This window comes from Melanotaenia boesemani, chromosome 16 (genome assembly GCF_017639745.1).
Source record: "Melanotaenia boesemani isolate fMelBoe1 chromosome 16, fMelBoe1.pri, whole genome shotgun sequence".
NCBI classification, from domain to species: domain Eukaryota; kingdom Metazoa; phylum Chordata; class Actinopteri; order Atheriniformes; family Melanotaeniidae; genus Melanotaenia; species Melanotaenia boesemani.
The window spans coordinates 16,546,722-16,617,416 of record NC_055697.1 but is presented as its reverse complement, the minus strand read 5'-3'; the positions used below and the strand labels follow the sequence as shown (position 1 = coordinate 16,617,416).

Genomic DNA, 70,695 nt, shown 5'->3' with positions numbered 1-70,695 from the left:
AGCTAAGTAGCTGTAAACCATTTAGCTTAATATTTCATTGTTTAAGGAGTATTTTTTTACAGCAGGAAACATTAAGTAGTCACAGGTGTTACGAATGAAACTAACAAATGTTCTACTTTGGTAGCATGCCTTGGTTAATGTTAGTGCAACACTTGTGTTTATGCTCTTACTCATGCCAAAACAGACACCTCATAAGGTCTACAAACCGATCATATTTGCCACTTTTTCAGTTTGTATTTGAAGTTGTTTTCCAGCAAATGACTCCAACAAATGTGAGAATGAGGTTTTGTTGAAGCACGTGTAATAAAGGTGCTTCTGTGGACTCAAATTGTCCCACTAACCACACACTTTCATTAATGATTCTGTTTCAGATTTTCAGTATTCATTGTAAGATTAAAGCTCTTTAAAAATACTAAATAAAAATACCTAAAATACCAATAATTTAATACCAAAAACCTGTTATTTCAGGAACAGGTGCATACATCTGAACATTACACTGTTTTCATTATGCATGTAAGTTCAATGTATAAATGTACTCATAAGTCAATTTCACCTCAGTTGGAGCTCTCGGAAAAAATGTTTTGGTCATGAGCACCTCAGTGTAGAAAGACCAAAGCTGACTCATTACTTAACAGGGAAGATTTTTCAGTGGTTTCAGCTTGGAAACCCTTTTTGCTTCTCCCACCTACAAATTGAACAGTCCTAACCTCATAAACCAAAGGCACACTAAACTGCATCTTTATGCAGTGGGGAACAAAAGGCCTGAAGGTGCACTAAGAATAAAGCCCCAAGAATGGATCTGCTCACCACAGACAGAAGAGATGCACATATGAGATGCAAATAAACAAAAATATAGCCACAGGGAAAAGGAAGGAGTTTAACCAAGTTTCTCCTTCCAGAGGATAAAGGGATGCATCCAAAGCCTATAATTATGCATAAACTCTAAAAATCCAAAAATCTCCTTGTATCCATTGCATCACACTTTTCCCAAGCAGTTGGATCAGATTTCATTCAGAAAATATGAGGCACTTTTTGAACTATTTCACCTCCCAGCTCTGTTTCTTTGTGTGTCTTCCGCTTGCAAAGAAATGGTAAACAGCCTGAGTCTGAGCCCTGCATAGCATTGGCTGGCTGGTACAGCAGCAAATCATCAGGAGGTGGGCAAACTGTGTGTGTGCAGTGGCATTTGTGTGATTGCATGTGTGTGTGTGTGTGTGTGTGCGCGCAGGCATAATTTGCTCTGCAGAGTGTTTGTTTTTTCTGAAAAATCTCTATCAGAGATTGAGCCTGAAGCCACAGGGTAGGGCGGGAACAGTCATTTACTGTATGTGTGTGGGTTTGTTGGGCATACGTGGGTAGTTTTGTGTCTTCCTGCTTTGCAGGATGTTGGGAAGGTTTTTCAAACTCATTTTTCCCTCCCCACCCAAAAGATGAGAGGCTGTTTGGGTCTGCTTGGGTTACTTCCAAAGCTGAGCTCCAGAGTCTAAAGTCCAGACCCTAACAGCTCATAACTACAGATTACACACAAATACTGTATTCCTCCTGCTAAGCAGCACACATACAACACTTCCAGATGATGATCCAGAGCAGATAGAGCTGATTGAATCCCCAGATTTTGAAATGAACCGTGACGAGATGGACAGATGCACTGAGGAAAGGAAACATCCATCACAGAGAGACTGCACTATTGTGACTCTGATGAATTATCTGAGTTTCTCAATGTGATTACTGCATTCATACTTCGTACAGACCTCTTATGTACACATATAGCCACTAAGCACAAACAAACAACACCCCCAAACAGGACTACCCTAAAAGTACCACACTGGTTGTTATTCCTGGAATGGAACTGTAGCATTCCTTAAACCCCTGCTTTGAGATTCCAGAGTAAGTGTATGTGTGACAGTGTTTGTGTGTGGATGTGAGGACATGAGGGTAGCCTTTTCTCCCAGTTGTGTCAATTCCAATCTGGAGGCAGTAGAGCCAGCCGTCAAAGAGGCAAACTGTCGGCAGCCGCTCAGAGGGGATGAAGAGGAGGAGGAGGAGGAGAAGGCCTCCATCGGCAGCTCCGCAAGTGAAATCCCTGTGTGTGTATACTCATGACGGATCTAGACCACACTGTGATGTCTTATTCATGCTGTATCAATTCATAATGACCAGACCTGTCCCCAGTGTGAAGACGCTCATGCACACATTCACACTCACATGAACGTGCACGTTTGTGATCGAGACGGTCATCGCAACAGAACTTGTGTGTGTGCATGCTTGCGTGTGTGAATATTTAGAGCATCAGATATGGTAGGAGTGTGTATGTAGAGCAGTGTGTACCAGACACTGGACAAAGACGCACATAGACCATTGATGTCCCAGCGCTTTAGTGTGAATATTTAACAAGCCTCAATACATCTGTTCAATTATTCATGAGGAAGGATACAGAATCGTTAAGAAATATAAACATTGCCCCCCCCCTCCTGCTTGTGCTGCATCTTTGCTCCTCTGTTTTGCACCTCCGACCATCTCTCCTCTCTCCTCTCCAACTTTGTTTTCCTCCTCCGTCTGTTCTTTGGCCTCTTTCTTTCTTACTGTCTTTTGTGCTGCGGTTGTGAATATTTCAGATGGCAGAGTGGTTTTTAAATTACCCCCTTTTGGCTTCCGCTCTCCTCACATGGTTTGGTCTGCATTTCTCTCTCACACACGGTCCGACTCGTAAAGAAAACAGTGACAAGCCATAAAAGCCACTTTTACCAGCTGACAAGGACAGGGGCAGGAAGAAAGACAGGGGCAAGGAGTTAAGGCCTGCCAGGTATTTTTTGGGTTGGCTGCAAGGTCGTCTCCCTCCAAAAGTCTAACCTCAAGACCTATATTTATTTTTTTCAAGCTTTTTAAAAATAAAAACTGAGAAGTTTCGTTCACATTTTAATGCAAATATACTTATTTGAAACCAAGATAAACAATGATAATGTGAGCTGGCAATCCATTTAAAGACATCTAATAACTCTAGTTGTAGGCAATAGAAGCGTAAAAGAAAACCTGTCTTACATGTCTCCACTATAGCTGACTGAGCCACAAAGGAAAAGGCCACTGATCTGATTGAGGCTGGTTATGCTAGGTGAATGACAGTGATTCCATGATTTTGCTATGGTAAAAAGCTACAGGGACCAAACAGGTTGACCTTAAGAATGTCAGTCTTGTGTAACTACGGCTGTTTAGGATAAACAAATTCACCTTGTCTGCATGAACAACAAAATTCTGCCAGCACGAGGGAGAAAAGTGAGCACCTGTGACTGAATTCTGACTGTTTTTTAGCTTTCTTTGTTGTTACTCTAAAGAAATAACATCTTCATGCTGTAACATAACATATTGACATTATTCTGCTAAAAGTGATATCGCTTCGATGTCAGACTGCCTTATTATCGTCTGTTGTGGTGACACAACATTGAACAATTTTTTTCTACAAGAAATATAAAAAAAATGTTTTGGTTACATTTTTCAGAAGTAAAGGAACCATACATCCCAGAGATAGAAATGCAAAAAACTGTGAGCAAATGAAACTAGTATATTCTGTTAAGATAGAAAAAAATCTAGTGGCAAGTAAATGATAATTTTATTTTAACTGAGCCATTTTATAAAGCCATTTTTCTTGCTTTCATCCTGCTGCTAGTTAAAGTCACTGAGGTCTGACTTGTCAGTGTTTACTTAGAGTCAGACAAACCACAGTCAAGAAATCAGGATGTCTGCCACTGATGGCACAGAAGCCTCCTGATAAAGATGGGTTGCCATGGGGACTGCTGCCAAGCAGGGGCCCAAACAGTCTTCTAAGGGAGAGGGAGAAAGAGAGAGAGAGAGAGAGAGAGAGGACCCAGCACACTGAGGCAGGTCATTCATCAGCAGAGACAAAGAGAGGGAAACGACAAGACCAGCTTCAAGCATCAACAGCCTGCTAGATGCACACACACTCACATGCACAGACAAACACAACCCAGTGTTATACAAACACTAACCATAAAACAGCCAAGAGTAGAAAGAATGAAAAAAGAAATCACATTGGTCTTTTATGCAGTCATACACAAAAAGTTAATGCCAAAAGAGTTAATTTGCTTTTCTTTGTGGCACCAAAAGTCCTGGAACACCACAACGAGTTTACAAGCCAACCAATCTGACAGAAATGAGAAGGAGAAAAAGCTGCTAATTGAATGATAACAAAGTCAAAAACAAGTTGGAATACGATGACAGAGAAATGATTTATAGGTTTAATGATAGTGCACATTATTTATTCTAGGCCTCCTTCCCCCCAAACAACTCTTTCTTCTCACACTGAGCTACTGTTCCCTAAGCATCAAGCGATCAACAAACACAAAACACAGCATCCCTCAACACAAACAGAAGAGACAGTTCTGCATTAACACACAGCGAAGCGGCTCTTTTATCTGCAGTCAAAGCCATATAAAGAGTGTAATCCCTCGTGCGTGCAAACCATCCACACATTAGCACACAGATATGTAATTATAGCTTTATTCTCTGTGTGTTTGTATCTAATTATTGTTATTTACATTTCCCTTATTTTTTTTACTCTCTCTTGTGTGTGTGAATGTCTCAGTCAGCTTCAGTGTGTGTGTTTGGGCTTTGTGTACACTGGGACACCCGTTGCTAGGTATTAATTTGAAACTAAAAAATGAAGGATCTTAAAAAGTGATGAGACACACCCCTACCTCCAATCCTTTGCCAGGATTTCCTCAGTTCCCTTGTAGAGTAGGTACTACCACACCCTTTCCACCTCCCTGCTCCTCCTTTACACCTCCTGAGGTGATGCACAAGGGAAATCCTTTCCCAGCTACCCCACCCCCACCCCAAGCTGGCCATTAATGAAAGCAACACCCCTTTAAACAAACCTGTGTTGTTGCCGGTATTTGTTTGTGGCAGCAAGAAGTAACACGGCAATCAGAAACCACAAAATACCCCTCTACCTCCTCCTCCATCCACCCATCCTGAGCTGCAACCAGATGCCATTCCCTGGGGCCAGCTATCAGGCTAACTGCTCTCCACTCCTCCCAATCTGCTCACCTATGCTTCTTTTCCCCTTCATCCTGCAGTCCTTCCTTCCTCCTGCTCTCCCACTGCGAAAAGACACTAATTACAACCACGAAGGAGTAGATTACAGATCTGAAGTGCAGTGGAAGTGGGATGAGGAGATGTCAAGGGTGGTAGGTTTGGGGCAACAGGTTGTTAACAGTGATGAATGCAACTCTATTTTCACTGTTATTGTTCGCAGCGCCTCTCACCTCCGCAGCACCTTTCCCATGCCATCCATCACAGGCGGCTTTAACTAACCCTAACTATCTCTAATCATCTTTAATCAATTCCAATTATCTTCCCTCTGCCTCATACATCAGTGTCTCTGTATCTCTCAGGCATGCAACTAGGCACAAGAGCAGATATGTATACGGGGAGGTACGTCACACAAAACTAAACCCTAAATATATATTTGCACAGTCTGCTGTGTGCACACGAGAAGACACACTATATATCTGCACTTAAAAAGTTTTGAGCTTTAGCAGAACTACTTGGAAAAAATAATTATTTCTGTATATGAAAATGTGGGACTGTTTTGATCTTGGTAAGTTTTTGTAGAGCCCTCTTTCCAAAATTAGTGCCATAACAAGAGCAGTTGCATTAATTCTCCATCTTCTCTTTGTAGTGAAAACTCATTACCCCATTAGCTTAATGACTGCATGGGAAGTGTTTAAAAACTTCCCACAAAACAGCACTCCAATGCTCATTTACGGACAGCCAGTATTAATCCAGTAGCTTTTCCTCTAAAGTGTAACGAGAACAATGATCTCATCTGCTATCCCTCGCTCCTCTGTCCCTTTGCCCTCTTTTCTGTTTGTCCTCTCAGCGGGATGTCTACGACAAATAGCCACTTTGTTATACAAGTTTTCCCCAAAGCCCTCACTTCAGACTGAGCGCAACAAAATAAAGAAGGTAGAAAAAGAGACGCCAATAGTGTAAAAGTAAAGAAAAAAAGAAGGGGAGCAATTAATTCTGCCTCTAAGAGAAGAGAAACCATCTGGGTTAGTGCTCCACCTGAGGGCAGCGGGCTTTCACATTAACCTTACTTGTTGGGATCATAAAGGTAGACCTTAATAAGCCCCCGTGAGCTTTTTGAGCAAGTGTAAAGACACGCACACACAAAAAAGAAACTCTGATTCTCCATCTGTGTGTCCTCCCTCTCTCAGTCACCCTCAGACACATGCGCAAATGCACACATGATATAGCATCAAAACTCTTCCTCTGGGAGATGAGGACCTTTTAAGTCCATTAAAAGCTGCTGGCGAGAGCACGGCGAGGCTGTAACCCAACAGCTTCAGACTTCAACCAGAAGCCGAAGTGCAGCCCAGACACAGCAGATTTAAGACACACCTTAAGAAAGAAAAAAAACCTTTGTCTTTGACTGCTGCTTCTAATCCCACATTGCCATGACATTGTATTAATCTTTAACAAGCTCTGGAAGTCTTTACAAAGTATAGTCTGTCAATCAACCACATGCACCATAAAAGCTGAGTTATTATCAATTTCATGGCCCTTGATTGCACATTTGTTGAAAATGTTAAACCCATGGCACTTCTACACCTGAAAAGCTTCAAGCTCCATTACAGATCTCTTTAATCCAGCCAAGGATGAACAAATGAGTGTAAACACAGACACATTGAGCAATGTTAAACAATGTGTCATTTTCCAGATTGTAGCAGGGAAGCCAGCTCTTGGTTTAGATTAATGACCATGAAGTTAGCTTGGATGAACAGCAGAGCTGCGTTAGCACAATCCTCTGGCTGTTGGCAGGACCTGCTGCTCCACATGGACTAATCACACTTGTTCAAGGCCGTCCGCTGGTCTGGAAGGCCTCGGCCTGCTCTGCATCTAATTCCAGCTAGACAGACAACTCAGTCCTGCCCAGTGTTAGCGTGCCGGTAGACAGTCATCCTTTCCCTATAGGAAAAGACTTTGCCCTCCATCTGTGGAGGCCAGTTTTGGCATAAAAATAGTTGACATTGGGAAATAGTTACAAGGAAGTGACAGATAGATTCAAGATGGTGTTAAACATCAAACAAAGGATAAACAGATGAAGGGCTAAAGCTGGGGTCATTGGTTTGTGGTACCATTATGAGGATAGATGGGAGGGAAATGATTTTTCCATGTCCCACTGTTTCATTATTCCCAGATGCTCCAGGTAATCTAAACTGAAATGGGAGCTGGAATGATCAGCTGGTAACAAGGACACTGATTACCCAAAGAAAGAAAAGAAAAGAAATAGAACTGTTAAGCCTTGCAGCAGATGGGAATAAAAGTTTAGCATTTCTGTGGGACTGTCTAACTGCATGGGCTGCATAAGTGAAATGATGTGTGGGTGTGTGACAGTGTGGGACTGGTCTTATAAAGAAACAAAAACTCTGATGACACATTTCATTCATATGATGGAGGGGGAGTCCACTGGCAGAGGGAGCTTAGAGGATTTAAACTAAAATGAGCCGATTCAGCGACACAGACATCCTTTCACCTGGACTTGAGTTCGAAGTCTTTTAAAAAACCTGTCCCATGCTTGAGTCACATCAACTCCTTGTCACTAGTGTTTTCACTTAAAAGCAGAGCAACAATGAGGTGACTTGGCAGGAGGGTCCAACAATGTGCAAATAACAGCTCATATCCTTATAATAAGATCTGACACACTAATAACTCTCAATCAGTCTTGCTGTTCCTTCCAGCGACTGAAATTGAATCCAAATCTTTCTTTAATTGTGTTTAAACTTAATCGAACCAAAGCCAACATTTATCAGACTCACATCTATGAGTAACATTGGTTTGTTGCATAATGATAAAGAAGGACAAAGGGAAATGTCATGTATGCTGTCAGAAATAAAGGAACTATATGCAGTCATTTAAAAAAAGGAAAAAAGAAAATAGGTTGTACTTACAGTCGAGACAGGGCAGGATTCTTCTGAAACAGCAACTCGGGAAGCTGCTGCAGTTGATTACGGTTCAGCCGCCTGCGGCAGGGAAGACGTACGATCAACCAGTGAGTTTGCATGCGTGTCCTTGAGTGAGTAGGCTGTGAACAATTTTTTTCTAGCTGCCATAGAATCAGCTTAGCCACAGGCTATTGTGTTTCAATGTGCTCTGAATGTCACATAAATATCCAACTGAAAGTTCAGGGGAATTAAACTGCTAGGCACACAGTGCCGTAAATTGTCTCTGTACAGTTAAATTACAATGCTGCGCCTTCATGTTCTGCTGACTTCTCCAGAACAACAGAAAAACTGCATTTCTATTTAAATAAGAGAATTACATTTACCAGTTCTGTGAACATAAACAGATTTTGATCTGGCAGAAGCTATCAGTACAACATTCTTAAAAACAGAGTTAAGAGAAGTGGATGAGCAAGTCAATGTCAAACAACTAACATCCAAGACTCACAGGCTTTTTGCAAATATAATTAAGTCAATGAGGAACAGACTGTTGTTAATGTTTTGGAAACCGCAACTCTCTTCTCTGAAAGGCCCTTTGGAGGCACACAGGAGTAAATGCAACAGCACAGAAAGGCTTCAAATGTGACAGGCAGGCCAGTGTCATGCCTTCAGACTCATTCATACAGATGTTGGGACTTGTGCCCCCTCACAGTATACACTAAGAAGAGTGCCTGGCCAGCTGAGAAGGAGATTTAGAGCCTAATAGACATTAATGTTCTGCTGCTGCTGTATTCATATTGAACTGTACCTGCTGGTGGGTTAGTGGCTTTTACACATACGAAAAATGAGCCACTTCATTTCCACATTGGTTTGGCACATGGAAATATCTACTGAATGTTTGGACTAGTTGCATTTAGAGGAGAGAAGGAGAGGTGTGCATGGCCTCAAGATTGGTAACATAGATGGTAAATGTGGGTTTCAGATCAGAGAAAAGACTTTTTATATGTTAACCACCGTGTCTGCCAGAAAGAGTGTGTGTGTCCATAAAGTCATCTGCTGTGCAGGTTTCCATGTGTGTTGTGCAATTGATTTACTAATGAGCTGGTTGAGGTGTGGTTGATTGTGTTTGTCTGTGTGTTTTCCCAGCCGCTTTACAAGCTGTCGAGGAGTCCTGGTGCTGTCCAGATGAGCCAAGGTCTGCGGTGGGGGAGGCCTTTTAAGCCCACATATCCCACAGAGGGCATTCCTGTCAGGCAAAGCTAATAAAAAAAATACTCCCAGCCCCAAACTGTACCCTCTCAGCACCATCAAACCACAATAGATTGACGGGGAAGTGCCTGACTTTTTATACAACTGGTGCCTAATGGTAATCTCATTACCCTCAACATACAACTGGTGCCTAATGGTAATCTCATTACCCTCAACCAATACAAGTACTGAAAGCAGATCAACAGATGTGTGGGGTTTTTATTTCAAGTTCTAGTTGAAAAAAAAGAAGAAATAATGTGTTCAGCCTGTAGAAAACCCTAGGTGGTACTCACAGTCGCTCCAGTTCCTTCATGTCATCAAAAGCTCCACGCTCGATCACCGTAATCTGATTCTCCATCAGCTGCCTGCAGAAAATGACACAGGGAGAAACAGATGACTTTGATGATCGCTCAAGCTTTAATGAAGTATAGGAGGCTTTAGGTGTTTGGTTGATGAGACTTCTCACAGTATGTAGTTGAGTTCAGTATATTTAGCATTTCCCACTCTCCTTAACACACACATACACACATCCACACAAGGCAGTGGCATGGACTGGGGGCACAGTGTGGAATCTTGGCAAAGGACGCAGGGATAGCAGCCAGGAAAGTTTCCAAGGTGGTTCAGAGAGTGTGAATCTGAGCTCTGGTGTGGTCCGAAGGGTGTAACAACTTGGTGGAGATGAGACAAAAAGTAAGCAGGGGGTCAGAAAGTTGTGTCTTGAGCTCCACCATCTTTACAACTGATTCAGTCAAAGAAAAACCAAAACATGTTCTTGATGGACAATGCTCAGCAGTACCAGAGTTTCAGGCTTACATCAATGCTATTAGCCATTCATAAACAAACATAAAATGCATCCACATAAAGAGGAACAGATCTTTTCCTCAACTACACTGCCAAAGTTAACACTCTAAGAGAGTCTCGGGTAGTTTTGGAAGTGTTACAATAACACAAAGTCAGGAAAGAGAGAAAAGTGTCCAGCGGCATTAGAAGCAACAAGAGTTTTCCTTCATTAGGTATACAACTGTTCTGTGTTGAAGGTAACCTCTCATGTCTCCTGTGAGCCTTTGGAGTGCTGCAACTCAGCAGTCTGGGCTTCCTCCCCATCGAATATAAATGCTAATCACTGTTCACACTCCATAAACATGGAGAGAAAAGTGCTATTCACTTCAGATCTTTTTCTCATGAATTTAGATGGAAATAAAAAATTAAAAAAAAAAAAAATGCGATGAGTACTTTTGAATTGAGAAAACTTTTTTTTGCAGACAGCCTGAGGCCTTGTAGCTTTCAATTTCTCTGATGTCTTTCTATCTATTTTTTTTTCTTTTTATTGTCCTGCCTTTTCTCACTCGTGCTCAAACAGACAACACAGAGTTTCTGCTCTTTTAGAGCAGCCAAGCTTCCAGTGTCAAATAAATGGAGGTAAATCAGCTGTGTTGATTTTAGGCTGACAGAACAGACAACAGCTGACTGTAAAGATAAACCTCTGTTCCTGTTTTTTACCCTCCAAGGGTTGCCCAGGGGTCAGCAGGATCCGAGGTCAACCCTCTGTTAGTTTTAATGCTGTTGCCCCACAGAAGCAGCACACACAGCAGCAAACCTACAGCATGTTAATCCTGCATTATATACATGGTTGGCTTATTTTTGGTAGTGAGTGGTGTGTATGTGTGTGTGTGTGAGATGAAAGTGAAGGCTGTGCGGGAGAATCGGAGCCTTAACAGCAAGGGAAGTTCTGTTTTTAGTACTCCTGCAAGAAGTTGTTTCCTTTTTACGTGCTTGTGACAAGCTGGCTACATGCAGGCATTTAACCTCCAGATGGGGTGTAGAAGGTGGAGCAGAAAAGGAGGCAGTTGATGAAAGGGGACGCGGAGTGTTGGGACCATGGCTGCAAAACGAAGGAAAGGACAGGGGGATGGGCAAGTAACGATGAGGCTTGAAAATAATCAGGCTTTGCTGGGTAGTAGGAATTATGCTCAGCTCATGTTACATTTAAAACATGTTCAGGTCTACACAGCTTCCCCTTAGGCCATGTTTTTAACACCTATATCTCTACTTAGAAGTGTGTGCGCATGCATGTATGCATACAGACACTTTTATGGCTACTTTACTACCTGAAATCACAAGTGCTGTTTAATTTCACCACAGAGGGAGTCAATGACTTCACCTGAATGTGTTAAATATGCTGAGAGTCTATAGAAGCAGTGCTTGTGTGCACCTAGCATGTGGAGGTGTGGGAACAGAGGGAAAGTAAGTGTGTGTGTCCAAGGGACAATCAGTGCAACCACAACAGGCAGAATACAGTGAGAAATAAGTCCATTACATTAATAGCTGCAGGCACTCGGTAGCTTAATGTACTTCTGAGTGGGACTCTTGATGAATGTGTTGCCATTTCACTGGGTTTGTGCAGCAAATCAGTAGATGCCAAGCTGCAATGTTACATACAGCTCAGGTATGCATGAATAGATAAACTCAGACATTGAAATGTTCCACACATACAAACAATGTCATCATTACATATGAATACAAAGGCAAGTACTTACAGAACTCTGAGGTACTTCAGTCCAGCAAAGTCACTCTTGGTGATGCGTGTGAGGTTGTTTCCATTCAGCTCCCTGCAAAAAGAGACACGCAAACATAAATCAATAATTAATCTTTGCTCTCCCTCTAAAACTGTTGGTGACTAAAGAAGCAGAAAGTGGCATGGAGGCATCTTTAAGTTCTGATACCTGAGTCACAATCTCATGCATACAACCACACACTTTAGACACATATGGTACACACACTGTTAGTATAGCTCTTCAGCAAAACACAGTACAGGTATAATATATGCAGAAAATGTCTTTAAATGCCAGTGTTTTTTATGAAATGCAAATTGCTGTGGTGTTAAATGTAAAACGCTCTGCTGGGCAGAATCAGGAGGATTACGTTAAAGGGAAGTTCATGCTCTGTTCTAACTCCACTGGGAGTTACAAAGTCCTATTAAAATGGAAGCCACATTTGAGCTGCTCTTTTGCCTTTCTGTTTTAGCCCTCTCCCACCAACAACCCCCCCCCCCCTCTCTCTGTCTGCTATGTCCTTCTACAATTGCTGGGGATTAGCAGGAGTCAGCAGAGGGGATTTGGGTAGGGCCACAAGGCCAGAAAGCTAAGTGCTGTGGATATAATGGGAGCAGCCTCCCTGATGAGGGCTGGCCATTGCTGACAAAATAACTAACAAACAGGGGGGTTTTGAATTGAGTTTTGTTTTCTAGTAGCAGACAAAAGCCCTTTAAATGTGTTGCTCATTTAAATCTAAAGGGTGCATGATGGACCTGACTGTAGTACACATGTGAGAAGGGCTAGTAATGTCATTTTATGGCTGCAGAAGAACCTCAGTGACAGTTTGTATTCTTACATGCAAAGGGAAAACAAAGCATACAAACTATTTAAACCACCTAAAGCACATTGAAATGTATAAAAAATATGCAGTTTCTCTCACTTTACCACACTTTCTAAGTATAATGTGTCCACCCTGTCCTGAACCCCCAAACCCTTGTTCCCAAAGCAAAACCAAAAAAATTGGCTTTCAAATCTACATGGAAAGCACAGGTCTCTCTCCCTCCGTCGCTCTCTCGTCTAATGACCACTCGAGGGACTGTAGCACTATGCAGCATGTAAGAAAGTGGTCATTACAGACAGATGGTGCATGTGTGTGCATGCATACATGTGTGTGTGTGTATACACAGGTGCATCGACAGGCGAAGCGTCACAGCTACGGGAAAATAAATAATGGACTGGGCTTCATTAGCCTGGACTCTGATATACACACACACATGTGGTGCTCATTACAGGTGCTTACGCAGATACACACATACACCCACACACACTTCTGGATTTCCAATGTCTCATCTTCCGGGTGGTCATTGCTGATGATACTCGGAGGACATTAGAAAGGGGAAAGATTTTGGGAGGGACACATGTGGACATATAACTCACACAAACAAGAGAAACATCCTTGTCCTGCACCAATTAGTAGTTGGAGAAGTAGTATTTTTGCAAATACTACAGAGATGAGTTACTAAAGCAATAATTTTTTTTCTTTTTTTTGCATTGGGTGACTCAACAAAAAAGTGTTGGCTTTAAGTATGCACCTGTTGAGAAAGACATTTGGACAATAATGATCAAATGCCTTTTCCAGCCTATGATTTTTAGTTAAGTTCATGGATTATTACAGTTTACACATACAACATTTTCTAATGATATTTTGCAAAATACAGTTTGGAAGGTTTTGCAAAGTCTTCCTAAGTGTGAAACTTCTCAGTCTGTGCAGGTGTGCTGTTGTTCTGGGACAAATCTGGACATTAAAGTAACTTTTGTGTTTGAATGCACATGTGAGCTTGTTCACGTACAACAGTGGGACACAAATGGTCAGCATAGTTCTGCATTTACTAAATTAGGTGAATCTATTTAACTTAAAAATGTTAAAGAATATGAACTTTGGACATGCCAACATCTAGACTCATCAGTGCTTGTTGCTGTCTTGATTCCACATGTAAACAGTTCAAAGTATGCCAAAGTAATTTACAATTCATCAAAGGAGAAATCTGCTGTTTATTAACAACAGTATCAGTCACTGAACCCCCCCAATCAAAGGGAGCTAAGCAATTACTTTTGGCACGTTAACTCATTTCATAGGCAGATGTTTTGAAATACTGACTCTGTGCAGGTTTTTACATTAAAGCACAGCAGTATTACTTTAGAAGCTGAAAATTATTAGGTATCGTTCTGAGTTCCTACAGCAAAGGATTTCCACCTCCAACTGCTTCAGTCAAATCCATTCCATCCTCTGGAAACCTCTGGAAGAATTCCCACTGCTGACACACTTCCTGGGGAGAAAGTGGATTTATGACATCACTATCTAATCCCTCTTCATCTTCCATCCCAAGCTGATTGATGCTTGAAAGTATTTCCTGGTGCACCTTCCCTCGGGTGGACACGCGGCAGCTATGCTCCACTGCTCCACATCTCTATAATTCAAAGAGCCTCGGAGCCCTGCTACAATGCTCAAAAAACTCATTACGTTTATTTCTGCCAGCTGCTGGGGTCTCTCTGCTGTGCCTGTTTCAGACCTGTTTCGAATTGAGCAACGGTACATAAAATGAAAGACTAGACTAGAGGGAGGATAAGCGAGTGGCTCGCCGAGGGCGCAATACAGATTAAACTCAAGCAGACACAAATGTTCACATGTGCTTTGACAAAATAAATATACTGTATTGAGAAATAAACTCAAGCACAGCAACCAACGGCTATATAAACAATACAAATGTTTTTTGGACTGCAAGCTAGGAAAAAGAAAACAACCAGCAAAATGAGAAACTTTTGCTGGTTGTAAAGATTCTTTTGAACATCATCGATTGAAAAGAAAGAAAAAATAACTATTTACTTCTATATAGAGACCTTATATCTTGCTACATGATGTGGACATACAACATTTCGATGTGTCTATTATAAAGCCCACATTCAATGTCTTGCTGCATATAATGCACACTTAGACTGTTTTGATTTGCCAGCAAGCTTGTAGTTTTCCAGAAGCCAACGTCCCTTACTTTTCTATTTCACTCTCACAAGGGATGCCACAATTTTCTACTTTGCTCTTACTTGCAAATCATTAGCGTTAAGCTTAGCTAAATACATGGTTAGAAAACTATACATGATTACGGGGTTTTATGCATTAAATTATTTATGGATTGTGGTTCCTCTCATGTTACGTGCTCATTGCCCTTCACAAAACAACTGGCTACAATTATTTCTAACCATGGATTACAACACTACCATGTTTGATGCAGTAATGTTCGTACCTATTCCTCAACTTCTGGTGAGAATGGACTTCTATTCAAACCAAACTAAAATATTTAGTTATTTCTTCATCTAAAGGCAACTTTTAAAATCTGTATAACTTTCTCATGATAGCAGGTCAGAGTTCATTCAGAATGAACAAGCTCAACAAGAGAAATTTTTGATAATGAGGGACATTTTGCTATAAAATTAGATTAAAACGACACATTCATGCAAAGTAGTCATTCTGCATCGCTGCTGGGATCGCCACAGGACCATTTGTACTGAACAGCTTTAGCCTGGCAGGGAAGACAGAAGACAGCTGATTGAGGATTGGTGGCATGTTGCTATCCAACCTCCACTCTGTGAAAACAATCTGATGACCACAACCCTGAAGCCCCACAACCTAAAAAATAGAGGCTCATTAATCAGAGTTGCAGACTAATAAGGCTATCTGAGCAGACCTGCCACGCTGATGAATGGACAAGTTAAAAAGCTGTAAACGATCAAAACAATTCTCTTCCTGCAGATTAAACAGCATATGGAGCTGACAGCCATGAAATGCAAGGATGGAGAGAAAGGAGGGGGAAGAGAGTAAGTGAACAACAGAAAGAAGACAAGGAAACTGACACGGTTGTTAGCTGTTTGAAAGTGACAGTGTGAAGCAGTGTGTAGCGAGTAGCAAGAGAGCTGAGAAGAGCTGAAGAACTGAAATGGTAATTGAGAGATGAATCCTCAAGGGCAAGGTGGACAAAGTGCTGGTTGATCAGACGTTACAGACACAGTCAGCTTCATTTGGGTTCATAACAGGCCCCTATCAAAAGACAGAAAGAAAGAGCCACCCTGACCAAAATACCGCTCTTAAACCCAACTGGAACACTTCTATCCACACGAGGTCAGATTTCTGCTCAGCTTGAACAAAACATTCCCTCTCTACTGAAATGTGGCTTTTAGACAAGCAGCTAATGCCCTCAGCTGTACATTTTTACTGTGTGTGTGTCAGCAATCGTGTATGCGGGCTTGTGTGTACAGCACGTAAAGACTGTCTGAGTGTGTTTTCCCTGCTCCTGGGCTCCTCAAGGGCTATTTACAGTTTTCATTCTGCTCAGTCAGGCCTCAGGAGCAACATTACTGATAGGAAAATTAAACATCAAGTAGATTTCACACAGGCATTGCCACAGACACACACAGCTCCTTCTCATAGCCTTGACCAGTGTGGGGTCCATCTTCTTGTATAAACAGCTGCTAGTAAAAGTGCATGTTTCTAAGAAGAACAAAAACTATTCTATTTTAATGTAGCAGAATGAGCTTGGAGGTAAAAAAAAAAAAAACTTTACAGACACACAAAAAGATGGAGAATAGAGAGGAAAAAGCTAGAGAAAAGACAAGAGAGCAAAATATCACGCAGAAGCTGTGATCAAACATAGATTACTTATGACACTCTCTTAGGTTAAAGTGAATCAATTGAACATCTGTTCCAATGTGTGTTACTGCCACAGGATGGAAAAAGAACACACACACACACACACACACACACACACACACACACACACACACACACATACACACAGGACTGTAGCAGAGGCGGGGACTAAGGGGGTCTTTCATGGTCTATGCTGTATCTGTAGTTTGCTCAGCAGCAGACTCTGAGGTTTTGTTGTGGTTTGATTCTGTATGAGGGCATTTAGGCTTTATGAATGTTCACTTTAAAGTGCATCATGTGGATGAAACATCTGTGCTCTGCCACATTTATTATATTTTAGCTATTGCGAACAGAACTAAAAAGATGTTTGCCTCACAGATGTGCACTGTCAACTGGATGCTGCATGTGAACTTGAATTTGTCTGTTCACCCCTATGAATAAAGACTAAAAACTCCCACCCCCCCAGATATCAGCTTTCCTATACTAGCAGACATGTTTTGGCTCTGCTAGAAGATAAAACACCCAATATAGAAAAGAAGGGCATTTTCAGACCCATAACCATAAAGAAATTTTACAAAACTAAGTTATTTCCTAAGTATTAACTAGTTTAGATCTTGGGGTTTTCTTATATTCTTATTCACAAGATAAAGATTATAAAATATCTGATTGATTTATAAATGTTCCATTAATCATCAAGACCTTAAAAGTAACCAGCGTGAAAAATGCATTAACTCCAGTGTGACATAAGCATGCAGAATAAAACATATCTTAAATGGATCATGGAAATGTGGCAAATATTTGCTCTTGAACTTGTTTCAAACAGAAGCATTGTGACTACCGTGAAATGTGGATTACGACGGCATATCTACGGTATCGCTGAGTGTTCACTGATGTGCATTTTAACACGCACACATCCACAAGCCCCTTCACAACCCAGCTTCTTGCTGTGGAGCCAGAAGGTCTAAAAGCAAAGCTGCTCTTCTGAGAGATGAAAGGCGATCTAGGTGGATTCTCCAAATTCAATTTTCAGTCTGCTAAAATACAGGCCCTCTTAGACAGCCGTGCAAAAACAATCACGCATGTGCACTCACATGTTCGCATGCACATACATCATACTGTATATATGCATGTCAGGCCCGCACATAAAAATAAGTGCATGCAGTGGTCTTGAAAGGTGTTTTTTGACAACACACACACACAAACCCTGCTGAAAGGGTCTTTTCCTAGCTCTCATGGGTGCTATTAAACACATCCTTAGAGATGCTGTACTCATCTGGAGAACAGGCCAGTAGGTCTGTGGTGTGCATAGACACACAGCAGCTGGCTTTGATGCTTAGTGGTCACCCATCACTCTGTTTAAACAAGCAACGCTCTGACTGTACATGTATGTTAAGTGTAAAAAGGCAACTGAAGCGTAAAAAGGTTACTAAGTGCTCTGCCTAAATGAAAACTGGAAACAGCAGAGTATTATAGAATGAGCTATGATCTGCAAGTGCTCCCTGCATGTTACCCCATACTTTGACAGGCAGAAGACAAATGTCACATACTGATAAATTAAAATTTAATTATCCTACTCAAGATTCAAGAGAGAAGCCCACAACTGTGTTGCACAGGTAATAAATTGAACTGACTGTAATTTCACAATGCTCTAGTGTGCACAAACATTCTCTGAATGATCTTCATTCCAAGCAGTATTACTCCTAACAGGATTATCAGCCATGAGGATGGATATATTAGACTGTAAAAATGGCCTGAAGGAAATTCAATCTGCCTCAGGGCTAGACCTCTCTTGCCCTTTGTAATAAATAACACAATCCTATTTATTCATGTATTAGCTTTGTGGGGTGAGTTAAAACATTCACTCCTCCTCATTGTGGTTGGTAATGCTTTCACCAGTGATTACCACCTCTGTTTCTGTGCTGGTCTTGACTTTTTAGGCCCTCACCTCATTTCTTTGTCTTTTCCTATCTTTTTTCCTTCCTCTTCAGTCACATAGCCAGAGCTGGCAGGTAGTGGGCAGCCTGTGTTCAGCCATGTCAGGGTAAATTAGGGATCAGGTGGCCACGAGCTGTCAGTTATACCATCTATGTGCCTGTGCCAAAAACACTGCAGGCATGCCCTGGCAAAAGCACACACCCCTCCTGGCTCCAACCTTGAAATCCATAGTTATCAAAACAACTGAGCCCCGCATCCTCAACCACAACTAACCCTCCTGTGTGTTCATCTAACATAACTTATTCACCACATGAAGGCACATACACATATGGAGGCACATGATCAAGTCTATGAATAAACAAAAGAGAATACATGCATATGGTGAGCAGCCTCCACCTTCTCTATCCTGGAGAGGCGTCAAAATGCCCCCAGATCTCAGTACAAGGTATTTTCTGGCATATAATAACTGGCTTTTTGCAATTACATGAAGGCACACACAGCTCCTCCTCTTTTACAAATCAACTCATTCACAGATAAGACACACATTTAATTTAAAGAGCACAGCTTTTACAAAGATAAGTTAAGGGTTGCAATTTGGTTTGATACCTGTCCAACAAATGGCTGTAAACTGCTTTAATCAGCATTATACTTTTTTTTTTCTCAAAGGAGAGTGGTATTAATGTGATTGAAATTAAAATGTGATTATTGCCAAAGTGGGTGAATATAAAGGTAGACAGACAATAGAGAAGAGGAGAAAGAAAAGGCACAGGATGGATGCAGAGAGGACACAGAGGGGGAGGAAGCGGCCAGAGGCCCATACACAGCAGGGTGTGATTTTAACACATGGAGCTCACAGTCTCATTACAGGCTTCGGTTTGAGGAGCGCAGGGGTCAGACCTGAGCCAAACCCATACTGACAAGTGCAAATGGGATTCTGCTGTCTATCTCAACAGCCTCCATACACACACATTCCCCAAAATCCAACCCCCTCCCTCTCTAACACACACACACTAAAGCATCACCTTGTTTACATAAGCATAAACACACACATCTATTCACACACATATCCAGGAACACTGAGAAAACCAGCCTGATAAAATGAGGTGTAGTCTGTTGTATGCTAAGCTTTCTGTAGTCCACATTGACAACACTTAACATTACATCCATCCACTTGCAGTTTGGCAGCATCACACACTTTGATCTGCTTCAACCAAAAAAAGAAAAACTGTTAACTTTATATGGTAAAGACTAGAGTCACTAACCTCTGGAACAATTCCAACAAGTCATTACTCATTTTTGCCCCCAGCGGTGCTTGCATAAATTCACTCACACAATCACACATTTTCCAAACACACACATAAATCTCGCTATGCACATGGGAGCATCATGTGGGGCCGGTCGAGCTGTGTTGATTTGTACAATCACCTTGATGAATCACCCTATACAACCGCTCACAGAGGAGAACAGTTTCTATTGTTAAACACAACATCTCAGCAGAGACTGGCTATCTTCTGCATGACCTACACACACACACACACACACACACACGGACACATTAATCAGAAAAAAAGAGCAATGACCCAGGAATAAATTACACATGACCGTTAAGCACAACATGATTAAAAAGCTGTGCACCAAATGTGCTTCATGAGAGCCAGAGAGGCTCTAAAGATAAAATCTTTAGCTCTTTGTGTCCTACAAACGCACAAACAACTTTTCACACAAAAATGCTCTTGAGTGAAGGGGCAAGGGATATTTCCAGTGTGAATGGCCATTCATGTAAAAGGAAGCCACAAAATGACCATGTTTCCTCTCAGGTTCACTATTAAACCAGCATGTGCATTTATACAACCTGGAAGCATGCAGGCTGCCAGGCAAGACAAAAAAAAGGTGTTCTTAGAAATTAAATATGAAAAGCATAAAATATGCAGCCAGCTTCCACTATGCCAACGCTCCCTCTGACACAGGCTTTTGCTGCTCCGTTCCTGCTCTATGTTTTATTTACGACTGATATTCTAAAAGCTGAAATAGAACAATCTATTTCCCCTTGCACTCCTCACTTCTGATTTACTGATGAATTTTTTAGGGGAATGTCAGAAAAGACACAAACTCCACTCTGCAGGCCAGTGTGTGCTTCACCTCTCCCTCCATCTTCCATCCTCCCACCTTTTTTTTTTTTTAACAAGACAACTATGTGATCCTTATGCGAGACTCACTTAAGCAGCAGATTTGCTTAATTTTCTACATGATTTAACAATTTTATGAAGTGAGGGCTCAAATGCATGGTAAGGGGAGAGAGGAAAGTTGTTGGCCTAGAAATGGAAAAAGTGAAGGGTAGGGGTGCTAGATGAAGAGAGATAAGCATTATAGATTTGTGATATGAGTGATGGAGACAAGTTCATAAATATCAATGAATTTCAGCCAAACACAACCAGGTGGCAAATATTTGCTCGTAAACTGAGTGAAACTTTATTTTTTTAAAGTTGACATTTAAAAAGTGGAGCAAAAATGAGAATCTCTATTTTGTTTCAAGATTTAAGAGAAAAGAGAATATGAAGCTGCAAGCAGCAAGTATAAACAAGCAGGTAACTAAATTATGGACACATGTGAAAGGCACACATCTGCTCCTGTTCTTTCAAGTCCCTCGTGCCTATTTATACCTGACTGGAATGCCAGTGAGTGACTGACACACATACACACTGCTTACAGGCAGGGCTATTGTTCTGTTTCGGTCTAAGCAAAGTCATGTGCACTGCCACATTACAGTTAAGAACCAGCAAGGAAACTGTGGGAAGAGAAGACAGAGCACAGTAGTTTCTCTAACACAGATACACACGTAAGAGAGTAAGCAGAGTTGGTACTCACAGTCTTTCAGTGTTGCGGGCGATATTCCTTGGCATGGTTTTGAGACCCAGTCCGTGGCAGTCTACTGTGGTGCCGCTGCAGGTACACAGGGCTGGGCAGGCACTGGTGTTCCCAGTGATCAGGGCAGAGAGCATCAGCACCCACATCCAGTGCATGGCCAGGCTGCCCATGCTTGCCTCAAAACAGTTACTTCTAATGGGCATATTCACCACCACAGCAGCCTCCTCTTCTTCCCCTTACTTTTCTGTCCACCTCTCTTTCTCTGTCTGCTTCCAAGAGTTCTGCTACACTTCACAGGTTCACAGGAATAATTTATTTCTGTTGTGAATATAAATAGAAGGAAGAAAAAAAAAAAAACTATGACAAGATTTTCTTCTCAGCTGTGAAACAATACAAATCCTTTTTGTTCTTTTGATGCAGGTTTGATATCCACCACAGTTTGCTGATGTAAAAAAAAACTGTTATCTCTCTCTTGTGTTCTCCTTACAAACTCCTCTTCTTGCTTGTCTTTGTGGAGTTGGTGCGCTCTGGTCTGCACACGTCTGTCCTCCTCTCACTCAGTCCTGTTCTGCTCGCCTGAAGAGAGAAGGAGTAGGGAAAGAGCAGAAAAAAAAGCCAGTCTCTCTCTCTCACATACACACACCAGTCATCCATCACAAGGATCTACAAATAGCAGAGCCCCCGACTCCACCCCTACCCCTCCTTTCCACCCCCACTCCTGTGCCTCCTCGTATAGCACCCCCCCACTCCACCCACCAGAACCCTGCCTGAACTCACTCTCATTCCTGAGATCCCCTTTTCATTCCCTTGACTCTTCACAATACATATCTACTCCAAATATCTCTCTTCTCCCTATTTTTTCTTAGGTTTGCCTCCAGGCAAGCCCCTAAAGAGAGAGCCCTAACCTGCATGACACTGCAGAGCCCATGCCCGGAGGGAGACGCTGTGGGGAGACAGGGCTGTGTGTGCCTCTACAAGGAGAATCCACAGGGGGAATAAAGATTCAACACCTCGGATCAGGGAGTCAAAAAGCCGGAATAAATAATAAGCAAGTGTGGCCACACAGAAAGAGGCTGCTGCAGGGAGCTGTGGTGGAAAAAACACACACGTACGTGTTCATTCCTCCCCATAGATCATGAATCTTCTGGAGGGGTGACCACGGCTATAAAAGTAAGACAACACTATATTTCAAGCACTGCAAAGCTTCAGAAGTGTAGACTACATCCTAATAAGCAAATAAAAAGATAAACAGCTACACTCATACCTGGTCTGTTATTTGGATTTATGCAGGCAGCTGGAACAGAATCCACCACTAACGCCAGCACCATGCGCTCCCTACTATGGACTCAGAGCATAAAGACAAACAGGGCTTTGCTGAAAGGGAAAATTAAATGATAAGCTGCATCTGTAGGCTATTATTTAGTTTAATGGAATTCTTAATAAATATTATTTTGCAAAAGTCGCCATTTAGTGAAAACAGTGTATAAATCAGAGTCTGGCCACTGTTGACAGTGTAATTGTAGCTTTCAGGAAACTTTTCCAAATTCATTTTTGCACTTTGTGGAATTGCAAATCAGTGTTTTAAATGTTGTGCGAACCTGGGTTCTCATTCATTTGAGTTCAGGTTAGGGTATACATTTCATGGTGACAGCATTTTAAAATTAGACACATATCACTATGAGAATTTAAAAAATTAGTATTAATGAAATAGACTTTACATGTAAAACACTACTCCAACATGCAATGGTACCCCTGAAAGTTACTTAGTGTTACTCCGTGTGATTTGACATTGTAGAACTAATATATGCCAAATAAAACCTCATCTTTCAGCCAATGGTGTTCAGCTTGAGTCAATACTAGAGTGCTGCTCTGTATGTGGGTCCAACATTATTCAAGTAAACAAATAACTCAGCTAGGAGACAGATTAATGTTAACTGAATAATCAACAAAGATGGGGAAAAAAAAAACTATAATTTATGTATTTTTGTCTGCCGTGTTCTTTGACCAACTCTGTCTTTGTATGTATGTGTAAATGCAGGTGTACACACATGTATATGTGAAAAAGTTCCATTTGTTTCAAAGAAAATGTCAGTAGAGTTTAGTCTATGGATGGCTAATTAAAGATGAGACAGTGGTGTTTAGTGGTTATGGGGGGTGGTGGTAACATCCCTCCGCTCTTACAGAGCCATGATAGAAATGCACACAAATACACAACAGGAATTATTCTGCAGCTCTCAAAAGCCGTGGGAGGACATGGCAGCAATTACAATAGTTTGGCAGAGAGTTTGCAAAACATGAGACCTCAGGAAGAGCTGATTCAAATGAGGAGCTGCAATTAATGTTGAATATTAGCCAACTTAAAACTTCACGTTACTGCCAGAGCCAGTGAAGTTTAATAACTATTTACTAACAACTCACAACCAAAGAGAATACAGGACTAAATCTATTCAGTCTTGAGAACTTGACTTTATTGTGACAGCAACAAGAAAGCAAATTTAGCATCCAGAGAAAATTTCACTGAGGTCTGGAGCTATACTTGCAAGATCTTCCATAAGGTATTTTTGTGCACAGACTTCAAGCCAAATCACATCCATTCACCAACGTGCAGATAAATGCACAACATTGAATGTGAAGTTGATTACAGTTTAAGCAAGTCATCTTACAGTCATCATGCTCATTTTGGATTAAGCAAACTAAATATAATTTCTCTGGAGATGTAAAACAATACTTTTCCTATTATGGAAGCTGTCTGCTGTTTATTTAGAGAACATGAGAAAAAGCAGACCCATTCTCACAGATGTTTACAACATATACTTATAATACCAAGCATGCATTGACATGGACACCATAATGAGACACCGAGACATTCCTGCTGTTGTGGAAAGCTGTCTTCACTCTTACTACCCCCCCCCCCCCCTTCCCAAAATTCCATAAAAAATAGTTTCTGCAAACGACTGAAAAATAGCTTTTATGCAGCGGCTGTTTCTCTTTAGCTTTCTTTTTTTTTCTCTTTTTGGTAGCATTAGTCATAGTTTGGTCATAAGCCTAAAACTGATGTAGATTTTAATTATATTTGGCATCTCTTTTGCTACCATAGCCTACTAAAGTTAACAAGCAGCTTGCTGCCTGCTTCCTACCTACAGCACACTGTGACCTACTGTACAAGATGGAAGACATAAGAGTAAGCAAAGAGATGGGGGAAGCAAATAGTGACTTTTATTGTCTTTAGGGAAATGTCACCATAAATTGAAACTGTACTATCATAAACTGGGCACATATATTATAGACAAGTCACTTAAAAAATACTACAAAATAGTGGGAATGCATAGATGCATTTGCAAATACAGTATATGGTGAAACACAGAAGTAGCAGTAATGTGAATTTTTCACATAATGACAGAATCTGGTCAGTTGATTTGACTCAGAACCCAAGATGCTGTGCTCAATGCGCCGCAGCTCACCAATCATTTGTAACTAAACAGCATCACCTTGTGGCTAAAAAAAGAAATCAGCATCACACAAGCCACTATAATCATAATGAAAACATTTAGAAAAAGCATAAAATGTCTCAATGTCTTTTCATAACAGTGAGTTGCATAGCTTCACAGTAGCATCAGTGTAATCTGTTTCCAACAGTTGACATATTATAGTTCAATTGTAACAGCTTTGCAAAGGTGTTTTACTCAGATTAAGACAACAGAGTGATTTTAAAGTGGCAGAAGCAGAAATTCTCCCAGTATACCTCTATATAAAAAAACACATTGAGAGCAACAACAAATTCCTCTTCAATTGGATTCAACCTGCCAATGAAATCTGATAAAGGTATTAAAAACACACAAAAATGTAAAATCCCCACAATAACAAACAAGAGCATCTTGCTTTATACCTAAAACTATGAATGCATAGAGCTTTAAATCTCTGTATATTATTATATAAGAATTAAAACAGGCTTCATGACCACAACAGGTCATGTTAGGGCAAAAACAAGAAAACAAAATAAGCTTAAATTAACAGTAGTTAACAAACTGATAGCATTCACAGGTTTGAAAAATAAAGTGAAAACAAAAACAAAAAATATTTATATGATGCTCAAACCAATCATCCAATGTTTTTCACTCAGCATCTCTTGGTATTGAATCTCTCATTTTAAACTTAGAACTCCTTATAGAAAGTTCAGAAAAGTTGGAAGGTAAATACTCTAATATTAAACAAAATTTCCATTATCCAATAACTTAGACATATTCACTTTAAGGCACATCTGTCAACTGACTACTTTGGTCTTATTAAACCTAAATCTCACAACAAAAAGAAACATTTGAACAGAAAAACTGTACTAGCTGATCACAACATCTGATCCTAAATATTTAAGGGCTTGAAACACCCAGTTAACTGATAAAAAATAAATAGATAAAAGCTTCCAACCAATATAAAACTAGATACCACAGTTTCACTTTTGATAATAAATGCCACTTGTATATGTAAACAAAAACAAAAATAGATGAAAGAGAGCCAACCTTTTTAAAAAAATACACCAAAATCCTCACCAATGTGTTGTAAGCAGTAGCGTCCTTGCTAACTTAGGACAAAGACACACATTGGATTATAAACAAACCTCCAAAGGTCCAACTTTGAAACAAAAAACAAGAAAGAAAGAGAATAACAGCAGAGTTTAACATAGCATCCAGTGGAGAACGCTGTTGTTTCTTTCAAACTTTCAAGATGATCGCTTAGAAACCTTTGGATAAAGACAGTCTGGAGTTTCACCAAGTTTTGAAGAGCACAGTGTTTCAGACAATCCTGAAGAAGAGAGAGGAGAAAAAGACAGTTTTCAGTCCTTTCAGCTGGTAACATGGGGCATTAGTAATGTAAGCTCTGTGAGGCTAGACCTGCTGAAGAACTACAGAGCTGCTTCATCTTGAGGAAAACCACTTCTCATTTATTAGTTACAACCTCTAAAGTGAAATGTTTTCACATCATTTTAATATGAAATTTTAAATGATTTTCATTTTAGTCAAAGAATAACTACTTGTGGTTTTCATATGCATGTACACTTTCAGAAATTATTACAGGCATTTCTTCAAGATTTTCAGATGGCTCGAGACTGTTTCCCGCATCACGGCAGCTCCTTCAGCCGCAGTAGGAAGTTCGTCAACTAATCAGCAATATTAGACTGTGCAACAGTTACTGGCATTTAATGAGCCTTTGGACACAGTAACATTTTCAATAGTCCTGCTGCTACTTAGCAATGAACTGTGTCTACATCTGTAGCTAAATGACAATAATTAGATAATGAGCACAAATGTTTCTCAAATGTCAGTCTTTAACTCGTTCCTTTGATTGTTCCTCTCCTTTGTTCTCTGAGTAGTACTCTGCTTCTGTGTGCTTTTTATGACCGTATTATGGCCTTTCTCTTGTAAAGAATAACCTTGCTAAACTTATACAAACAGGTGATTTTAGAACCATACAAACATGTATTTCTTTATGCTGTTATTTTTAAGACAAACTGAATTCATCTTAATGTTACACTAAACTCTAGAGAGCTGCTTCACAATATTTCACAATTTTTTTTCCAGTTGCTCTTTCCTGAAAGAGCTGAGTCTCTTTTACCTTTCTTGATAAAATACTTCCCGAACGTTATATTCTTATAAAGTCAGGTGACACTATTGGTAAGATAATGGTTGCTTCTTCTACGGAGCCTCTGAAAACGGGGAGTCTCCTGGAAGCTTATCTTAGAAGAACAGCCACTTTTGTTGCAATAAGTGCTCATATCCTGGTACCTGCTGACTTTCAGTAGGTCACTAAGCTTCCTGAACTGTATTTAATCTTTGTGAAAACTAACAATCACAGACACATGACAGAGGTCTAAAAAGTGGCAATGGATCATTTCATAATTAGACTTGTTTATTGCAGGCGGATTGCTTTACTTGAAGCAACTAGGTTTTGTTTGTGGATAAAAAAGTAGTCAAATCTGCAGTATATTACTGCAGCCTACAGAAACAGAGTGGTGGGCGTGGTCTTCCCAATAGTGATTATTTGATGGGTCTTATAATACACACGAGTCCGGCTGTCATTCGAAGATTTTCTTTTTCGTAAAAGATTTATTTTGTGGTGAAATAATGTTGTACTCACACAGTTGATGGTTTTTCTTCCTTGTCAAACATTTCAGGAGCTGGCTGAATGACTCTGCGATGTGCTGTTTTCTTTCTCCAACACTTTCCTCTGTTATATAAATAAAAAGCAATTATTGATGAGAAAACCTTGAAGCATAAAGGCTGGATTTAAAACAGCATGTCTATAGGATGTAGATGTGGCTATCTTTTTCAAGGATTTAGACTGAAGATATTGACAGAGACATGAATGCTATCAGCAAACCTTGATAATTCCGCCCAAAGAGCGTGAACGCCAGTGTCTCCTGATGAAAGGCACCTGTTTGTCTGCAGAAGGAGTCAGCGCAGGCTGCTTTTCAAACTACACAGAAAGATTTGCTGCATTATATGCTGGATATAAAAGCAGATTGTAAAAGTTTTTTTTTTCCTCTGATGATGGTCTCAATAAGCTACCTGTCTGATGAGTTTCTTCTTCTTGGCAGACTCTGGCATTTTGTTGACATGCTGGTACAGCTCTTTGAGGGCAGACTCGGTATAACTGTGAGTCTCAGATGACTTGGTGGCCATGCTGCAGATCTCATCTGTGATTGTTGTCATGGAGGGAGATGGGGAGGCAGCATTTGTCGCAACCATGGTTCCATCTTTGGTCCTGAGCCAAAGAGTCAAATCATCCTATAAAAAAAAATAAGAAACAGCATTTGATAAGATGTCTTAAATTATGATATCTCACTAAACAAACAATCTTTCAGGGATGAAAAAATGTGTGCAATTAATTTACAAATAATTAAAAACTTATAATAGCTAACTCATAGCTTAATACTGCTTCAGAAGTTTAATTTCAAGTTAATTTAAAAAAATTATTTCAGTTAACCAGTAGCAGATGACTGCCTCCAGGTTTAATTTTTAAACACCTAGAATACTAAACTAACAGCACATTAAAGTTCGTACACTTAAAAGTCAACAATAAAAACATTGAGCTTTAAAACTGTTTTATAGAAATATACGATGCAGCACCATGTGTATTTATCAAAATAAACCATTTTAGAAACAAAAAGGACAATCCCACTTACATTTGACTGAAGAGATTTTGATCCCGTGAAGTATAATCGGGCATATTCTTTGATATACACAGGAGCCTTCAATGAAAGAAACATATGAGAGGATTTCTTTCTTGAAAGCATAAAACACGTGTACCAGAAATTATTACATATGTAATAAAAACTCAGTTATGTCACTTCCAGCAAAGTGTGACCTACCAAAGCAGCCAACTGCCCACTTTAAAGGGCAGATAATGTGTGCAAGATAGCAGAGAAAAAAACAAGAAAATATACAGTTGAGATTGAATTATTTAGAAAGAAAGATATTTTGTTCTTCAGACTGTTGGTTTTTGGACAATCAATCTGAAATATAACAATGGATAGTCAATAAAATACCAGGGCCTATTATAAAAACAAATGGAAGGAACAGTAAGAAAGATGTATAATGAAACGAAAGAATAAAATCAACAGGTGAATATCATAGGTATAGGTTTTGTGGTCAACAGCTTGCAATTCCCATGGTTGAAAAAAGAAAAGAAAAAAGAAACATGTTTATTTTCCATCAAGGCAAGGATGCTATCCAGGATGCAGGCAAGCGTGTTGTCTTGTCAATAATCTTGAGAAGACTCATCACTGGACTGGAGATCGAGATCCCTGGCTGCCGTAACAAGTGACTGAATCAAAGACTGAAGTTCTGCTCAAAAAGAGCTGGCCATCAATATCTTTCAAAGCAACAAAACTTGGGGCACTATGTGTTAGAAGGGCTAAAATTTCCATCTAGTTCTTTCTAAATATACTCAAATCAAAGATAAAGCCTGGCACTTTGATGCATTTCTTTATTTTCATACTGATTTCTATCAAACTGCAAATGCTAATATATATATATATATATATATATATATATATAAAATAAAACCTGAATCACAAAAGGTTCATTAAATAAAATAATAACTAGCACAAAAACTAAATAAATAACAATGCTAACTACCCTTGCAGAGGCACAAATTATCACAACACCAATGATCTCTGCAAGGACATCAAATTTGCGTTATTCTGTGTGCCACATCTGCGTTTCTTGTAACCGTGGCAACAGCTCTACTTGTTGCACTAGTTTAGATGAGTAAGAAGAAAAGATAGAGGGCCACTCAGAGAACACAAGCATCATCAAGGCCACCTCCTCGGCCTAGCAATTAAAATGTGATTTGGATCTGCAGAAAAACTCTGAAGTTCTTTGGTGACTTGTGTGCCAATGAGTTTGCTGGATAGTTCTTTTGATAAGCTTGCTGACACAAGTTAACAGCTGTAATCACATATCAGTGTGTCAGCCCCTGTCTTTGGAGAGGAATACCAGACATATTTTTGCCACATGGTTGTAATGTTTCACTTAATAATCTGTTGTACTCGTGACCTCAGGTTAACAAGACCAGTTTATGAGTCATTACATCTTCACATCTAATTAAAATAAACAACCTCTCAAATATCCTGAAGCATTTTATGCACACTGTTTATAAAGTATTAAATAAGGTATGGTATTAAATGTATCAATAAACTAGACCCTAGAGAAGCAAACCAAAATTAAATTACCTTGAAAAGTTTTTGGGAGTGCCTGATCAGGAATGCAATGCCATTATTCAGTTTCTCTATGTTTCCCTGAAGATCACTTGCCATCACCTGCAACAATAAAATACCAAAGAAAAAACATGTTGGTGTGGAAATTTAAGGAAGCCATTGTAAAGTAGATGGAGGGTTAAACAAAATCCTCACATTTTTGGGCCAGATAACGTGAGGAGCAAACATTGTGGCTAAATTAATAGCAGACATCTTGTTAATGTGCTGATTGCATGCAGTGTTGTACAATAAGTCCAGCAGCAGCTTCAACAGGCTGCGGTTGGCCGGTGGGAGCAGCATGAAAAGCAGCTGAAACGCCTCAATCTGACGTTCCTTATCTGGCACATTTGTTTTATCCCCCTTATCGTCGAAGCGGGTCAGCTCTGGACACAACAGAAAATGGAATTATTACAAAACAGCAAAAGGGTCATAATTGTAAGTTGCTTTTTTACTCTTTTTTTTCCTCTAACACCACAAATATGATATGACAAGAATCTGCAAATAAATCTACAAAGACCTCCAATCTTAAGGTGAACATGATAGTGTCTGTGCGTGAGCAGAGGCTCTGGCAGCTCTCCCAGGTAGGCTTTGAGCAATGTGGCTGCATCATTTGGGTGGAAGTCGCCTGTCTCTAGATCTATCTCAGCTCCAGCATTCAGCATCTCCCTCAGGGCTGCCTGCCTTAAGCTGTGGCCTGGTACACGAAACAACCCCTCCATTTGAAGGTCTGAAGGAAAGAAGGAAGGAGAAAGGGGCAAAGAAGAGGGAGTTAAAGCGAGATGTGGTGGCAGGTAGACACAGAATGAGAATGACACCAGGGGATAAATACACAGCAGTGAAGACAGAGATGGAGTAAATGAAAGAGGGGAGTGAGTCAGCAGGAGCAAAGTGCTTTCAGATTAATTATTGACTGAAACATTTCCTCCTAGTGTCCACTTTTAGAGAATGACATCATTTCTTTCTAGAAATAAACTATGACCTCATGGTAATTCACTGGGCTCCGAAGTTACAGAACAAGTAGGAAACACGTCTAAATTCTTGATATCTATTTCAAATAAAAGATAAAAGTGGATCCAATATCAAAATGTGTCAAGATATCATCAAACAATTACTAAACGAGTTACTGCTATGGCTGGGATCAGTTCCTGTTGTGAGTTTACCCAAGCAAATGTGCAAATGTATGTAGCCATGACACCACAGTGTGCTTTGAAAGATGGCATATGAGTCAATACTCACTTTTATTCAGGTATTCAATGAGCTGATAGATCTGTGCTATTCCTTCTTCAGTTAAGGGCGCCCCAAAAATGACTCCTTTTTCTGTAAGGTGTCACATAGCACAGTAAGATGATTATTATCATGAAGGAAAGTAAACTCAGTCTTCTATTACATTTCTGAGTTTTAAACACCTTCTGCATAATGTAAAACAGCTGAAGAATATCTAACCTAGACAAGAAGACTTGAAACTATGTAAAGGTTTCTCTTCAGAGTTTATGCAATTAAATAAAACATGCCATTTCAATAATTTACTGTAATTTGTCAAAAGGAGGTAAAGAAATTGAGGGTTATAAAAAAGGTTTTGAGTTTTACATGTTAGGATATTATAAAAAAAATAAATGACTGGTATTTACCATGTCAATGCAACTTCTGATAAACAGCAGAATATGACATATTTCGCTTGTAATTTAACAAAAAACTAAAATGCAAAAGCAGTGAGTGAAGAACCAAGTACATCCCTGTGGTTCAATAGCTTGCAGGGCTACCTTTAAAAACAGCAATAACTTGAAATAATCATTTTCATTTGAGATCAGGGTGGTTAAAACAGCATTTCAGTTAGAGTAATGTCTAGACTCTGGGTTTCTAAATCTTAATTCTTTTCTTTGAAGCCTTTCTGGTGCAGATTCACTGTTGTGCTTGGGATTTTTTTCTGTATCTTCTCACAGCTTCAGCCAAGCTTTAGCTATCAGTTCGATGGGTTAACATTTGATTTTAGAATACTTTCCTATACAGAGGACTTCATGGCTGATTCAATATTCTGTGGATAAAAAGTAAAGCCCAAATCACTCATCCACAAACTTGCTCGACAGTTGGGATGAGGTGGGGTTATATGGTGCATTTGATTTTCAACAAACATGACCCTGTGCATTATGACCACACATCTCCATCTTGGTCTCATCTGCCCAAAGTACATTCTTCCAGAAGTCTTGGGCATTGAGCTTGTTGGGTTGTCCATTCTTGGGAATATTGCTAAATGTATTGAATATTTTCCACTTCCATCCTGCAATGGACTGGTGACCTATCCAGGGTGTACCCTGCCTCTCGCCTGCTAATTGCTGGGATAGGCTTGAACTTCCCCACAAACCTGAATTGGACTAAGCAATATAGAAAATGAATGAATGAAAGTAAAATAATTTACTAATGTTGCTGATGTCTTGCCTTATCGCCACTGTGTTCACATCCCACCTGAGACCAGCAAACTGACAAAACCTCTGCAATGATAGAGGTGCTCACACAGATTTTATGAATGAATGTAGACCATTTTATTTGTAGAACCATGCTGCTACTAACCTTATTCCATATAGAAGCAATAAGGCTGTAAAATGTTTTTTTCCACATAGGCTGCTGCCTCTGCAATTAGGCTTTATTGTAACACAGATAATGGCAGAGTGTAATATGTCAATTTATTGCTCATCCAAGTTATATTTACTTACTTTTAAGACCTGTTAAGAATGAAGTTACTTTTATAATATCCTTATACATTTAGAAGTGAGATGGAGTGCACTTTCATTTTCGGAAGGGCTAAGCAACCTGTTCATTATGGAGATTTGATGCTGCTGAAGTGACACTGAACTGAACATTTGTATAAAAAATATATTTATAAAAATCAAGCACAACATGTTGGGCTTCTGAAGATATCACATCAAATCCAAAAGACTATCTTATATTTCATGGTACGTAATTACAGTAATAGCTTAATATAGTGTCTGTGTGAGCAGTTTTCTTTCTTTCTGCTCACATAATGGACTCTTCGAGCCTAACCTTTACGTTTGAGGAAGTTGAAAGAGCGCAAAAACCCAGTGGAAGAAGGCACTTTAGGCTCCGACTCTCCCGTTAGCTGTGCAAACTCATCCCCCGGCAGATCTACAAGTCGAGTGATATTACTAAGGACCAAATCCGAGTAGGCTTGTGGGTGCTCGTGTCTTAGCCTCTCCACAAAGAAATCCGGGTTAAAGATGACAGGTTGGTTTCCACTTGTTGTTTCATGACTGTTGAACACATTGCACTTTGTTTCCCTGTTAGGAAGAAACACAGACACCACGGAGTGGTGATTACAAATGAACAAACCTTTAAACTGGTAGCATAAACAAACGGCTCAACCAGGACTGTCTCTCAGCGTGAATGTTAGCATAAAAGGCTATATAGATGTGCTGGCAACAGGAAAAGGTTTGATAAAGTCACGATAAAAAGTACTGAAAATGCGTTTAATTGTAACTAAATATCTTGGAAGGGTATACTACAGGGTTGTAATCTGTATTTTTTTTAAATAATGAACAAAATAATAAAATTTTAACTAATGTACCTCCTGTCCAGTTTGTGATTGTTTTGGGAATCATTCGTAGTCGCCATTTTCCTTTTGAATCTTCCGCGGTTTCATCTTTCGTCCCACCCACAGTGTTAAGATTGGCCCAGAGCTTAATATTGAAGGCTCTGGATTGGTCGAAACATACGTATGTTGCGACCGTTAAACCAGATATTGCGCTGCACTAAACCAGAACCAGCAGGCTTTCAAAATGAATGCGCATGCGGGTTGCAAAAGTCGACCATCTTTAGTAACTGGTTAGGCAGAAAGACTGAGCCAAGAAGTTGGACACCAGTAATGGAAAGATGGGATGTTGGCAAGTGTGTGAGACAGTCTAGTTATATGCTGTGTTATCCTACGTTGCCATTAATGAACCTAAAGATATGCCTGGGTATCTCGACCAAGCCTTTTTTGAATAAAAATGAAATAATAATAATAATAATAATAATAATAATAATAATAAAATCTATTTTAATCTATTTTAAATGGACACAAGCACTAAATTCATTACCTGTTTTGGTGCTGAATTGTAAAATCTGCATCAAATGGAGAATCATGGATTACTACATTGGTTTATTTACCATTTATTTTTTTTTTTAGCTCAGTGGTAGAGTGTACACCATCAGCTTTGCAGCCATCTATTGGGACAGCAGCAGCAGAGCCACAGACTGCAAGAGACTGAAGTAAATTGATCAAGAAGGCTGGTTCTGTGCTGGAAATAACGTTGGATCCGTTAGAGCTGATTGTTCAGAAACAAATTGCTGCATATGCTGCTGAAAATAATGGTCAATTCTTTGCATTCTCTACACGACACAGTGAAGACCCAGCAGTGGGTTGTGTCAAGTCCAATGTAAGGTACAGGAGATCAAAGTTACAGGAGATCATTCCTGCCAGCAGCCATCACCCTTCGAAACAAGTCATTATCATTTTCCAATGAATTGTTAAAAAAAAAAAAAAAAAAAAAACTACTACAACATTACTTTTTCTATTTGGGATTTCATTTAATCACTTTTTATGTGTCTGTACCACTCAGACCCAGGGGAGAGTGCAGTAGAAAAGGCAAGAATAAAGAGGAAATAGTCTGCACTGAAATACAAAGATAACTGCTGATCAGTGACATTTCAGTACTGTCAGTCAAATGTTCATTAGGTTCTGATAGTAAAGGTTATAACACACCTTTTATTCAAAGAATAATGCTGTTGGGTTATTTATAAAATGTGGGGGGAAAAGAGAAAGAAAGAAAAAGTAAAAAGACAGATAGATAGATAGATAGATAGATAGATAGATAGATAGATAGATAGATAGATAGATTTGGATGTGATTTAAAGTCATGCCTTCACGTACAATCAGGGATATGCTGCATTATCACACACAGTGGTTGTAATTCCAATCGACATCAAGCTGTGCCCATGAACTGGGTACCCACTCCACATGTCTGCAAGCTTTAAGGTATAAATAGACTCTCAGGCTTTAGATTTTAGGCATGTGATGTTCCCTACTGTAGTTGGTTGTCTTGACAACACAAGGAAGATTTTTCTGTCCCACTTCAAACTGTTCTGATTAGTGTCTAAATTAAATATTCATATAAGTACAGGATAAAGTAAAAAAAAAAAAAAGACACTTCATCCATGGCATTTACAAACAAATAATCTCGAATGTAGTGTTAACTTATGCTCATATAACTATGTTGCTTTGAAGAAAATTAAACTCGTTGTGACTAACAGTGCAGCTTTGTGACTCATTTAATATAAAACCAGACACCAAACATTTAGTCTTTTTTTTAAAGCATTCTTTGTTCTTTATTGTTTATGAGACTAAAGAATAAATGTGTATGTAGCAGTTTGAATAAAAAAGCAAACAAAAAACAAAACTCCTATTACCTTACAACATACAGCTGTTGACAGTATAGCAACACACAGCACACCAGCAATCTCATTACAGTAAAATTATCTTTACACATACAATATTTTTCTTCTGTAGCTACACAACAAAAAACCCTTTTCAAAACATTGACATAATACCACACCACGGGCACATTCCACATGTTTAATCACAGGAAACATTTTTCGGATATTTACAAAGGTGCAAAGAATATCCATCATATCACTTTTTGACTACATTAGCAGAAGCAAATGAAAGAAAACCGAGTAGCATACAATATGGGTCTAAGCAGCATGAAAGGAAAAGCACATTATCCTTTTTTTTTTTTTTTTATCTCCGCAGATGTTGAAAGGCTTCTCACATCTTTCTGCAGGTGTCATATTTGCTTTGCATGTGGTCTTGTTTCTCTTTTTTCTCCGGATAATTTACCATCAGTCTTCATACTGGCTAATGTGTTCGGCTCCTCACTGGAATTACGTGGCCTTAGCCAGGACAAGTTCCAATACCTCCAGGAGCAGTGAGGTCTGAACCTGCCTAAAGTTCTCCAGCATGCCCGGCGAAAGGTGTGGGAGGAAATACAGAACAGTAACGGATCCAGGGCACCGTTGATGTACCACAGCGGGAGTGACAAATATGATTTCAGCACCGTGTAGACAGAAAGGACTGTGTCGGACCACACGACCACGTACACCTGCATCAATGATGATGCAATGTCTGGAAAGTTGAATACAAAAAAAGCCACAACAACTGCACCTGTAAAACAGACAGAATAGTTTGTAGGCTTATATATATATATATATATATATATATATATATATATATATATATATATATATATATTTATACCAAACAATGGTGACAGTTCGGCATTATTCTTTATTTAGAGACTTGCAATTAAATAGTACTATTTTCTGAAATGATGGACACTTGGACATGTGTGGGATCTTTACTGCCACAGTCTGAAGATAAAATAAATTGTCCATAGCTCACCCATGAGTTTTAGAGCTCTCTTTTCATTTAACAGAAGCTTTCCATTCTGATGGCACTGGATATCTCGTCTTCCCTCCAGGTCTGGTCTCATCAGACCCATGTTTCTCCTTTGACGACTATTCTTCTTTAGGTAGAACAGGATGAGCATATACAGAGTAAAGATGGATACCAGTGGGACCTGTAGTTAGAGAAACATGTTGAGGACCCATGTCTGATACAGATTAGCACATAAAATCTGTCAAACGGCAATTTTGTCTCACCAGAAAGAAGATTCCTGCTCTCAGAAGCAATGCTCCTTTGTAGATATGGGCAGGATCAGGCTCTGTCATTTCACACATGGTAGAGACCTTGAAGGCATCTTCTGGATTGGTTGCTGTGTAGTCCAGGATACAGGCTCGCGTCTGGTCATAGACCAGAGCAAAGGGCACAGCTGAGACCAGAGAAACTATCCATACAGTTACAAGGCATGGCAGTCGAGATTTCTTTGGGGAAAAAAAAGGGAGACGGAGGAAATTTTAGTTATTAGATTGCTTCAGAAGTTATGTGAACTGCAAAACATTTTGAAGCTTGCATTTGTTGAACTTGCGGTAATCTTCATCATAGCTGGATGTCTATTTAATTTAGCAAAAACTACACCTTCTGTTGACTTGTGTTTTCTTTCCGAGACAAATGAATCAAGCACAGGTAATTCCAATCTGTACTTTATTTTACCATCAAATCCGGTTGTTTTGACAAGAAATAGTTTATTTCTTGAACATTTCTGCAGTATCAATATATTTTAATTTTAAAACACTTGCTTTTCAAGGACAACAGCAATAAGCAAATGGAGCTAATGGAGTTTGGTCTTGTAGGCTGTCCAGGTTTGAAGGGAGGTTCGTGATGGAGTTAAAAACTCAAGAACTATTCAGAAGATCTAAAAAGAAGATCAGAAAGAATCTCTATGTTTGGAGAAAAGAACCTCTTATGAAGGCTCCAACCGCCTCTTTAACCATAAAATAAGGACAGTTTATGAATCAGATGCTGGTTTTCACCAGACTTTCAGCATTATTCTTTATTCAGAGATGTGCAATCAATCACATCCTGGAACAACTGGACACTTGGACGTGTGTGGGATCTGCCACAATTTCAAGATTATTGGCACTCAGTACCAGAGATGTCTGGAAGTGAAGTGAAATAAAGCATTTAAATATACAGATAGATTTGAAACTGCACCCTTTCCTCTGTTTCTGATTTGACTCAGTGTCTCTTTGTTAATGCTATAAATCCTGATTTAGGTGGCACAAAGGAAGGAAACTTGAGTCTTGTTTTTTTAAACTTGAATTATCACAGTTCTCTTACTGAAGCTGAGCAAGAATAACAACCACACAGCAACTTTAGAAATCTGACGTGAGCAAACAGTGTGTAAACACTCAACCTTCAGACTTGAGACAGACCACATGGTGTGACAAATTGCTGCATATCGTTCTGTGGTGAAGGTCACAATAACCCAGCTTGTCGTAGCACAATACATCTGGCGCACCATGAAGTAGACTTTGCACACAGCTTGGCCAAGTCGCCACGGATAGCTCTCCCAGTAATACCGGTACAGCGTTACTGGGATGGTCAACAGTTGTAAAATGTCTATAATTGAAAGATAAAGAGAAAAAAAATGTGATTTGGTAGTAATTATAAATTCAAATAATTTTATGTAATTACAGCTTTGGTCAATGCAATCAAGCAAATGACATTTTCCTTTGACTGAATGATTACAGTCGTATTATATCAGTACTTAACTTGAGATGAATGGTATAATTGTGTACCTGATACAACCAAACTGAGTAGGTATAAACGAATGGCACTGACTTTCATATGGGCATCCATGAGGAGGGTGAGTATGCTCACACTATTGAATAACACCTGTAAAAATAACGGCAAAACACAAACAATAAAATAATATAATATAATATAATATAATATAATATAATATAATATAATATAATATAATATAATATAATATAATATCTCAGAATAATATATTTGGTTTTATTATACAAACAATCTATTTTATTTTTAAATTCCTACTCCAAACAAGAACAGCACGGTGTAGAAGACAGTCATGGGGACGGCAATCATCAACGGCTCTCTTTTGGTGACACTGATGTCGAGCTTTGGCATCTCGCTTGGGCTGACGTTACAGCTGAAGAGGAATGAGATCTGCTCTGAGATGTTCATGATGAGCCAGCCAGGTGGTAGCTGAAGAGATGTTATGAAGGGAACAGGAACTGAATTGGGTTAAAGATGAAAGGGTTCAAACTTAATTGACTCCCCTGTTAATGAGTAATAAAATATTCTGGTGGCTCTTAGTGTGCCGTTATCAAACCACATGTAACTGTTTTTATTTAGCCTTTTTTTTAATGCTGCAAACTCAATTTCATCGTAATGCTTATATTTGTGTTCAAAATTCTAGACAAGAAGAGGAACACACATCTACTTGTTTTTTCATAGTAAAGAGAGATGTTTATGTTGGCTCTGAGATAAGACAGAAATAATAAATCTGCAGCTTATAACTACACTCTTCAATATTTGGTGATTTTTACAATTGTGTACAGTTTTCTATTAATTTTAATACATATATGCAGTACAGATAAGGCTGACATAATACACATAGTATATAGCTATGTTCTACAAATACACCATCCGTTTTTGCTGTCAAAATATTTTTTAATTTCCTTTAGAAAAGAACAGGCATATCTATATCCTTTGTTATAAATTAAATTCTTCAGCAACACACATATCTGTGTTTCAGCATCAAAGGAGAGGAGGTCTGTACCCAAGAGATCAATGAAAGTAAACACATTTGCTCGGAAACTTGTTGCCTTTTCTAACGTAAATATGCTTAACCTGCTGTTATGCTTTCACATTTAGAATAATATAATGTAAAACAACAGGAACTGTGGACTGAACAGCAGGCATGCAGCTGTAAATATATTCATCTGTCACACATTTAGTTTTAGTCAACAAACAAAATGAAAAAATATATAATCTCACTAAAACAGATGAGCCTGTTTTAATAGAAGTACAGCACATATCAGGAAAATTCTGTTTTACAGCACAGCTGAAAATATTAAATGTGTTTTGGATTAGCAATCTGTAAACTCACCTTTTTATTTCAGAAAATACAGGACAAATACCCGAAGGTCTCCACACAGAAGGAAAAATACCACAGATATGGATGGCTTCCTCCTTAAATCCATCACTCTCTTACTCCCTCACAGACTTTCCCCAGCTCTCTCTCTCTACACGCATAGTTACAAGAGCAGCTGCTAGAAAAACCTGTGGATTCAGTAAATTCTGCAGTAAACAGTTTGTATAGAAAATGTGATCAAAATAAACTGAAAATCAATCATTTTACTTGATTTAGAAAATGTAAGGATATATAAAAATTGTAATTCATAAGACTCAGAAAGCTCAAATCATGAATTATTATGGAAAAAATAAAAATAAAATTGGGACCTTATCACGTTATAAAGTGATAGTTTATTGTAAACACGTGAAACCACACTATAACGTCATAAATTTCATTCTAACAACATGAAAAACAAAGTACTGTATGCAGATGGTGCGACCTAGAAATGTTGGAGCAAAATACATTTTAACGGAGAATATTCCTGTCAAGTAGAAACATTTCAGTTCTTTTAGTCAAGGATTAAAGAACTGAAATGTGGGACAGTTATGAGCAACACACCACAGTTGCACGTCTTCTTTTGGCTCCAATTATCACTCGTTACGACATTTTAAAAAAAAGAAAATCCATCTGTTGTCCAGGTGCATTGTTTGGACCTGTGGCCTTCCTCTAATTCAATAGGTGTGACATTCACCATTTGGTGTTGTTGGTAATTAGCCTAGAATGTAACTCAGCCCTCTTGTCACATCTGGTTTATCATTATGACTGAGATTGGAATAATCTGGAGAAATGGAACTGGAGGCATTTTGGGAGAAGGTGTCCTGAAACGTGACACAGATTAAATTACTCAACTAGTCTCAACTTTTCCTGTGAACTAAAGTGTCATGATTTATTGATGTGTGGATCTTTAGTTTCTCTTATATTTGATACTATGCCACATTGCAGACTTCTTTGGCTTCTTCTTTGTGGTTTTTGTCTAAAGTTAGTATTTATATGGCATAAAGGTACAGATTTCAGCTTCAGGAATTCCATAGTAGTCCTCTGCAAAGAGCCAACCTTATTTAAAAGGTTGTTCAGTTTATTTGCGCCACTGATTCTGATGCCATTCCCCTACAGATGGCTGCAAAACACACTCACACACCCAACAATTACAGGCTAAGTATTTCTGCAGATGATTTCAAGATTTTGAAAGCGTGCTTTTCTTTTCCTTTTGGGATGAACAATTAAAAGATGCGACGCTTGCAGAAATTAAATATCATATAGTTATGTAAATAGATGTTGCATTTGAGAAATGTGTTCTGTTAAGTTAGTTGTGTTCTATGCTAGTCACCACGTGAAAGAGTAGAAGAATATTTACCAAAAATGTCAAACTATTCCTTTAAAGACTTAATTAGCCTTGTGTTTTAAAGTGAGCCAGAAATGTAAATGCATGCACATGTTCAAACAACTCCACTTCCATTAAAGATTTGTTCCAGTGAAGAATATTTATTTTTCGCATACAAAAATTGTTTCTATGTACAGTATGATTCATTTATATTGTTATTTATAAATACAATACATGTCACAATGTTTATTTGGCATTTAAAAAACAAACAGTAAAGAAAATTTAAGTAAAAATCATTTAATCCTTTAGAAAATGCAAGTTAGAGAACAGAGATTTCGTCTTGTGTTATCCCAGCATCCTTTGCCATGGCATAGAAATGGCCTCGTTTTTCAAGCAGGTTGCTTGGAGAATCAAATTCTACAATCTTGCCAGCATCAAGCACCATTACCCTGCAGAAGAGGAACACAATTAGTCGTAATGACCCACTGAGTAGTTGTGATACTGGCAAAAAAAAAAAAATCCTGCTCATGCGTGACAAAGATAGATATCTACACATCATCATCTGCATAAAGTCAGCTCAGGAAATAAACAAGAACAGAGGAGAAAATGAGGGAAGAGACTAATGGTCATTTTAAGTTTCCTTTCATGCAATCTTGTAGAGCTGCAGAACTAACAAATGACAAGGAAAAAGAACACTTTTATTATTTTTAGGTTGCATTCACCAAAACACAGTGCCCTAAATGTCAACTTATTTCACAATATCACCCTCTAAAATATGTGAAGTCCGTTTACAAATATATAACGTGCAACTGATGTATTCAGAAACTTTGTCCTTACTCTTCTCTCCTGATCTTTGGCACTCTTATCCAGGTGAGACTGCTGGAGACTTTGAAGTCACAGATCTTTTCATGTCTGATTCTTTTTACAGGTACGTGCACAGAGGGTGACATGGACCTTACAGCTAGAGAAACACTTGATCCATGAAATCTGATATTATTTCATACTAGCCCATTGTTTGAGACTCAAACAGAAAACAAAGGTCAAAAAATGGAAAAGAAAAACAGAGCTACCCAAGAGACAGACTGCATAGATCAGCCACTTTATTACTCCTACAAGGTGAATTGCATACATTCTCTTGATTGAAAGCAAAATCATCTACATCTTTGCAGACTGTGCACACCCTCTGTGGCAATGGAGCCCTACCGCAACTGCAACTGTGCCTCTTGTCTAAACACACACTTCTGCAGCAAAACTCCAAAGCACATTATGAACCCAAGGCACTGGCAAATCAATCAAATCCCCCCAGATCCCATTGAGCATCATAGGGCAAGCCTTTAAAAGCCTAATCACAGATGCCCTACTTAATCACCCCAGAGGACTGAAGAATCCATCGCCAGCATTTCAGCGCTGGATGCTTTAAGAGCTTTCATGTCCATGCCTGAAAGGGTCAAAAATGTTGTGGCTGATTTATTTATACAGCTTCATCATAACTATGGAAATGCCACAGGCTAAGATGACTTCAATATCATAAATAAGCTTTCCTCATCTTTTAAACTAGTCCTATGTTGATAGGATGATCATCATGAAAGGAAAAAAAAAGTCTAAATAGAAACTTGAGGTTAAAATATTTTGCCATGTAGCAGGTTTTTGCATTGTCAACCAAAGTGAGCTCATATGGTAATTTGGATTTTTTGAATTTCATTTCTCATTTTATTAAATATTGCAGTTTAAAAAGGAAGAACGTTTGTCTGCCTCACCAGCAGTGGAGAAAAAGAAAAAGGGGAGATTAAAACAGATATTAAGACATTCAGTTAAAACCTTCTCAAGTACACCGACTCACCTGGAGCTGTCCATGATGCTGTGCAGGCGGTGGGCAATGGTGAGCACAGTGCAGTGAGAGAACTCTTTGCGGATGGTATTCTGAATCAAATCGTCTGTCTCCAAGTCAACAGCTGCTGTGGCTTCATCCAGTATTAAGATGCGAGACTTTCTCAGCAGCGCTCGAGCCAGACACAGCAGCTGCCTCTGCCCAACGCTGGCAGAAGAGGACATAACACTTATAGACTGTCTTTTGAGGTACTCAGAAATAAAAGGGATCATATGTTAATTTTCATTAGACCTAGTTTAGTTTTAACACATTAAATATTTTTTGCACTGATGGGAAACATCACAAAAAAACACAAGAAGTGTGAATGTTGAAAATAGGTTTTAATACAATTAGTACCTGGTTTCTAATCTGTGTCTGTTTTAGAGACCAGAAAGAAATCATAGCATTTAATGGAAACTTTTTTTGTTAAATAATTATTTGGGATTTAGAATTATTGTTGTAGTTTTACACATTATTACATTATTATCTCTGTATCTTTAAGGATTTTTCAAAGATGTGTTTTGTCACCTGAGATTTTCTCCTCCTTCTGCTACTTCATGTTGTAATCCTTCCTCCAGCCCTGATACATAGTTCTTCAAGTGGGAGAGCTCCAGTACCCTCCAAATCTCTTCATCACTGAATTTGTCAAATGGATCCAGGTTCATCCTCAGCGTGCCAGAAAACAAAACTGGATCCTGCACTCAACACGTTGGATAGGTGTGTGTACGGCGTCAACTTACACATCGTGCCGTTATTTTACTTCATGAATTTATTTAAATACCTGAGGGATGATCGTGAGCCTGTTTCTCAGGTCATGCAGTCCTATTGTGGCGATATCTATATCATCAATGAGGATTTTCCCTTCAGCTGCTTCAATAATTCGAAACAGGCAGTTTGTCAGACTTGATTTCCCGGCTCCTGTGCGGCCTACTATACCAATCTGAGGACAGGGAGAGAAAACATGAAAGCAGAGGAAGACCTAATGGCTGATGAAGTTCCTGGAAAGCTTTTAAACTCCTTCAGCTTGGGAATGTAAACAAGTGGAGTTTATGTTCAATAATCTGAAGCTGAAAGTAATAATCAGTTTATGAAAGGTTATAAACCCATAGCTACCAAATAAATGTTACATCTGACAAAGACGACAGCATTACTCCAGAGTGCCAAGTATTTAATGAAGTTTATAATCTCTCTGTTTTATTGCAGACAATTTGAAAAGATAAGAAGTTTGTATGTTAGAGTTCATGTCTTGTGCTTCAAACTGTGTACACAGATAATGTAAAATCAAAGGCTGAACAGAAAATGAAGATCTGTCTGCAGAAAAGCCACAAGAAAAAAAAAATAAAGGAATGATCTCAGCTAATTGGACTACAAAGAAAATCAAATGAGACCAGATCCAAGTAACTAAAAAAAATCATTTGCCTTCTAAAGATGAAGACAGGTTCAATGGGAGGTACGGATGTACAGTTTTATTTAGGTTTGTCATCATTAAGAGGCTGCTGTATATTCTGTCCTATTTTTTTGTCGCATGACTTCAAAGTTACGGAGCTGTTTGGTTTCTCATTGTGCAATGCACATCATTTGCTAATGAAGGGTAGATTTTCTTTACACTAATAGAACTAATACTAATACAGCAATGATTAAACTAAACAATAAAGTTCATTAATTTCATGATAATCTAAAATTATTTCTCATTGTATTATTACAACAACATCTAATGCTTATTATTATTGGGAGATCAAAAGATTATCTGAACTTGACTAATTAATTTATTTTAGACCAAATTTGCTTTTATTCCAATGACAAACAGAGAAATGTTCACATGGTTAAAGATGCAATCATTAAAGTTTCTTTCCCCCTTTGATTACTGTTCATTTGATGTTTGACCTTAACTCCACATGATGATCAATACTGAGAATTTGACAACAGAAGCCCAATTATCTGCTGAGATTCCTTGAGCTCAACTAAATGAATGAATGAACAAATAAAAAAATATCTTATTTCATCAAATATTTTTTGTGGAAGCAAAGTTTGGCTCGATGGGAAGCATATGTGTGGAAAATGTGGTCTGAAATTTTAAAACCTGCCAGAATAATCCTTCAGCTAGATATCCTAAACAATTAAGCATATGAAATGGAAAAATATGTTCCTACGTACAGCTTCTGGGGTTTTAATTAAGTATGAGAAAATGTCATCTTGACTAAACCTTTCTTGTATAATTAGAATAGAATAGAATAGAAATACTTTATTAATCCCTTCGGAGAGCCCTCAGGGAAATTTGGGAATTACACTTTTAGGATTTTTTTCCCCCCTGAGAACACAAATGATTAAATTAAATTTTGTTTATGACAGAATATCTATTAAAAGTCCTCAAACTTGCCATGTGGGAATCCTTAAAAGTCAATCACTTAATAAAAAGAAACTATACATTTTCTTCTAATTAATTAGTTGTTCTAATGATCACATTTAGATGGTTTGAAAGACTAGTTGTCCACAATTAACCCCTCCTGACAGATCATTATTGATGAAGAGGTTTACTTATTTACACACAGTTCTAATTAAGATTGATTTTGTGATGAATTCTGAGCTTCTTATACACACGTGTAGGTTGTGACAGATATACACACAAACCTTTTCAGTGCTGGCAATGTCACAGGAGATTCCGTGAAGCACCAGGTCTAATCCAGGTCTGTAACGGACCTTGTAGTCTACAAACTTTAGCATTCCCGCCTCGGGCCAGTTCTCCGGAGGCCGGGAATTAGTTATCCACTTAGCCTGTCAAAAAACAAAACAAACAAACAAAAAATAACAGATGTAATGAATGAATGAATGAATGAAATGAAAAATACTTTATTAATCCCTTTATTAATAATGCTGGTCGCAAGTTCAGCCTCAGTATGCTCGCTTTATTCAAGTGACAAACACATTCTATTTATTACACGATAATATGGACAAAAGAAAACATTCAACAGCAGAGCTTAGAGGACTTGCATAATGTTACTCAATAATCTGTGTAGTATCTGTGTGTTCAGTGTGTAACTGTACACATTTCAGCATACCTCATTCTCAAGCTCAGTATATTCGCTCACTCTCTCCACAGCTACAATGTTGGTCTCCAACTCTGACGTCATTCTAACCAGCCAGTTGAGGGTTTGTGTCACCTGCAAAACACAAGCAAGAGGACTCCGTTAACACTTGTCATACCTATATCACCACCAGAGAAACCAGCTTTAAACCTGCTGTTGTTTTTTCCACATTATCATCACGTTCTCCAATGAATGTCCTAAAAATGCAAGCAATTCAGCAACTCACATTAAGAGCGTAGGATATGGACAACCCAACCAGGCCGCCATCGATAGTGTCTTTAGAAATGACAGCAAACAGGGCGGAAAAAAACACCACAAGATTTCCTAGGAACTCCAGACGAATGGCCAGCCATCTGTAGAGTCAATGAACATCATGCCGATACACAAAACAGAGACACAAAAATAAAAAAAAGCCATCACGCTGGAAAACACAACAGTATAACATGTGGTCATGATTGCAGGTATCCGTTAATATCTGACCTGTTTGACACGATCCACGGGTAAACACTTTTGAGATTTTCATCAATAGTTACTTCGTTGTGCTTGAGAAACCTCTCTTGATGCTTGTAGGCTCTTATCACCGACAGACCGGACACAGTCTCACCAAAGTGAGAGTAAATGGGAGAGCGAGACACAGAGTCCAGGCGCCGCAGCTGTCGTGATGTGGCCACATAGAAGCGCTGTGTGTAAAGAAAAAGAAATGATTTTTTAAGGTAAATATCAAAGTCAAAGTCAAAGTCACTTTATTTGTCAATTCTGCAGTATGTAGAAGACATACAGAGGATCGAAATTGCTTTCCACACAGACCCAAGGTGCAGACAATAAACATTTAACATACATCTTTTAAGTAAAAGAAAATGTCTCTGCTTTGCTATACAATATATAAGAAACTATATTATGCTATATAAAAGGAATAAAAGCAAGAAAATATAAATAATGAAAAAGGCACAAGTAGCAGCAACATATTGGGTAAAGAAAACCAGATAGTGCAAAATGAATACTGTAGTGCAAATGGCATGGCAGTTGTGCAGGTTTAGCTTATATAAATATGGATCACTTTCATAACTGTGTTATCTTGTTTTTAAGTTAAAAATATTACAGAATGTCAAATGTAAATAATAAAAGTTATAATATTTAACCCTTAAACTTTGTGCTATTAAGTACTTTCCATAACTTCCATAAAAAAATAAAAAAATAAAAAAAAAATAAAAAAAAAAAAAAAAAAAAAAAAAAAAAATAAATAAAAAAAAATAAAAAAAAAAAAAAAAAAAAATAAAAAAAAAAAAAAAAAAGTACTTTCCATAACTCAAGGAACACAGCGCATGTGCAATGAATAGTCTAGACCAAACCTACGTGTCAGAATTTAAATTTAAGTTCCTCCACATTAGTCATTGTTTTCTCAGACTGTGTTCAAGGTTGTAAAGTTTTACAGCATCTACCTCTTTAAAAGTTAAGCAGCATATTTCTGTCTCACAAGTTAATGCATGCTTAAGTTAGAAAAAGACCCAACATATTGAACAAAAAAGTCAAATCTGCACCATCATGGCAACTAAACAATCCTTATCTTTATGTGTCTGAAAAATACAATTACCACTTGACTTAAGATAGAAGCTGTCTTTTAATAGTAATGGTTTTTCTAAACTCTTTTGTAAAGTTGTTTTTTAAACTTATTAAAATCCACTCTCCTTTCGTTCCCAAATTAATAAAATTGAAAATTAGGCCCAATATATATATATATATATTTATATATATATATATATATATATTTATATATATATATATATATATATATACGGCTTCCTCCCACCGTCCAAAGACATGCATGTTAGGTTAATTGATGACTCTAATTTCTCCCTAGGAGTGAGTGTGAATGGTTGTTTGTCCCCTATGTGTTGGCCCTGCGATGGACTGGTGACCTGTCCAGGCTGTACCCTGCCTCTCACCTGTTAATGCCGGAATAGGCTCCAGCTAGAGAATGAATGAAAATTATATATCTAAGTCATTATACACATCAGCTGGTGTCCCAAAGGGCTTTATATAATTGACCTAATTCTTTTTAAAATGTGTATTAATGATTCATGTCTCACATGTTGTCAGCGTAATATTTGAATGTCTGCAGTTTATAAATTTATTTCTACCCAGTAAAACCCACAGAGGAGTTTACAAACCAGAAAACAAATGTTAAATGCTTAAAAGGTTTTAATTTTGGTGCAAAAAAAAGTATCTATTTTCCTCCTTTTCCGCTTCCTCCTCCTCTTAAATTCCTTTACAAACTAAAAAACTGGCCATTTCTAAGGAGTCTGCGACTGACTTTAGTTGAAACTCACATCCAAGTGCTTCCTGAACATTAAAATATTTTAATTTTAACAACCCAAAGTTCACTTGTACCAAATAAATAGAAAAACTGTTTAAAAAAAATAATAATTTCCTAATTTTAAATGTAAGAAAACAAGAATCCTGATGATTATGTGAATCAGTGTTTTCTTTTCTGACATTTCTACTAAATTCTTTCATATAAATATTTCATGCTGTCTCGACTAATATTCTGTGTTATTGAATGTATTTAAAACAATTTCTATGTTCTTCTACAAAAACCAGTATAGTTATGGAGCAATAGTTTAAAGCAAATTTAAAGATTTTGGGCTCTATCGTGACCCTGATCTTTGCTTTAAGACCCAAGAGTCTGTATAAAGTTTAAGTTTGATCTGGCAAATTTTTAATTTATTAGAGACTTCATATCAAAAGTGCCAGCAAAGATGCATCCATTCATTTTCTATACCGATTCAGTCCAATGAAAGGTCACAGTTTTGAGTCTAGCTACAAGCCAGGGTAGACCATGTACAGGCCGCCAGTCCCACCAGTCCATCACAGCACTGGCACTCACTCTTAGGGAGGATTTGGAATCACAGTTAGCTTAACAAGCATGTTTTTGGATTGTTGGACAAAGAGAGAGAGAGCCAATGCATACACGGGGATGAGATAAGCTTTTATTTGTCACACGCACAACTATTCATAGTACAATGTACGGTGAAATGCACATTTGTACCTGCTACCGATGAAGAAATAACCACCCAGAATAATGAGTAACTAATGTAAAAAATTAAATGTTTCCATTTAGCCTCTTAATATGTAGAGTCATGCACATTGTTTCTGTTTGAAAAGTAAATAAATGAATAAATATTTAAATCCAATTCAAAATCTCTTGCTCATACTTATTTTGGTTTATTAGATCACATTTTCTAGCTTTGATGTTTTCTTTTTGTTGTGGCAGAAGAAATACTCTATTGGTTTTTCATTATACAATGTTGTGCTAAAAAGCAAGGTTTTTTTATTTTCACTGAAAAGAAGAACAATAACAACAAAACAAACATACAAAAAACAGCTCAGCATAGAAAATTATAGGCAAAGCATTAGCTTCTTTATTTCAGAAAGAGGCCATTCTATATATATTGCAGCAGCACGGCTCTGTAGTAACGGTCTTTGTCCTGGAGGCACTACAGACCTGACTATTTTTCTTTTTTTTTCTTTTTTACTCATGCTATGAATATCACAGTTAAACATCTGTAATGTCTGGAGATGCAGAGCTGCTTCACATGTTGCTGTCAAGATTACAGTAACAGATTTCCCCACCCAGTATTAGGTAGCACAAATATAAAAATGATCAGTTTTCTGTTCTACCCTATTTTGAAGGCTCCTGTTTTTTTATTATCTTATCTGTTTTTTCCCCTTGTATGTTACCTGGGTTTGGTTAGCTTACCTGTACAAAGTAGTAGATGACAGCCAGAGGAATGATGATTATGGCGAAGAAAGGGGTGGCCAGACAGATCACAAACAGCGTCCCCAATACGCCCAGCAAACACAACAGCCAGGAGCGGAAGGATTGAGGGATGGCTTCATCTACTGTGAAAATGTCCTTTAGGACCAGGGTTAGGAAAGTTAGTCTGGATTAAAACTTTAAAATGCAGGTTATTACAGCACTTCCATGTAGTCCAAAGTGAATTGAAACTGTATAACTAAAATGAATCCAAAAAAACAATAAAGGACAACGGAAAGGAAAAGGTCAGTAAAAAACACTGTTATAAAAAAAAAACAAAAATAATAAAGCTATTACTTTTCTATTACTACTCTGGAGTTTCAGACCCAGTCAGTTTTATTGCAATTCAATCTTCTTAAAAACAGTATAAACACTTTACATTAAAATTGGCAACCACTGTGGTTTATGAAATTATGTCTGGGACACATACAGACTCACTGATGTTACTTTCTTACATGTGCAATGCCAATAAATTCAATTGTATGAATTTGCTTGGTTATTTAATAATAATAAAAAAACTCATGAGGAAGGAAAAGTCAATACAACCCTGTGTGACAAAGTCACAATACAAAGAACCTTTCTTTAAAACTACATACACACCAGGAGGAACATAGAAAAAAAATACAAAAACCACAACTACAAAAGTAAAATAAACAAACAAATAAAGAAAGAAAGAAATAAATCCTACCTTTGCAAAGCGGTTCACCACTCTTCCAATTGGTGTAGTGTCAAAAAAAACCATAGGCACCCGCAGTATGTTGTTAAGCAGCTTTGAGTGTAGGATACGAGATGCAGAAACCGAAGCATTGGCTAAGAGGAGTGTGCCGAGGAAAACAAAGACACCTGCAACGAAAGCAGAAGTTTTACATTATGGATTAAATTGAAAAAAGCAGACATTTTTTTTTATTTGTGAGAGAAATAGTTGCCATACTTATCAACATATAAAACTATCAACAGAATTTTATCTGACACAATCTGTGACGTCTTAGAAGATCAGAAACCCATACAGTAGATTTTACTAAAATTTATGCTGCACAACCCTAAATGAACAAATATAACAACATCTACAGGTAATGTGTGATTAGGTGAATGTGACATGTAGTATAAAAGTGCTTTGAGTGGTCAAAATATGGACAGAAAAGCACTACATAAGTACAGTCCATCACATGTGCTGAATCACTGTCAGATGACGGCTGAAAAAAAGGCATGACGGGACCAATCAGCCAGAAATATCTTTGGAACGCATTCTTATTCTTTTACAACATGAAATTAAAAAATATAACCACATCTACAGGTAAACACATATTTCTTGTTGACAATCACAGTATTATTTGGACAACACTTGGCTACACTCACAAAATGGTAAATTGTTAACTATTACAATAGCAAGCTTATAATAGTACTTTTAACAGTACTTCAAGCTGATAGACTACAATTTTCACAGCGCTTATATTTTTTAAACAATAAGTTGCGATAAAAAACACCCCTGACAGAATGGATCAATCGGTAGTCGACAAGCTGAATTTAAATAAAAAGAAGACAGAAGTAGCTGGCGAAAGTCAAATGATATTTTGGTGAATATGATTTCTTTGGTTCAGTTTCTGATGATTTTTGTGCTCTGATGCCTTTAGCCCTTCTTCTCTTGTTCAGTTTCCTTTTAAAATTTGCTGCGTGACAAGTCTCAAGCTTGAAGTAATAAAACACACATTTTATGGATAACACATGTATGGCTTTATACTGCCAATATAAGGTTTTAAACCTTTGTGCAGCCTTCTTCAGTTTTCAGCTGAGCTCAGCTCTCATAGGCCATAATCATTACCCAACATCAGTCCTGTCACTGACTCTATGTCATGGGCACAACATAACAATGAGTGCATGTTATTCCTCTAAATAAATGCATATAGTAAATATGCGATCTGCATTCAAAATATAAACAAACAGGGTAATATTCATTGTCATGAACAGAAATAGTTTCTATTTGGCTTTGAAACCTGGGGAAATAACTGAATATAAAAAAAAAGACCATTTAGTTACCTTGAGCCACTCCAAGAGCTCCAAACACTCCCACTCTGGTGTCCCTCTTCCAGTTAGGATATGTCTTGTTTAAGTACACGACTGAATCAGTGGTCCAGTCACTCAGCCACAGATTCTGACCGATGAAAGCAATGTTCTGGATGAAGTAAATCACAAAGACCACAGCCGCATATCCCCAGCCCATGGCACGCATGTACTGGAGATACACTGAGAATTTCACCTGGATGCCAAAGAAAAAAAAACCATTAGGATTCGGCTTTGAATTGTAAAGCTTCAATTTGGTGTCATTTGTTAAAAAAAAATAACAAAACAAAAAAAACAAACAAAAAAAAAAAAAAAACAGTAATTTATAATACCTGTCCTGTCTCCATAGTTTCCTTCTCTATCAGCCTCTGGCCTGCCTTTTCATCTCCAACATTTTCAGACTTTTTTAAAGTGCTATTTTTCCTTATTCTGACACTAGAAATAAAGAAGCATAGATTAAATAAGAGAGAATAAAAAAATACAATCAATGGTTGTGTAAAAATACAACATACACACACAGTGTCAGTCAAAATGAATGGGTCGCTGCATCCAAACTTTTGACTGTTACTGTATATGTTTCCCTTTGGCATCATCCACCACTTCCATAGGCTCAAACCTGCTGCCACGCTGGCTGCGACGGATGCTGTTCTCTCTCTTCAGTGTATAGGAAACTGTGTCTTCCGGAGGACAGTCTGGCTGAGCATCCTCTCTGTCAGGAATGAGATCCAAATCTTCCAAATCTTCCATATCATGGCTACCATCTAAGTAAACATCGATCGTAAAAGAGAAAGAAACCCAGAAAATATTATTCACATGCCAAAATGCAGCATCAGATTTAGCTGAGTCACCAAAGCATAGCTTTCATGTTCCTACTAGTGAAGGAAAGAGTGTATTTACCTGACTCAGAAGTAGTCTGCTTTCTCTGCTCTTTTGCATATGTGTTGAGAAACTCAGAAAAAGCTCCATTGCTGGCACGAAGACTGTTGTAAGATCCAATTTCAGAAACCTGTCCATTCACCAATACCACTACCTCATCTACATAAGGCAAGAAGCTGATTCCATGAGTCACCAGGATACGAGTCTGTACAGACAGAAAAAAAAAAAAAAAAACTCAGACTCTCAAATGACAAAAAAAAGAGTATAAATTCATAATCACATTGTTATTCTGATTCCCTGCTTGGTTTGTATTAAATCATTTTAATACTCTGATAAGTTCCAGGAATGTGAAAATGTTTAATTTTCCAAAAGTTTAATTCTCATTTTCAATCAACACTTTTAATGCGCAGCACAAACCTTGTTTTTGAGAAGCCCACTTGGTCCGATAACTTTATCAAAGAGATGCTTTCCCACATGAGAGTCCACAGCAGACAAGGGGTCATCTAATAGATAAATATCAGACTCACTGTAAGCTGCTCTGGCCAAGCTCACACGTTGTTTCTGACCCCCTGACAGGTTGATACCCTAAAGACAATAGAAAAGTAGTTTAAGTTTTACACATCCTTACAGAGCTTGAGGAGTTTGTGATTTATTTACAGACTTAAAATCAAGCAGTTACGTTCCCATCCTCTAAACAACTCTAAATTAAAAATGTTACAAAACTTACCTTTTCTCCAATCTCAGTAAGGTCTCCTGCAGCCAGCAGCTTCAGATCTGGGCCAAGGGCACAGGCCTTTATTACATCTTGGAGTTTCTTCTCTTCATATGGGGAGCCAAACAAGATATTATCCCTGAGAGTGGCATTTTGAATCCAAGCTTGCTGTGGCACAAATGCAAGGGACCCCTGGACAGACAAAAGATTAAAGTCAGATGACAGAATTCAGTATTGCAGGTAGCATCAAATTAGATCACATTTATTGAAAAAAAAAGGAGTGCTGTGTTTCGAAACAAAATTTTCTAAGAAGTATCAAAGGAAAGAAAAGACAGAGGGAAATACGTCTTATTGGCTCACTCATTTCAGGAAGCATTAAATAAAAACTAAATTCTTTATTCCACTCTTGTGCTATAATCTTCCCTCAAGATTAATTTAAAAAACATCCATGACTGATGTTTTTAGTAAAATACACATCAATCATGGACAGTGACAGAATGCACTTCATGCTTATTTACTAGGTTCTTCTTAACACGCCTCCTGAGCACCTTACATGTCTTTTCAAATGTAGAGACTTTAAACATGACACCTACACAAAATACCTTTTATACTTGAAAAACTGCTTTTTAATTGTTCAAAACAAGCAGAAAAATCACTGCAGCTTGCAAAGCTACACAGGCTTATGGCTTTAACATGATTAAATTATTTTTGCTTGGCAAAGAGCAATGAGAGTTTTTTTTATGACATTATTTAATCACTTATATTGATATTTACTCATTCAGTAATTCACTTCCTGGATCTAGCGCACAGTGGGTACCCTTGTACAAGACACAAATCCCCCAATGGTCACACAAAAAGTTATATGTAAATACCTTCCTTGCCTATATGATCTTTTTTATCTATACAATAATTTAACATCCTTTAATTGCTGGGTGTCAATGTGCTGCCCTTTAATAGGTCAAACTAGATGGATTCTATGAGGGTTAACCGAATGAAACACAGTAATAGAATAATTAAACAAATCCTGATATACCTTGATCAGTTTAGTCTGTGAATGAAACATAAATGCTAACATGTAGCATGTTTAAAACTGTCTTCATTTGATGGAGGAGAACATAGAATCAATTGGTATGGAAAAATATAATAACTGAATACCGGAGAGAGTAAATCTGTGGCAAAAGGTAAAATACGACATATAAAGATTTTCTATTTTTAATCACACTGTTAGCATAAGAACAAAAAAAAGTCACCTGAATATTAATGAACCCTTTGGTACCGTACATCTCTCCAAGGAGAGCTGACATGAGGGAAGACTTCCCTGAGCCAACGGCCCCCACTACTGCTACCAGCCGACCAGGCTTGATATCCAGTGATACACTAGCAAACACACACAGAATCATATGTTCAACACTGAAACAAAAGAAGGATTTCTATATCTGCTATTTGTTGTAATTTGCACGAGTTAATTCAAGCTTAACATAGCAGCCATACTCTTTCAGCAGCGGTTGAGCGTCTTTTTCCCAAGCAAAGGAACCATCACAGATGCTGACAGCAGAGTCTAGTAGAGAGAACAGAGATGAAACAAATGACGAGAATTTTCCTCAGCAAAGAAAATGCTGCACATGTGCCAGTAACCATGTGAACAAGCCTCAGTGCTCAGCAGAAAGAATATGACGTGTATATTAATAATGAACCTACTGAAACTGGGGTCATGTCGGACAACATCACTGTCTATATCTTCTCCTCCCAGGAACTTCTCCAGTCTCTTCTTAGATACCGTCGTCTGAAGCACCAAAGAACAAGTTCAGTGAGCTTTCAGTCTCATTTGGTGTAAACGTAAGGAGTACATACTGCTGTTGCTTTACCTGCACCATGGCAGCGATGAGCATTGGCAGCATTGCCAGTGGGAATCGTAGGATGTTGAAGAGAGAGATGGAAGTGAAGGCTTTTTCAGGAGTTAACACATTGTCTGGGCTCACACTTACAAACACTGCAAAAGTAGCCAGAGAAACCTGCCCCCCAAGAAAGGAAAAGACAGTGTGAGGGAAAAAAAAGATAAGATTCTTTTTTTTTTTCTTCCAAAACTCCTGGTATCTCACCACAGCAGGGGCACAGCTAAAGATGAAGGTGGAGACAGATGTCAAGTAGGCAAACTTCTTCATGACCTTCAGCTCTTGTCCTCTAATGTCTTCCACCTGAGCCTGAAAAGACGGCTCCCATGCAAATAGCTTCAGAATCTGATCAGAAGATACAGGATGAAGGAGAGGATGAGGTGCATTATGGGGGGCACAACAACTGGTAAGTGGAAGAGCCAAGCTTTGATACTTTATGCCAAAACAAACACAGGTACAAAGTTAAATTTCCAATAAAGTGTCAAACATTGATCCCAGAGATATGAACTGTTTTCATATGAGAACAACTTTAACAAACTCCACAAAATTATTAAACAGGGACACTCACCTTGACCCCATTGAGAAGTTCATTCATTATTTTTAGTCTTTTGTCTTTGTATTTCATGTTCTCAATCTGAAAAGAAATTTAATGTACATCATTAATAATCTTATTAAAACAGAAAGAGAAGATGCTATATCAAGTTTAAACTGAAACGTTTTTAAAGCCTCTTGGTTTCATATAACCCCAGCTTTTAGCTTTTCCAATGTAAATGCAAGTCATTGGCAATAATATGAAATATATGATGCCGCAAAGCAATATACATTTTTATTTCATAAAAAAAATCTTCACAGAAAATCTTAGCGTTAGGAAGAGCTGACTGATTAGATAATGCATTAATCCGAAGCGTGCATGAAATATCTGGAAAGCATAACATAGTGATTAAAGGTGACATTTAAAAAGCACTTCATTTGCGTCATTACATCAGTATCGCCTACCTTCAAAATACACTAGCAGGAATTTTCTACAAGGTTTATAGATTACGATCATTTTGTCATGATTGCATAAAACCTGCAGCTGTCTTGACAGCACATTCATCCAGTAAACAACTATTTATAAAAATACTCCTTTTTCAAAAGTCTGATCTGGATATTTAAGATGATCTTTAAAATACCTTCATGCACAAGTCAAGTTATGTTTGTGCGTTAGGAGCAAAGGCAACAGATTTACATATTGGTTGTTTTTATGTTGTTAACAAACGTACAATATCAAAATGAGCTTATTCTGTTCAAAGATGTTTTATTATAGAATAAAGAATTTTGTATCCTTTTTAATGATAGTCTGGTAGTTTCTAAATTATCCATGCATAGCTTTATAAAGGGCTGCATTTGAAACTGTCTGGGGGAAGCAGCACTTTAGAAAATTGAAGCCCTTTTAAAACCAAAATCATGCCACATTTACATATGCTGGAAATAAACTTTACCCCTCATTGTGTTGCTTGATGTGAACATTAACAGACCTGTGTAAAGCTTAATAAAAAGTCAACCCATTCACTGAACATGCTTATATAAACCAGGGTGAATATAAATGACTATTTCCAGAATAGAAAATAACATGTGTGACAGTAAGTCTGTCACACGTGTCACTCACTTTAATTATATCAAAGGAAAAATAAGCATTTCCTGTTTGTATATGATAAAATATATTAGTAATGTATTGCTCTTGGTGTAACTACTGTCCTGTTTATTTTATTAAATGTACTGACCTGGATTTTTCTGGCCTTTGTGGCTAGCAGTCCATTGATTGGCACCATTAGCACCATTACTGCCAGTCCTGCCAACACAGATGGTCCCAGTTCCAGCCATAGGAAAACAATAGACACAATGATCTGCATAGGGCAGGACCACAGCAGGTGGATAAAGTTGGTCACATCGTTGAAGCGCTGGGCATCAGCTGACATGAGGTTCACCGTTTCCCCAACTGTTGACTCTTTGCGGGTATCGTTAGACATTACCAGTGACTTCAGAAAAAAAAAGACAGAGAAGGCACAATTAAGTAGAAATTTGAAGAGGCAGTAGTTATACAGTAACCTCAGCTTTACCCTTAATTTTTAAAACCTTTAAAAATAGATCTAGCAGTATGGAACTTCAAAGGCCAGCAATTGTTCATGTCTTCAGTAAAATAGACTCGCTCTGTTACCATTGTTTGAAAGCTGCAGGTATTGGTTTATACCACAATATACAGGACTGAATAGCTCAGTAAACTGCTTTTGTAATACTAGAGCACCTAATTTTGCCCTTTATTTTCACTGAAATATAAACATGTTTTCATAAAAGAAATTTTAAATGCAAACATCTACCAATCAACTCACTTTAATGGCTGCTGAAAAGTACAAGCAGTAATTTATATTTAAATAAGAAATGGTACAGCATGTGCCTTTATCTTCATTGCTGGTGACAAACTAATCATTTGATTATATCTGTAATACATTTCAAGGACATATATATGACATTATAATGCATTTATATGGTTCTAAATAATTCTAATAATTTGTGACAATTAAAAATGTTATTTAAGAATGTTTAGTAAACTGTGGTCACTGCAATAGACTGCAATACGGTGGTCACTGCAAGCTGTGACCCATCCAGTGTGTATCCTGCCTCTCACTTATTAGCTGCTACAGACCCACTACAACCAGCATTACAATAAGTATGAATAGAAAGTTGATAGACGGAAGTAAGTTGTGGTCATATTGTGTAATATGTTCAGCCTCCATCATGTGTTATAATTTTATACGTGCTAGCAGTGTTTGAAAGATCTGGGCTAAGCTGCTCATCTTAAAAAAGTAAAATGAAAATACATTTCAAGTTTCAGTAAGGAGGTAATTCTTCACACTGAGGTATAAAAGATCTTTTGTTACCTTTTTGTACACAGCAGCCATAATTGCCGTGCGAACCTTCATCCCGAGCACAAAGCATCGTTGAAAGTATTGCTGCAGGAATAAGGACTGCAGAACAGCCACCAGCAGCAGCAGCACTGCATACAAATATCCTACCCAGGCATAGCTGGATTTGTCCTGAGTGAAGGATATCATCAGTCTAGAAAAAGAGAAATGGATAATCTCAACCCTCCAGCTTATACTTGCATCCATATAACTCTAAATTGCTCATTACATGGTTGTATAATAACTCTAATTTTGTTTTCTATATTGTATTTTTCTCTTCAAATGCCCTCCCTTTTTTTTCTCTGCCTCGGTCTTATCAGTTGCTGTTTAAACTAATCAATGAGTAGTAAATAGTTAAACTACGTTTGGAGATTCACAAGGTTGGAGCATGTTAATTTAAACATCTTTCGAGATATATGTTTTAGGCTACAAGGCTTTAGTTGGGGCTTAGCAAATTCTGATAAATTAACTATGTTAAATCTCTGCAGCTGTTATAGGTTACAAAATAAAGAGTAAAGATGAATGAGAAACGTGGTAACGGACCTTGCTGTGTTGCTCTTTGACTCTGAACAAGGGGTTAGTGATCATAAAATGGTTAACAAAAAATAAATAAGGTTAACATTTTAGAGTGACTCAGCCAGAATCCAGATCAGAGCCTCATCAATGATCTGTGGGAGAGCAGGCTGAAAGGTGAGGAAGCCTCCGGACCGCGGCAGCCTGCTCTTCAACTCAGCTTAAAGATGCATTAACCTCATCTGCCTCAACACAACTTATGGTCTGAATAAATGGTTTAAAAGAGCTGTACTGTGGCTAATATAATTATGCCAGTTATGGAAAGAAAAAGCTTATTTTCTTTTTGTGCTAAATTGCTAAATTTAAGTAACACACAATGCTGAGAAAGTAATCCTGGAATGGGGTCAGAAAAATTGCAATATAATGATCTGGTTTAATGACTGACTTAATTTAAAAAAACTTACTTTAGGAGCTGAGGACTGACAAAAGCCAGCAAGTCCTGCAGAAGCTTAAACACGGCCGATTCAATCAGAAGCCATTTAAAAGTCTTGTAAATGGTGCTAATAAGCCATGAATTGGGATAGTCCTCTTCCTCCTCCTTTTTATCCTTTTTCTTCTTTTTGCCTTCTGCTTTCTTTCCTTTGTCCTCCTAAATCAAAACATATGTTACGTATGAGATCTTTTCAACAGCAATTTGCATGAGATGCTTGGAAACGAATAAGAAAGGCTTCTAACATAATAATAAAATCTGTTTGGAGTTTAATGGGGTGCCCTTGTGTTTTTAATGCAGACTCTCACCATCACCAAGGCATCCTGGCTCACACCTTTCCCCAGAGCGCTGGAGAGGCCGTTTTGTGAAGCTTCTTCTGGCGATTTGCTTCTGCTTTTAACTGGTTTCTTCTTCAACTGTGAATGGAACCGAATTCGGGCTGCAGCTAACTCAGTCTGCATGAAGTGTTGGAAGTGACTGCTAATGTAAGGGGTACTGTCCACCTCATTCAGATCCCACATGTCCTCCTGAACCAGAGGCCGTTTGTAGCCTTTCACCACCATACTGGAAAAACAACACCTGTGTTGGACATGTGGTATATACAGTATTAAGTGAGATTCAAACTGTAACAATGCTGATTTTACCTGTTGATCCAATTAAAAGTGATTCTGTTCAAAAATGCTGCACCGGCTTCTGGATTCTATAATAAAGACAAACAGCCCACAGATGAAGATGGGTGGTGATCATGAGGGTTAAATGTATTGCATTTGATTATGAATTTTATAGTTATAAAAAAGTAAATAAAACATCTGTGTGATCTGTTACCTTTTTCACACGCTCCCGAGCCTCTAGGGGCACATCAGCTACAGCTGAGAGAACAAGTGCAATCAGCTCCAGACCAAAGGAAATATAGAAAAGACAGAACCGAGGGAGATCGCTCACTTCTCCCTGAGTGTAAAAGAGATGTTAAAGGAAGAGGAGGATGAAGAACTAAATGGTGTATTCCTGATAGAAGTGGAGAGCTGTTATTTAACATAGAAAGTACAGCGAAGTTTATAAGTTTTCTTCAATTTCTTGATTTAATGACTTGGCTCATACCTGCGTGAGCGCCTCACGTAGGAGCGTTTGGAAAGGGAAAATGTCACACACAACCAGGAGCAGCCAGAACAGGAAAAGTGTGGTGGAGTCTACTGCTCCTTCCTTTCGCCTTACTCCTTCCTGACATAACAGCACGAGGAGCTAACAAAGAAAGCATGCCAGAGCAAAATAGAAAAAAATTAATTAATAAAAATGTTTCCATCTTGAGCAGCAAAAAAAATTTAGAAATAGAAAGGCTTATATGTACCCATGTGACTGCGTAGAGAACAGGGTTTGTATAGTATACAGCTGGTTTTTTATCGGGACTACTGGGACTAGATTCTCCTAATGACAATGCCAAACCTGCGATGGCTGTCAGTAACAACAGACACACCACAGTCTGAGGAGGAAAGAGACAGAAGAGAGTGGCTTAAAATCTGTCAGCTCCACAATGTTAGAGTCTGTTTTTCTTCTTCTTCTTTTTATCTTGCGTGTTAATGCTTTACCGTTTTGGAGATGTAGAGCTTGGATAGGTGTTTCGTGTTTACTTGTGACCTTTTGCAAATAGACATCAGGTGCACAGGAGCACAAAGCCACAGGAACCCCAGCGGGATCCACACCAGCACTGTCTGCTCCACACATACCGGGAGGTCTGGGTCCTCTCTATCCAGGTATGAAGAATTCTGGGGTAAACATACAAACAAACAAACATTACAAAGGATTTCGGATTTGCTCTTATTTTACCCAATCATCTTTCTCACCTGATCCACTTTATTGTTTTTAACTATTTTTTTAAATGTGTTACTGGCAGTAAATTCATAAAAAGCATATTTCCCCCCCAAAAAACAACATCACTTACTTAATTTCTGACTTTGTGCTGTTTAATTGGATACAGGGATGGAATTGTTTCTGGATCATTGTATTTGTTTTGTTGTTGACTTTTAAAGAGTTCAAACTTTACTTTAACAAGGTTCGTAAATCACAGTGTTGTAAATGACTATTTCTGCTCACTGCTCTATGAGCATGTAATGTAGAAGCAGAACATGCTGAAAAAACTGCTGCTAATGCACACACAGAGATTTTCTGTGTGTTTGTCAATTTCTTTTAGTTGATTTCAAAAACAAGCAGCAGACCTTGACAGAGCGTGTCTTCATGCTTTCTAGCAACGATAAAAAAAAATAAGATGAGTAGCTTTCCAAGTGCTTGAAGTTACGGACTTCCATTTTATCCAGGAGAAAATGCCATTTCTTTCACAGACTAGTATAAAGGTGTGGATGGAACTGCTGTAAACAGACACGCACATACTGTGTATGTGTGTGCCATTCTTTTCTGAACTGCATGGTAAGGTTTTTTTTATTTTGTGGATTTTTGGTGAAAAGATTTTTTCACCAAAAATTGAAGTACTTGCTTAGGAACTGAAATGACTGATTTAAAACCAATGTAGTATTACTGTATGTGGATCATATACATATATATATATATATATATATATATATATATATATATATATATATTTTTTTTTTTTTTTTGCTTTTAAAGTATATATATATATATATATATATATATATATATATATATATACTTTAAAAACAAAAATAAAAGGTAAAATCTTACAATCAATTGATACATTCTGGATAAAAATGGAAAAATTGTAATAAAAAACAAAAAATTCTTCCATTAGAGAGGGTAATAGTAATTTAAATACATCTATGCATGTTTTTTGTAAACATCTTGCAAAAAAAAAACTGAATCAGTCACAGATCAGCATCAGTGTTTTTTCCTCCATGCCAGTATTACAGGAATGTAGCCTTAAAGCTAACAAACATGTTGGACATGTTGAGTCCTGTCCAACCTCAGCATCACTGTCCAGTCACATGTTGTGTTCACAGTATGTAATATTAGTTAAATATGCTCAGTCCTGTCCATGTTTTTACATCTGTCTGTCAAAATGATGAACAGAAAAGATGAACAGGTGTAAACTATTAACTTCAGTGAAATAGCTGTTTGTTTATGATCCTTGAATTTGTATGCCATACTTATTGTCTTAAAACACTAAAAACGATGTGTTTAGGTCTTATTGTATCAAACTTGTCTTTCTACTTTCTTTCAAGGTGCAAGTCACATATGAGCTGCATGTGCATCAAAATTTATAGTGTTTTTCATCTAAATACACAATAAATCAATTTTCTTTATTTCTTTTTAGTTTCCATTTAATTTCATTAGCTGTCTGTTTAACTCACCCAGAATATCGACCCACAGTACTTCTCTAGAGGTGCAGCACACATGATCCACTGTGATGGCTTCAGTCGCCTTTGAGGATTAGACAACTAGACTCCTTGTGCCCTTTACTCAACTGCTGCTGAGAGTAATTCAAACAGTGGTACTCTCTCCTCCGTCCACCCACAGAGCAGAGACAATTGCAGGATGTGTCTGCCAGAGACTTTGATCCATAAGCCTTTTAAGAAAAAGAATAACTTGCCTTCTCCCTGTATGGATAGAGTACGTTAGTATTCCAGAAGCATGCAATAATATCAAGAACAGTTTAAATGCTATTTTTTTTTTCTTTTTTTTGTGTAGTTCAGAGATCTTATAGTTAAGAGTCTCTGGTGGCCGTCTGTTGTCTCCAACGCGCTTGTTTTCAGTCGTCCTGATGTGAAAATGAGACAAGCTAACAGATGTGGTCAAAGTCATTGACAAAATCCAACTTTGCACCAACCCACAGACACTCCTTGGTAGTCATGTGTCTAAAGTTCAGTGCTGCAGAAGAGCGGCTGTAGGGGGGAAAAAAAAAGGGATACAGGAAAGCTTGCGTAAGTATTACTGTGCTGTTTTCTATGTGTAAAGGGAACAGCCCTCCAAAAGGGAATGTGTTTATAGAAGGGAAGGGAGGGGTCTCATCAGATCCCCCTTCCTGTTCTGGTTCCACTTCTCTGCATGCCTTCACTCCCCCGGGACTCATTTTCTCTGAGACACATTTTTCAAGTTAAAGTCAGATTCAATCATATTCACAATTAACTTGATTAGATTGATAATTAAGCTGCTGAAGTGTTTTCCAGAGAGGCTGAAAACTGCCAAAAGTAACTTGTAGTGGGTGGGTGGGGGGAAGGGACAGCAGAGTTCCCAGGTTGGCTGCGTTTCTTTCTCTGAGCAGACTGAGGGTTGCATTTCAAAACATAGACTATTTCTACTGATTTAAACATGAAAAATTGTATAAATGGAAAGAGAGACTGAAACAAAAAACCAGGATAAAACAGGAGGAATTGCTCAGTTGAAGTTATGATAAATATGTACGCCTGTTATTTTACTTCATTTACTTTTTACATTCTTTTTATTAATCAATCAAGAGAACATTAAACAACAATAGCAGCACTGCAAAAACAAAGCCACTGCTCCCAAAATAACATTACTGTAGTTTGTTAAGGCACATGTGGAGTGGGAGACTGTAGAAAACCAAGTTTTTTGTTTGTAAATTGAAAGAATTATGCTTGAAGAAGGAAAAAAAAATACACCACAGCATGCCATTCTTAATGGAAAACACGTCATTTTATACCGAAGAACTGTGAATAGTGAAGACAAATTTTACATAAAAAACATATAAATTAAATATGTTCATTTAAGAAAAAACTCAGCAAAATCCCAAAGTTTAAGGTCTTCTGTTCAGGCTTTCCTCCATGCTGATGTGCAGGACTGACTCACATTAACTGAAGCCACTGCACATGGATGTCATGTTCTCATGTTTTGCCACTTCACAATATGTAAAATAGAAATATGTAATATTATATAATATCATTTCTTTAACTGTTGCACGTGAGGCTGCACGGTGGTGTGGTGATTAGCACCACAGCCTCACTGGTTCGAATCTCGGCTGGCGGGAGGTTTAAACCTTGAGAGCAGTGGCCTTTCTGTGTGGAGTTTGCATGTTCTCCCCGTGTATGCGTGGGTTCTTTCCGGGTACTCCGGCTTCCTCCCACCGTCCAAAGACATGCATGTTATGTTAATTGATTACTCTAAATTCTCACTAGGAGTGTGTGCGAGTGTGAATGGTTTGTCCCCTATGTGCTGGCCCTGTGATGGACTGGTGACCTGTCCAGGGTGTACCCTGCCTCTCGCCTGTTAATGCTGGGATAGGCTCCAGCTTACTCGCGACCCGTAATGGACCAAGCGGTACAGAGAATGAATGAATATATCATTTTACTTAGTAAATAATTTACCATGTTAAAATCTAATAATATTTTAGATCATAGGCTCATACTAACAGCCACTTACAAGAACCACTGTATCTTTACTTTATCCGTTTCTGAGCAACCATTAAACACTACTATTATCAGAACCAATAAAGAGCTCATTAAATAAAATCACTCTAACATGTTCTGTGATAAAGTTTGATTAAATTCTGCAAGGGTAAAAAAAAAGTAATCAGTATGATACCGGCGGATTTCTCGGGTGGGAGGTCTCAGACTTATGACACAACAAATACACCCTTGATTAGAATTAGATCATTTGTGTGTGAGAGGTCTTTCCCTGCTTGTCATGGTCCTAAAGCAAATTACTCTTACTGTGACACAGGTAATCATTAAAGTTGATAGCACCATAAGGACTCCGTCTAGCTAACTCACTGTGTGTAAAGTCTCAAGGACAGTCATGAGTCACGTGAGGGGAACTTGTGCACGATCAAAGAGCACAGTTAACTGTTTGATTTACAACCATGCTGTTATGCATAACAGAGTTTGTTCTTAGATAAAGACAGGAGGGAAGTGCCAGTAGGGAAAAGGTAATTTTTGCAATCTTCTTTAAAACAAAATGTCAAAAACAAAACAAACAAACTAGAAGATAAAATGGAAATTAGAGATACACATAACAGTTCAAATTGGTTCAGATGAAGGGAAAACTCACAAGCTTGATAAGTTATTGTTTTGTAACTTTGCAAATATAAAACATTTCTCATGGAAGAAACTAGAGCCCACATTACAGCTTCTTTTTGGTCTCCAAACAGACACGAAGAAGGCTTCACATCACACTGTGTTGTACTATAAAACTATAACATTTGTCCAGGAAAAATGTTTAAGGCTTCTTGTGTACCTGGATGACTTTGCTTAAAAATCTCAACTTTACTCAAGTCAAAGCTTCGGTGGTGGGAGGGTTCTTAGTTTGTCCCGAGTCACCATGGTGATTAACTAATCTTCCTCCACTGGATTACGGAGTTTGCTGCCATGATGCTGCATGGCGAGGCTCCAATAACTCAGTTTGTGGGGCCACCTGCATGCTTTCTCTTAAAGTACAGACATACGACATGCAAATAGTTTCACTTTGCTAGGGGACTTCTTGCACTGTGTTGAGCTTTAAAATATACTATTTTGGTTTCTATCATGTCAGTCAGTCCACTGACCTTTGCATTAATGCTAACAAAGTGCTGTTTGCACGATGAGTTTTGCTGATGAGAGAAGAAATCAACTCAAACTGCTTAGATTTAATTTAACACCAAGATAGTGGCACAAATACCCAACACTTCAACATCATTTCAGCTTTAATCATCTTCAATTTCAATGCTTTAATTTAATCTGTATATGAAGCATGATTTTGCATTTTTGTGGTTTATCTTTTTAAACAAAGTAATTACTGATTTTTAAATTATGAGCAAAGTGAATAAAATCAGTTTCTGTCCTTACAAAAAAAAAAAAAAAAAAAGGAAGAGGTCACAACTTTACATCATCTTCCACTGTAATAGTGATTTTAGTAAATAAACGCAGATGACATCTACAGCAACTGGTAAGATGCTTTTCTAATAGCAGTTCTCTAGTTTTCCTTTATTTACTGAATTTTCAGTTTAGCAGTCTTGAGTGTGGGTGTGTATGTGTGTGTGTGGTGTAATAGTGTATACTTTGTAAGACTCTTTTGTTTTCTCCAACATCTAAAGGGAGGGTGATGTGTAAATACACAATGTAAGTAGAATTAATAGTAAATGTATACATAGGCACAAACACCTTTAATAATCATCTGGCAGAAATACTGAAAGGCTGCTGTTATACGATGCTACTGGTCATCTCATGTTTGCCTGACGACAGATTGAAAGGACAGCTCAGAAGCAAAGATGTACGTTGTCTGAATTACCTCCTCTGCTCACATCTCTGATGGGAAGGTCAATAACAGGAGGTGAAGAGTTATGGGAAGGTATTGCAGACTGGGAAATGGGATGAGGAGTCAACAGTAGGAATATAATCTACAAATGTGTGAAGGTGTACCCTGTTCAGTGTGCATTAAGATTTGTGAATGGCAGGCATGCAAATGAAACCTACAAGCTTGGGGAAATAAATTACTTCTAAATCTATAATAATTTAAAAAATAATATCTGAGAGTTGCATTGTTGTATCTATACACACACTTAGAAAACTGCAAATGCACCTTGATTTAGCATGAAAACTAATTAGAAATAAAACATGAGGAACTGAGAAGTCCTCTCCTCAACCCTGTGAAAATCAGATTCTTGTAAACACGTACAGATCTCTACAACACACTTTCATGCCTTATAAATGTACAAATTACACAACCGGGAAAACAGATTTAGGTTCAAAGTACCCCAAAAAAAAAAAAAAAAAAAAAAAACACATAAACGTAGAAACACCAAAATCTTGAAATTATATTTGATGTTTTGTCCATTTCTTTAATTGTTGCTGTGATTTGTTGTTTTCTGAGAAGCTGAAATGATTTTTAAATGCTGTATTAACTGTTTGATGGTCAATGTGTGCTCTGCTTTGTTGTGTGTTTGGTTCAGAAGTTGCGCGCTGCACCTCAGAGACACACAATCATTTGTGAATGATTCACAGCTGCCTGCTGAGTGAGATCCTTTGACAGACGGCAGTATTCTCCCTGAGCTCCAAAAACAAAGACTGTTTGATTAGTTTTTTTTGTCCTTAAAAGAAAAAACAAATCTGTGGCAATCAGTAGGAAAATAAATGATGACTACACATCAATGTAGTTATTAGTAATTACTCATGAGGTATGTAGTTTTTCTTGCATGTCATAACCATCAAGTACTCCATCACAAGGTATTTTTAGCTATTGCGTTCAGGGTCCGAACTTTGCTCACATCTGCCACCTTCAGGCTATACTCTGATGCTGAGAAAGCAGCTCCCATTGCCACAAAGCTGTTCCTGCACATGAAAAAATAACAGACAGACCTTTAAGACCAAAAGACTGAAAGAAATCGCCTCATTGTTGTGAGGGTAAGGAAAAATGCCAAGCAGCAGCTTTTATATTACATGAAGATAGTTTCAAACAAACCTGAACTTCATTGCAGAGTCTCTGCCCGAGCGCGCCGAACAGTGAAACTCTTGAGCCCCTGACCCCTCTAGTATTCTCTGCAGGTTCCTTTCTGTGATACCCCCTCCTGTTTAGAAAAATACATAAATAAATTGAGGAAAACCCATAAACAAAACCATGAAGTACAGGTACAGGAAGGAAAGCAAAGGCACTGACCTGGCATTACAATAATTCTCCCTTTAGCCTGTTAAGTGAAGATTACAACACTGGATGATCATGCACTTTATATAAAATAGACATGTAATTTTCATGTGTTTAAAAACAAAAATGGATACTTATGCGTACTTGATCAATGAGCCGTTTAATAAGAGGAAGGCCCTCCAAAGCAGAGCTATCACAGCCACTTGTTAACACACGCTGGAACCCTAGTGATATAAGCGCCTCCAGAGCAACTGCTGGGTCATGAACCATGTCAAAAGCTGCAGTGAGATCAATATTACATTCACAGCATGAGCTCAGACTTAGCAAAAAAAATTTCTGCACTTCCTGGTGCCATTTTCAGAGGCCCAGATGAGATCAATATGAAGGGACTTTACTAAAAGATCTGTGATTTTCTTTATTATTATGTTTTTATGCATGTTTGCTGACAGCTGCATGGCATTTACAAAACTTGAATGTGTTTCAAAGAAGAAAACAATACCTCGGTGGAAGGTGACAGGCAGAGGACGAGCAACAGCTGGAGAGCAAAAAGGAAAAGAATTGTTAATGGCAGCAAATAAATTGTTAAAATGCCAAAGTTGCAATGTGAAAGTTGCGCATTGTAAACTGTCTTTTTTTTATTCTTTCAAACACTGAATGATTCACATTTTACGAAAATGAGCACAATCATCTCTTAGATCTCTTCCACTGCTTTACTTTATATAGAGTATAAGTGCAGTCAGCAGGAGTAACGACAGGCTCAGGGATGAGTAAACAAAATCTAGACTTAGTGTTTTACAACTTGCTGACCCCAAGTTATATATGATTTTGTTGTACTGTAGAGAAATGAAAAATGACCCTGCAGCGGCACATTGAAGGAGACTGAATGAATGAAAAACTCCTGATAAGTCTGATATGTTTCTGTTTATTGATAATACATGTTATGTAACATCCTAAAGATCTGCATACCCCACAGTTCAACACAAGACATTTTCCTGTCATCCACAGAACCTGACTAGAACCACTGTAGCAACCAGATTGTCACTCATGTTGACTTTGGCAAATAACTCCTCATATATGTCTGGCAGGAAAATTATTTTTCTTTTTTTTTTTTAAATGTAGCTTGTCATCGCTATTATTTGCATAAGACTCCTCTCCTCATGCTGCCATAATAATACCTTGGTCTTAATGTAGATCACCTAAATTGTCATTTTTATTCTGCTCTGAAAAAGCTCTGTTGCTGTTAAACTAAAGCTGAAATGGCCTAAAGCTGCACAAGAGGTATCCCATAACCCAAACTCCAATTATTTCCGGACTGCTGCAGTTTAGGTGGCACACGTTGACCTGTTGTACTCAGGTTTTGTCTCCCTCTTCTGGCAGTCAGTCATAACAAAAACAAAAATAGCTGGCTCTTGAATCAATAGTTTGCTTGATTATTAGTTTTCTGAACACAGTTTTGCTTTATTTCTTTTCTTTACTAATAGATGTGGGGTCAAATATCATCTATTAATTGAAACATGTATAATTAATGTTAAGTGATAAAATCTAAGAATCTAAATTTATTTTGGCTCTTTGGACCTACTGAAATGTTCCAGAATATTGTTATGAAGTTGTACATTATTAAGAGCATCCCAGCTGTGCTTATTTAATGCCTTGCAAGTACATACAGATTAGATCAAATGCAGAGCTGGTCAATACCGAGTAACTCCATGCAGAGCTCTGAATCCACCCGTCCATCCTCTGTCAGGGCTCCCAGCACTAGCCCATCGGCTCCTTGGCTTTTCATTAGCTCTATATCCTTCCTCATCACCTCCATTTCCTGGTCTGAGTAGAGGAAGTCACCCCCACGAGGCCGTATCATCACATAAACTGGGATTTTGATGTACTGCTTGACAACCTGCAGCAGTCCTGCAGTAAAACAAATAAGTAGGGTCATGTACCTGTCTGGGCTCAAGAGCTTATGCACTAAATCCATACAGATGTTCACTGTGCTGCTCACCTAGACTGGGAGTGAGTCCACCCTCCAGAAGACTTGAACACAGTTCAAGACGACCTGCACCTGTCAGGAAAGACAAATGCTCAGGAAGAAAACTTTTAAGCCTTTAACCTTTGAAACACTAAATAGCACTGCACGCAATTAAAGAATTCATTCACATGGTTATTTATGAATAATTCATTTAAAGCAGGCTGAAGATCTGCTTGAAACAGCACTTAAATACTGTGAGATAACTGCAACCTTTAACCTAACTTCAAAGCAGAACTGTCTGTGCATTCAAATCTTTGGTAAGCAGGCCATTGTGAGATTGCAACAAAAAGAAGAGCAGCGCTCACTCCGCTTCACCGACCTCCACGTTCTGCATTGACAGCAGACTCCACGGAGTCCACGCACACCTCCATTAGAAAGCTCTGAGCCATAACGAATGTCTAGCAGACAGACATGGACAGAAAAAGATGACCCTTAAACACGTTCGCAATCCTTCAAAATAAAACATTTTAACCTCTATCACTACAGCTACCTGCTAGTGATCTTTCCAGTTCAATAATATAGACAAATCTGCAGTTAGGAAGCGATTAGAAGTCAGTACATGTTTTGTCTGATCAGCAACAACAGCCAGCCATTACAGTGGGTCACTAGTTTCCGGATCGTTACATTTTAAACACATGACCCGCCGACAGGGGCGGGGCACTGTTTGAATTGTACTGAGGTGAGGTACCGCCCATGCAAGATATGCCAAAAGAACACCAAAGTACAACAATAAATTTATTTTGTAATTTATAAAATAACAAATAACATTTATAACCTTAGTACTTTTAATGTATACTAGGTGTATTTTTCTGCATTTTTACAGAAAAAAATGCAAACGAATGTGCAACTAAAGTCACTTTCTTTTTACACTTACGGTGCTGAAGTTGGCTTCTGATATATTATTGATAATGCTGTACACATCAGACCGGTGTCGTGCCGAAAAAAGCACCCCTGCCGTGAA

General features: G+C 38.2%; 5 protein-coding genes across 7 annotated transcripts in view; all 5 read right to left on the bottom strand.

The window, feature by feature from the left end:
- Positions 1–21,796, bottom strand: part of slit1a (slit homolog 1a (Drosophila)) — an 83,037-nt gene extending 61,241 nt beyond the window's left edge. For both annotated transcript variants that reach the window (XM_042009649.1, XM_042009650.1), the window contains exons 1-4: positions 21,243–21,796; positions 11,747–11,818; positions 9,503–9,574; positions 7,971–8,042 (exon numbers count right to left, since the gene is read on the bottom strand). In XM_042009649.1, the coding sequence (XP_041865583.1) occupies positions 7,971–8,042; positions 9,503–9,574; positions 11,747–11,818; positions 21,243–21,445 (419 nt within the window). In that variant the 5' untranslated portion in view covers positions 21,446–21,796. The remainder of the gene's footprint in view (positions 1–7,970; positions 8,043–9,502; positions 9,575–11,746; positions 11,819–21,242) is intronic.
- Positions 21,797–23,688: 1,892 nt separating this feature from the next.
- Positions 23,689–33,705, bottom strand: LOC121656162 (rho GTPase-activating protein 19-like). Of its 2 annotated transcripts, XM_042011229.1 has the most exons (11): positions 33,572–33,705; positions 33,031–33,284; positions 31,231–31,311; positions 30,512–30,721; positions 30,151–30,377; positions 29,971–30,057; positions 28,420–28,485; positions 27,803–28,021; positions 27,615–27,710; positions 27,372–27,461; positions 23,689–26,039 (listed from the first exon to the last, which is right to left on the bottom strand). In XM_042011229.1, exons 1-10 carry the CDS (start codon positions 33,616–33,618, stop codon positions 27,405–27,407), a joined length of 1,344 nt encoding a protein of 447 aa, XP_041867163.1. In that variant the 5' UTR covers positions 33,619–33,705; the 3' UTR covers positions 23,689–26,039; positions 27,372–27,404. The 2 variants fall into 2 exon arrangements, with proteins under 2 accessions (XP_041867163.1, XP_041867164.1); XM_042011230.1 differs by lacking the exon at positions 33,031–33,284 and having other exon boundaries at positions 33,572–33,688.
- A 1,663-nt stretch (positions 33,706–35,368) lies between these two features.
- Positions 35,369–39,640, bottom strand: LOC121655726 (pyrokinin-1 receptor-like). The gene is made up of 7 exons (XM_042010534.1): positions 39,582–39,640; positions 38,504–38,674; positions 38,242–38,338; positions 37,857–38,062; positions 36,703–36,924; positions 36,443–36,620; positions 35,369–36,205 (listed from the first exon to the last, which is right to left on the bottom strand). Exons 2-7 carry the CDS (start codon positions 38,651–38,653, stop codon positions 35,829–35,831), a joined length of 1,230 nt encoding a protein of 409 aa, XP_041866468.1. The 5' UTR covers positions 38,654–38,674; positions 39,582–39,640; the 3' UTR covers positions 35,369–35,828.
- Positions 39,641–41,059: 1,419 nt separating this feature from the next.
- On the bottom strand, positions 41,060–63,027 carry abcc2 (ATP-binding cassette, sub-family C (CFTR/MRP), member 2). The gene is made up of 32 exons (XM_042009635.1): positions 62,494–63,027; positions 60,760–60,936; positions 60,522–60,653; positions 60,275–60,415; positions 60,002–60,124; positions 59,821–59,876; positions 59,485–59,740; positions 59,151–59,335; positions 58,150–58,327; positions 56,995–57,249; positions 55,800–55,865; positions 55,439–55,576; positions 55,205–55,351; positions 55,038–55,122; positions 54,831–54,897; positions 54,590–54,716; positions 53,355–53,531; positions 53,045–53,212; positions 52,649–52,832; positions 52,368–52,512; positions 52,084–52,186; positions 51,728–51,947; positions 50,382–50,536; positions 49,637–49,792; positions 46,360–46,559; positions 46,106–46,232; positions 45,853–45,954; positions 45,425–45,568; positions 43,578–43,736; positions 43,325–43,491; positions 42,770–42,964; positions 41,060–41,378 (listed from the first exon to the last, which is right to left on the bottom strand). Exons 1-32 carry the CDS (start codon positions 62,536–62,538, stop codon positions 41,249–41,251), a joined length of 4,710 nt encoding a protein of 1,569 aa, XP_041865569.1. The 5' UTR covers positions 62,539–63,027; the 3' UTR covers positions 41,060–41,248.
- A 2,015-nt stretch (positions 63,028–65,042) lies between these two features.
- cutc (cutC copper transporter homolog (E. coli)) lies at positions 65,043–70,349 on the bottom strand. Its single transcript, XM_042009636.1, has 9 exons — positions 70,225–70,349; positions 70,054–70,132; positions 69,708–69,767; positions 69,407–69,616; positions 68,211–68,246; positions 67,856–67,989; positions 67,727–67,754; positions 67,532–67,637; positions 65,043–67,401 (listed from the first exon to the last, which is right to left on the bottom strand). The coding sequence occupies exons 2-9, from the start codon at positions 70,121–70,123 to the stop codon at positions 67,290–67,292; spliced, it is 756 nt and encodes a 251-aa protein (XP_041865570.1). The 5' UTR covers positions 70,124–70,132; positions 70,225–70,349; the 3' UTR covers positions 65,043–67,289.
- Positions 70,350–70,695: the final 346 nt, after the last annotated feature.

What these genes read in the sequence shown, in the direction of transcription:
- LOC121656162 (XM_042011229.1), bottom strand. Translation starts at nt 33,618, where the DNA reads ATGGCGACTACGAATGATTCCCAAAACAATCACAAACTGGACAGGAG. An exon ending in CAACTTCCTCAAACGTAAAG is followed by an intron (nt 31,312 to 33,030) that starts GTTAGGCTCGAA and finishes GACACCTTACAG; the next exon opens with AAAAAGGAGTCATTTTTGGG. An exon ending in CATTGAATACCTGAATAAAA is followed by an intron (nt 30,722 to 31,230) that starts GTGAGTATTGAC and finishes TCTTTCCTTCAG; the next exon opens with ACCTTCAAATGGAGGGGTTG.
- LOC121655726 (XM_042010534.1), bottom strand. Translation starts at nt 38,653, where the DNA reads ATGAACATCTCAGAGCAGATCTCATTCCTCTTCAGCTGTAACGTCAGC. An exon ending in ACTCAGTTTGGTTGTATCAG is followed by an intron (nt 38,063 to 38,241) that starts GTACACAATTAT and finishes TTTCAATTATAG; the next exon opens with ACATTTTACAACTGTTGACC. An exon ending in GAGCAGGAATCTTCTTTCTG is followed by an intron (nt 36,621 to 36,702) that starts GTGAGACAAAAT and finishes CTCTAACTACAG; the next exon opens with GTCCCACTGGTATCCATCTT.
- abcc2 (XM_042009635.1), bottom strand. Translation starts at nt 62,538, where the DNA reads ATGTGTGCTGCACCTCTAGAGAAGTACTGTGGGTCGATATTCTGG. An exon ending in GTCAGTCCTCAGCTCCTAAA is followed by an intron (nt 58,328 to 59,150) that starts GTAAGTTTTTTT and finishes CTCTTTTTCTAG; the next exon opens with ACTGATGATATCCTTCACTC. An exon ending in CAAAGGCCAGAAAAATCCAG is followed by an intron (nt 55,866 to 56,994) that starts GTCAGTACATTT and finishes ATTTCTTTTCAG; the next exon opens with ATTGAGAACATGAAATACAA.
- cutc (XM_042009636.1), bottom strand. Translation starts at nt 70,123, where the DNA reads ATGGCTCAGAGCTTTCTAATGGAGGTGTGCGTGGACTCCGTGGAGTCT. An exon ending in TGTCAATGCAGAACGTGGAG is followed by an intron (nt 69,768 to 70,053) that starts GTCGGTGAAGCG and finishes CTTTCCTGACAG; the next exon opens with GTGCAGGTCGTCTTGAACTG. An exon ending in GCTCTGCATGGAGTTACTCG is followed by an intron (nt 68,247 to 69,406) that starts GTATTGACCAGC and finishes TTTGCTCTCCAG; the next exon opens with CTGTTGCTCGTCCTCTGCCT.